Source organism: Phaseolus vulgaris, chromosome 6 (assembly GCF_051622355.1).
Source record: "Phaseolus vulgaris cultivar YP4 chromosome 6, ASM5162235v1, whole genome shotgun sequence".
In the NCBI taxonomy this organism is placed as follows: Eukaryota; Viridiplantae; Streptophyta; class Magnoliopsida; order Fabales; family Fabaceae; genus Phaseolus; species Phaseolus vulgaris.
In genome coordinates, this window is record NC_143503.1 from 24,912,469 (window position 1) to 24,981,878 (window position 69,410).

At 28.1% G+C, this 69,410-nt stretch overlaps 6 protein-coding genes across 6 annotated transcripts; 2 read left to right on the forward strand and 4 right to left on the reverse strand.

Annotated features, from left to right (window-relative positions):
- Positions 1–9,441: 9,441 nt before the first annotated feature.
- Positions 9,442–12,618, forward strand: LOC137831502 (pentatricopeptide (PPR) repeat-containing protein). The gene is made up of 3 exons (XM_068639207.2): positions 9,442–9,855; positions 9,976–10,805; positions 11,383–12,618. Exons 2-3 carry the CDS (start codon positions 10,047–10,049, stop codon positions 12,154–12,156), a joined length of 1,533 nt encoding a protein of 510 aa, XP_068495308.2. The 5' UTR covers positions 9,442–9,855; positions 9,976–10,046; the 3' UTR covers positions 12,157–12,618.
- Positions 12,619–19,705: 7,087 nt separating this feature from the next.
- EOL2 (ETO1-like 2) lies at positions 19,706–24,382 on the forward strand. Its single transcript, XM_068639205.2, has 4 exons — positions 19,706–22,521; positions 22,749–23,040; positions 23,130–23,439; positions 23,742–24,382. The coding sequence occupies exons 1-4, from the start codon at positions 20,534–20,536 to the stop codon at positions 23,960–23,962; spliced, it is 2,811 nt and encodes a 936-aa protein (XP_068495306.2). The 5' UTR covers positions 19,706–20,533; the 3' UTR covers positions 23,963–24,382.
- A 282-nt stretch (positions 24,383–24,664) lies between these two features.
- On the reverse strand, positions 24,665–30,547 carry LOC137831501 (Protein kinase superfamily protein). The gene is made up of 10 exons (XM_068639206.1): positions 30,300–30,547; positions 30,093–30,206; positions 28,961–29,093; positions 27,639–27,710; positions 27,412–27,558; positions 27,200–27,319; positions 26,430–26,959; positions 26,067–26,257; positions 25,854–25,986; positions 24,665–25,604 (listed from the first exon to the last, which is right to left on the reverse strand). The coding sequence occupies exons 2-10, from the start codon at positions 30,190–30,192 to the stop codon at positions 24,994–24,996; spliced, it is 2,037 nt and encodes a 678-aa protein (XP_068495307.1). The 5' UTR covers positions 30,193–30,206; positions 30,300–30,547; the 3' UTR covers positions 24,665–24,993.
- A 6,183-nt stretch (positions 30,548–36,730) lies between these two features.
- LOC137831507 (amino acid transporter AVT1I) lies at positions 36,731–39,693 on the reverse strand. The gene is made up of 3 exons (XM_068639214.2): positions 39,507–39,693; positions 37,355–37,962; positions 36,731–37,246 (listed from the first exon to the last, which is right to left on the reverse strand). Exons 1-3 carry the CDS (start codon positions 39,691–39,693, stop codon positions 36,731–36,733), a joined length of 1,311 nt encoding a protein of 436 aa, XP_068495315.2.
- A 10,062-nt stretch (positions 39,694–49,755) lies between these two features.
- LOC137831506 (putative invertase inhibitor) lies at positions 49,756–50,570 on the reverse strand. Its single transcript, XM_068639213.2, has one exon. The coding sequence runs from the start codon at positions 50,474–50,476 to the stop codon at positions 49,928–49,930; it is 549 nt and encodes a 182-aa protein (XP_068495314.1). The 5' UTR covers positions 50,477–50,570; the 3' UTR covers positions 49,756–49,927.
- Positions 50,571–55,430: 4,860 nt separating this feature from the next.
- Positions 55,431–60,483, reverse strand: LOC137831503 (amino acid transporter AVT1I). The gene is made up of 3 exons (XM_068639209.2): positions 60,028–60,483; positions 56,761–57,368; positions 55,431–56,145 (listed from the first exon to the last, which is right to left on the reverse strand). Exons 1-3 carry the CDS (start codon positions 60,221–60,223, stop codon positions 55,630–55,632), a joined length of 1,320 nt encoding a protein of 439 aa, XP_068495310.1. The 5' UTR covers positions 60,224–60,483; the 3' UTR covers positions 55,431–55,629.
- Positions 60,484–69,410: the final 8,927 nt, after the last annotated feature.

Consider the following 69,410-nt stretch of genomic DNA (forward strand, 5'->3'; position numbering starts at 1 on the left):
ATTATATTTGTCTGGTGAGGTATCCTGGACTTCATTTATTTATTTAATAATCATCATTACTTGGTGGATGTTTATAATTAGTCTTCTTTAATCATTTATTGTTATTTAATTTATATATATATTACAAGAAATTAATTAAATATTAATTAAAGTTAAAAATAAAAATAATTAGTTACTATATTAATTAAATTAGATATTATTTTAAAAACTAAAAAATTATTTGTATTTAAAATAATTTTTATTATTAATATTTTATAAAGTAATTTTTAAATTAGTATGTAATAATTAGCTATTAAAATTTTAACTATTAATATTAAATTGAATTTGATATATTTTTATTTTAATATACACCTTCTTCGTAATATACTGTCATTTAAGTGGATTTATGTTATAAATTTTAATAAAATTCTAATTTATATACTTAATAATTGAAAAGATCAACTTATGGCTACAAAAACCAATCAAGTAATTAAGTTAGACGTCAAAGGCCCAAGTTCACATGCAAAACAAATAAGGGCATTTCTTCTTCCACCCCTGGTTTAATCCTACACCTCTATAGAGATGGTGAACTTATCATTTTCATTTTTCTCATCCATTCTTCATCTTTTTCATTATTTCTTTATCTTCTTCAACTCCTTTTCATCTTATTCACCTATTTTTGCTTGTAAGTCAATGTGGTTAAAGGGTGTGTGAAATGTCGTGATTATACAAACATTGTTTCATGCTTTTGGAATTTTTTTCCTCCCACTAAAACGAAAATGAGTTTATTTCTTCAAGCTTCATGATTTGGAATATAAATACATAATCCTTAATACAATACAATTTTTGTAATATGGATTGCACAATCCATAAAGTTTTTGGCTTCCACAATTCAAAATTTTAAAAAAAATGAATTCAGAAAAATATTTTTGGAATTTAAATAATTAAAAGGGTGGGAGAAATTATGAGGGTGCAATAAGAAATTATAGGGGTGCAGGAAGAAAAACTATACAACACCTAAGTTGGATTGAGCCCATCATGTTTACATGTTTAAGGGGACTGTTTCTTCCTACACCTTCATATGTTCTTCTGTCACTCCTATACAAAATATGAAAATACATTTTTATCCTTTTTATGTCACCCCATATTTCGGATTACATAGTTCGAAAGTTAATTTTGAATTTGGAAATAGCTTAAAAATTATGTAATCTATAATATATTTTAAAAAAATTATATTCTGAATCATATAATTAAGAGTTTGGATTTGAGAATAGCTTTCGGATTATATAATTCAAACATGTATTTAAAAAAGATTTTCGGATTACATAATCTAGAAACTAATCTCATATTGAAAAAAATTCTAAATTATGTAATCCAAAAACTAATCATGCATATGAAAAAAGGTTTATGAATTACATAATCTAGAAGCTAATTACGAATTTGAATCCAAATTATATAATTCAAAATATTACATAAGAACATTTTTAATATAAAAAAATTTATGGAGATAAGAAAAGAATATATTGAGCTGCAGGAAGAAACAGTCGTTTAAAGATTAACATGTTGGATTTGTTCAACAGTCATGTTGCTACTGTGAAAGCGAGTATGAGAAAACTCATATTCACTGAGATAATGGAAATGATAATGTTTGATGAGAGATATTGTTAATGTGAGTATATTTTATTCTTTTGTTGTTTTTATTTTGTTTTAGACATGAACATATGTCTTTTTAGGAAGAATTCAATTTTAGGGTACATAAGAAATTCAGTTTGACAAAATTATACAAATATGAAGATAAATAAATAATATGTATTTAAAACAAATCTTTTAATTGAAATTATAACTTGAAATTCAAAACAAATTAACATACCTCCTTAACTTAGAATCCAACATATTTTGTTCTATATTAGAACTCATAAAGTCCTTGGAATTGTTTAGCATCCTTTAGACTAGAATCCATATTAGGAACATTCTTTTTCATTCAGTTTTATACCATCTCACTTTTCTCCATCTATTCTTTTGCAAGACAGAAAATCATAAATGGAATGATAGTTAGTGGAAACAAATTTTTAATCAACAAAATTACATCGTTCTTATTAATGAAATTAAACGTTCATCCTTTATTTAACAATCCAATTTTCATTGTATATTTTACATAAAAGGAAAGATGGCTCATAGTATGGATTCTGCTTCAAATGATATATATATGTTAATGAATATTTTTTGGTTCTTTTTACTATCAAGGTAAATTAATATTTTGTATCATTTTTTGCTTGAAATTTTCTCAAACATTGTAAATTTCTTAAAAAATTAAAATCAAAAGATGCAAAAAAGAAAATCTATCCTTAATAAGAATAAAAGGACAAAACAAAAAATATTTTGCTGGCTTTTCTTTTGAAAACTTTGGTTGTATATAATGAAGGTTTTGTTCCCATCTGGCTAAGGATCAGTTTCAAAGTGAAGGAGTATTCTTCTTAGTGAGTATTGAAATCTAGATAAATATCATAGTTTGTGGTCTTGTTAATATGACCCTTAATTTTTGTCACACATGAATATTCAGGCAAAGGATCTTCACATAAACAACATCAATATTAAGAATGCTATAGAAATTTTAATTAACCAAGTTGCCCTATTTAATCATTCAAATTGAGGATTTTCTTGTCATTAACTAATATAATTGTTTTTTTTATATCATCTTATATTTTTTTTTCTTCTGTAGATTTCTTTTGCATACATAATTATAATAAATTAGAATAAATTAATTCATTATTTTATTTTATTTTTTTAAAATTAAAAATATATTATAGTTATAAATTGGTAATGGATCTAATATCTAGTGCATTTGTTTCACATAAAATAATATAAGAAATATTGTTGGCAACCCTATAATTCATAGAAAGTAGTATAACTAAAGATGGTGGTGATTAAGAGAATTATTACTTTTCTTCTTAGTTGGTGGTCAGTTGTCTTCTGTCTTTTCTTCACCTCATTGAACGACTTCCTCCTCTTCTCTTGTTGTCCTCCTCTCTCTCGCAAACTTTCAGTTCATATGGTATATGTAAAAGACATTTTGATGCTCAAGTGAGATTTCGGTATTCAATGTTGAGTGTAATTAATGCGTGATGATAACGTACTTTTTCCCTTAAACTTAAGACTATTTATATGATTATTATGGATTCATTGTTATTGGACCGGATTAGTGTTTGGATCATGATTAAGAACACATTACCTAATGTTTAACCACTACTTTAGACTTGTTAATCCTCTATTGGACTTAATGAATTTGGTCATGTCGATCGACACTAACCGGATGCTAAAACTTTCATCCTTCATTCCATACCGATCAGTACAAATTCTAATTATTTTGTTTTTTAATTAGATGTAACCAACTAGAATCCATTTGTCTTTCTTATTTACCAAATAATAAAGGAAGAAAAAATAAAACGAGAAGAAATAAATAAAAAATGGAATAGCAACATAGTTGATAATAGAAGTCTTCCACATCAAACTTACAAGGTGGAGACCCTCCAACTAGAAATGAATTTTTTTAGTGTCATTCTGGACAAAGCTTGTTGAACTATTCCAAGTAAAAAAAATGATAAAGACCTTAATAGATATAAAAATATATTTGATCTTGAGCTACAAAGATAGTTTTTATTTGATTAATTGTTAAGAAGGTAGGTTATTTGATTTAAATTTTTTAAGTTATAGTATAAGAAGAAGGTTTGTTTTTCATATTTTTCATTAATTTATTATCTTTATAATATCTTTGTAATATCTATCAAACCCCATTTTGTCATAAGAAAAATGCAAAATAAGGTGAAATTTGTGAAAACATTAGAAGTTCAGGCCAAAACTTGGAGGTGTTAACGTTATTAATTTTTCAAAATTAGTGTAGTATACTAGATTTCTATAGATAGCCTAAAGAATGATATTTTCAGTGAGTTCAATAACGTCGCATAATTTATGTAATTTATAAGGAGAGTCTTATCACAACCATTTGATCCTTGTCTTTTTTAACTTGATTCTCAAATAATGTTTTTTTTTTATAGCCTTTATGCTTCTGGAAAGTAAACTATATATAATCTTTTAAAAAAATTATTTCTATAAGTTGTATTTTTATCCACAATCAAAATATTAAAAAAAATGTGTCTTTTATAAAAAAAATTAGTCAAATGTAATCACTAACGATATTATTATTGATCTAATTCCCATCCTATCTATTATTGATGTCCTTCCCATCTTATATTATGAATATGATTTTTATTATGCCATTCAATAGTCAATACTATTGTAATCGATTTTGAATATTTAGTTACTATACACTAGTTTTTATTCAATTCATACAATAAAATTATTAAATAAAATTTAATTATAAAGATAAAGATTAAAATAATTAGTTATTATATTAATTAAGTTAAAGATTATTTTATAAATTAAAAAAATATTAGTATTTAAAATAATTTCTATTATTAATAAAAATTTAGAAAGTAGTTTTTAAATTGATATTTAATCATTAGTTATTAAGGTTTTAGCTATTAACTATTTTATATTTTAAATTAGTTTTTATTAACTTTTTAAAAACTAATTTATAATCTAAAATATACTAATTATTTTTTATCTTTAAATTTAGTTGTTATTTAATAATTTTCTTGTTTTTTAAAAAGAAATATTTTGATCTAAATTAATAATAATAATTTTTAATTTTTGAAAAAGAATATTAAAATAAAAATAATAAATAGTGATTGATTTAATAATGAAAAAAACATTAACTAATTTCACAACAAATTAGTCACTAGTCACAAAATTCAGTGAAGTTCATCGTTCATTGATTTTAGTAACTAAATTGCTTATACTTTTAGTCATTAAATTAAATTGGTAACTCATCTCGATTACTAAATCGCACAATATTAAATATCAATATTATTCTGTTTAATTATTTAGAGAAATATTAATATTGAAACATTAATAATTTTCTATCTTATAAAAATAAGTATTTTGAAGTATTTTTTTGCTAATTGAATTAAAATAAATATATATATAATTTTAGGAAATATTTTGCGATGAAAAAACAGGTTACTTATTTGGACTAAAATGTAATCATTAAAATTAGTCATTGTTTTACGTCATTAATTTTTTTTTCTTCACTCATTCCACAATTGATTTCTATTACTAAATTGAGTAGTATATAGCATTGATCATAAGAACAAAGACCTCTATTATTTTGAGTTATATGTTTTTGGTAATCTTTAATGTTGCAAACATGTTTTTACTGGGACGACCTCCTACCAACCTTTACTATACTTATTTGAAAAAAGAATTTTCCAAAGAGTTTTATGAACTCAAATTTTCTTTTAGAATGTTGTATATATTTATAAAAATAGTTAGGTATTTATTTTATATAATATAATGACTTTCTTTGATAAAAAATATTTAATGAAAATGTTAAGCATGTTTGTAAATCTATTTAGTATTCACCTTAAATATTATTATTTAAAAATTAAAAATTTATATTTTTTAAAATAAATATTTTATAAATTATAATATAATTTTTGGAAAAAATTAAATGTAAAAAATTATTAGGTAAATTATTTTTGGAAAATCAAAATAAAAAAAAACAATAAAATTAGTGACTAATTTAATAACTAAAACATTGCTCACTTAGATAGATGAAAAGTTTGTCACTAAACCAATAACAAAATTGGTTGCTAAATTTGTTACTATTTTTGTCTCTAATTTTTGTCATTCAATTAGTCACATATTTTTATAATTAAAATCAGTCACTGATTTTTTTCTCCAAAAAGTTACATTTTGTCACAATATCAATCATTATATGTTAGTAGTCTAGGAAATGGTGATAATCTCACTCTTCTTATATGACCTCATTATTTATGAAAATACTGTAAACTTGTTTTTTTTAAAGCTATCATATGACCTTCTAACAACTTCATTAGATTTTTTTGAAAAAAAAATCCAAGTTGTTTTATCAATTCTATTCAAAGTCCCACCTTTTTAGCTAATTTTGTAGTGGATATCAAAGTCAACTTCTTAAGTTTAGTTATTTAAAAGAGTTTGATATGTCAAAATGACGTTCATTCTAAAGAAGATATCTTGGACACCAATGAAAAATTAAATAATGAACTATTAAAACCATCATTTCAAATTTTAAAAATAAAGATAAGGAAAACTTCTCTTTTTTTTAAAAAAAGTCAAAAGCTTTAGAGAAAATACATATAAAATAATCATTCTCAAATATTAGATGACCAAATTTTTGAAATAACAATCTTATAAAAATCATGTTGATGGGATAAAAGATTAAACTTATTATTAAGATCATCTCAAAAACACTCTTAGACAAAAGAGGATTAGACCATGAAGAAGATAAAACAAAATCTCATACATTTTTCGTTTGTAATGTGAGAGGTGCATTTAAGACATCAAAATCTAACATGAAAAGACCCAAGTTTAATTGGACACCTAATGCAAAAGTATTCATATTGTAGGCATGGTAGGCATGGTTAGTCAGTAGAAAAAAAAAATACATTTTGTCATGTTACCTAGATAGTGGGTGTTCATGTCACATGACACAAGAAAGATCGATGTTTCTAGATGAGAAAAAAGGAGGGCAAACAATATTTGATAGAAACCAAAAAGGAAAGTAATATGTATTGGACAAATATGTATGAATTTTATTCTCTATATTGAAAATATTGTTTTGGTAGATAATATCATACATAATCTTATTAGCATAAGTCAATTATGCGAGAGTTAATATAATATTTTTTTTTAACAAAAACACGTGTATAGTTACAAATGACAAGCCTACTATCTTTTATGCTAAGAGACAAGGTAACTTGCACAAAATATATCTAAATTAATTATCATTTCAGAAGGTCTCTTATCTGACCTTTTTCAAGAAAGATTATTGGGTCTAACTAAAAATTATGGTCATGCAAGTTTGACACTAATCTCAAAGCTATAAAAGCTTGACTCGTGAAAGTGTTGCCTAATACGTTTTTCAAAGACATTATTCCTTGTGAGACATGAATGAAGGGCAAACAAGTTAAAATATATTTTCAAAACAATAACAAAGTTTATTTATAAAGACCTTTTAAGCTAATACATACATATGGTCTTGTTATTGTAAATGACTAAATGAACATGAGTTAAAGTTAGATTTCTTACCCACAAGCATGAAACCTCCAAGGCCTTTTGTAAAATTCATAAAAATGTTCAAAAATAAAAAGACTTTGTGTATTGCATCTATCAAAGGTGACTATAAGGGAACGTTCACAAACAAATGCTTTGAACAATTAATGATACTTGTATTCATCATAATTTTTTGACTCCATAAACATCACAACAAAATGGTGCAATAGAGATTAAACACGTCATTGAAAGAAATGACTATACTAATGTTAAATTCTAATTCATTTTCTACACACTTATTGACAGAGGTAGTAAGCATAACTTGTTATTTTTCAAAACAAAATTTACATAAATAAGCCTTCGAATATGAATTGTGGAGAGGTATAAAAATCAATATATCATATTTCTATCATTTTTAATGTTAGTGATTCATCTTGAACAAGAAGGACAATCTTGGAAATTTAACTCCAAAAGTGATAAATGAATCATGTTTTGTTATTTTAAAACTTCAAAAGCCTACAAACTTTACAACTTTGGGATAATGATAGTTGAAGGAGTCATCCATGTGTGGTTTAATGACTACAATTCCAATAAGGAATTATAGAGTTAAACAATGCATTTTCTAGCAAGCATATAATGAAAAAAAGATGAAGGAAAAAAACACATATTTACACTCTAGTTAAACATTGTTGGTGTACATGATCCATGATTAGACAACATTAAAGGTACACCTAACACAACATTTGGCGATTAAGTTGAAAGGTGTGAGTCAACAAACAAAAACACTGAGATGATAAAAAATCATTCATCCTTTATGTTCCAACTGAGAAGGTTTGAGTGAGATTATGCTTCAAGGAAACTCAACATTCATCCATCAATTGAAATCTAAAATGGTCAATGAATGTTAGATAATCAAAACTAAGTACCTTCCATGAAACAAAAGCTTGATCAATTATTGAAGAATGGCCTCTTGAAGCTTCTGAAGTTGCTAAAGGACAAGAAAGTTGTTGGAACCTAGTGAGTCTTTTACAACAAGCTTGATGAACAATGCAATGTTGCGAGGAATAAAGTTATATTAGTGGCTAAAAGGCACTCAAATCAGGAAGACAAAAACTATACAAAAACCTATGCACCTATAGTAAAATTAGAGGCTATAAGCATCTTATTGGCATTTTTTTCTCATAATGATATGCAACTCTATTAAATAAATGTTAATTCTTCAATAATGACATCATGAAAACAACTTATGTGAAAAAATTCCTAAGATTTTGATAGTACAATTTTTTTCCACATGTTTAAAATAAGTAAAATAATATATATAGTTAAACCAAGTTATTAGAACATGGTACGAGAAGTTTAATTATTTCTTTAGAAAATGGTTTTACAATAAGAAAAATCAATATCCATAATCTTGAACAGAAAATGATTTTACAAAGAGGATTAAGCAATGAAAAAATTCGTGAGTTATTATTAACATGATGTTAATTATTGAAACGACTAGTAATTTGATATTAAGAAGTTTAATACATTTAAACCTTCAACAATCTTATTTGTTCTATTTATACATGTCTTATCGTACGTATTATTTTTGTTTATATTTATTATTGAATTTCTCACCGTTTAGAAATAATACTTTATTTATTCATTTATTATATATATATATTATATAGATAAATATAAATTTTATTAATTATTTTATTACTTGTCAATATCAATATTATAAAAGAAGTAAAATAAATTATTTAATTAGTTTTATGAATGTAATTAATAATAAGAATATATAAAACTAGGTTCTAAATTTAGTTTTTAATATTATAAAGTTATGATATTATGTTTCGATATTATTCATATGTTATTGATTTATTATCATTATTTTAATTATTAATTCAATCTTAATTCTAAAATTGATTCATTACAATTTTTTTTTATTAATTATTTTAAAATTATCATCCTTTAATTCTTACATAAATATTATACTTAATCAAATAACCATCAATTAAATCTAACACGATCTTATTAATAATACAAGTGATCTACTTCTTTATTTTGAAGTAAATTTTACAATGGCCTTTTTTTAAATTTATCCATTTATATAATTTCTATCAAAAGTACACTCAAAGTTGACAAATTATATGTTTGTACCTAAAGTTGTCTCCCTCTTTGCTACATTATCAATATCCTATAATTCCTTTGGTCAATGATTGTACACTATCAACAAACCTTTAATTTATTTAATAACACGTTTTTTTCTCACAGATTTAATAACACGTTAAAGGTACATTATCATTGTTGAAATCAATATGATAATAATGTATACCAAATAACATATGAGTAAGCACCTTCTTCTAATCTTTTTTTATATAATTTTGACAGATTTAATAAGCAGTGAACGGTGAATGAGAACTGTGTCGTAGCGGTTGGTACACGTATTCTCAGCCCATAAACCCTCTCTCACCTTAGCAGCAACCAAAGCAAATTGCAATTGCAACTTCTGCTGTCTCTGTCTTTGTTTCAATGCCAAAGGACACATGCGACCTCTTTATTTTTCTGTTTTTTTTTTTTCGAATTTTGTTCACTTAATCTCTTTCTTTGAGATTTTATGCCAATAATTATGGCCCTTCAGTTTTCTTCTCTCTTGCTCGCAAGTCACTTTCTTTCTTCTTAGTTGGATGGATTAAGTTTCAGTGCCATCTTGTTTGGATGCTGAGAAAATTGTGGGAAAATCAGGTTTTTTATTCTCTCTCTCTTCTTCCTATTCTGTCCTGGGGCTTAAATTCACTTGAGAATTCGCTGAACCCGGAAACAAATTTTCAATCTTTTCCATTTTCCCGTTATTATTATTTGTAGGTTGTTCATGGGCACTTCTCTGTACCACTGAATTGAATTTACTGAAGTACAGAGAGAGAGGGGGAAGAAAAATGGCCTACGCTCAAGGTTTTGCTCCAAATTTCAAATTGGGTTTTGTGTTTTCTTCTGGTTCGCCATCACAACAGAGATACCCTTTGATGTTTCCTGCAGCACACTGTGGATTTTCCCTCAAATTCTATGATGGGGTGTGTGCTAGATCCTTTAAGTTCCAAAACCCCTCCATTGTTGCTGCAAAACACTGTTCAGTGAGGGGTTTTAGGGTTCTGAAGTCGGTGGAGCTGGACCAGTTTGTGACCAGTGATGATGAGGAGGATGAAATGGGTGATGGGTTCTTCGAGGCAATTGAGGAGCTTGAGAGGATGACAAGAGAGCCCTCTGATATTCTTGAGGAGATGAATGACCGTTTGTCTGCAAGGGAACTGCAGCTTGTGTTGGTGTATTTCTCTCAGGATGGGAGGGACTCGTGGTGTGCATTGGAGGTGTTTGATTGGCTGAGGAAGGAGAATAGGGTGGACAAGGAGACCATGGAGCTCATGGTTTCCATCATGTGTGGTTGGGTGAAGAAGTTGATTCAGGAGCAGCATGGTGTGGGTGATGTGATTGACTTGCTTGTGGACATGGATTGTGTCGGTTTGAGGCCGGGTTTTAGCATGATTGAGAAGGTGATTTCCTTGTATTGGGAAATGGGGGAGAAGGAAGGTGCTGTTTTGTTTGTGGAAGAGGTTTTGAGGCGCGGAATCCCTTATGCTTCTGAGGACAAAGAAGGGCATAAAGGAGGGCCAACGGGGTATCTTGCTTGGAAGATGATGGTAAGCATTTGATATTTGATTTTTTTTACTTCGTTGGATAGTTAGTTAGCTCTTGTTTGAAACATTGAATTTAGTATTGAGGAAAGTCTTAGTTGAACGACTCATTGTGGGGGGTTATTTATCATTTGGTTCCCTTGACTTATATGATGTGTTAATTAGCTTGTTATTCTCATAGAATTGGTGTTTTTGGGTTTTTACCGTAAGTATCTATAATAGTTTGTTTTGGGTTGTTTGCTGATCTTCCCTTACTCAAATATACTGCCAAATTCTATTTTCTTAGTCATATTTGGGGCAAGAGCTGTGTGTGACTGGTAGCTGATTTTTCTTTTAGTGTCATAAGCCTATTGTGTCTAGTATCCACTTTACGTAGTTTTATTTACTCTTGGCGCAAAGATGTTTAGGGAATTTCTTTTCTGATTATCAATTATTTTACTTAGCCTGGATTGTGGAACAATATGAAGATTATGATAATTTACTGCCCCATTGTTTATAAATCATAACTCTTATTGGATTCTTGTTACGGTTTCATTTCAGGACTATCTTCGGATGTGTTAATTGTGAGTGTTTTATTTTGCAGGCTGAGGGTGACTATAGAAGCGCAGTAAGATTAGTGATTCGATTTAGAGAATCTGGTTTGAAGCCAGAGGTCTATAGTTACCTTGTTGCAATGACTGCTGTGGTTAAAGAACTGAATGAATTTGCCAAAGCTCTGCGCAAGTTGAAAAGCTTCACAAGGGCCGGGTTGGTGACCGAGTTAGATCTAGAAGATGTTGAGCTTGCTGAGAAGTATCAAACCGATCTATTGGCCGATGGAGTGCGGTTGTCCAATTGGGTGATACAAGATGGCAGACCATCACTATATGGAGTGGTCCACGAGAGGCTCCTTGCTATGTACATTTGTGCTGGTCATGGAATTGAGGCCGAGAGGCAGCTGTGGGAGATGAAGCTTGTGGGTAAGGAAGCAGATGGAGATCTCTATGACATAGTTCTTGCCATTTGTGCTTCACAGAAAGAGGTCAATGCCACAGCAAGGCTGCTGACACGGTTGGAGCTTGCAAACTCGCCACAGAAGAAGAAAAGCTTGTCATGGTTGTTAAGAGGCTATATAAAAGGCGGGCATTTTACTGAGGCAGCAGAGACTGTCATGAAAATGCTTGAGTTGGGATTCTATCCGGAATACTTGGATAGGGCTGCTGTATTACAAGGTTTGAGGAAAAGGATCCAGCAATATGGAAATCTAGATACTTATGTCAGGCTCTGTAAGTCCCTCTCTGATGCAAATCTTATTGGACCTTGTCTTGTACATTTGTATATAAGAAAATATAAGCTTTGGGTTGTGAAAATGCTCTAAGACTGTGTATGTATGGATTGATAGATAGGAACAAAATAGTGTGAAATGAAATGGGATGATAGTACTTGGTTCCACTATTTGGATTTCCTAAAATAGGTGGAATGGAACATTAAGGAATATGTTCCATTCCATTACATCAAAAGTACCCCTTTTTTGTTTCCTTATTCATTTCACTCCATTGTGTTCCATCACTTTCCATATCAGCAGATGGAAAATGAACTGTTACTATGCCAACCCTCTGTTCTTGAGCCACATTTGTATACCTGGAGCACTGATTTTCCTGGTGCTTGCTTACCTATATAATTTTGTATAGTTTTAATGTCAAATGGAACAATACCAGTGGAAGAACAATATTGTACTGTATATGATGATCTGTATCTTCTCTGGAATGAATTACCTGTGTATTTGATGGATGATGTCATAATATTTTGGAGAGAATTACTAATACATTGCTTTTAATAAGTTCTTTTATTTATTTGAATTTATTGAAATCTAATAAAAAAATAGAAAGTTCGGTGTTGAAGCAGTCACTGTCATATCTTCTTCTTGTATGTTATGTCTTTAATTTTTTTCTTTACTTATAATGAATCATGTTATTGAACCAACCATAGTTCATTGTTGAAATGCAGCACCTTCTGGTGTAATTTCTTTTATGATCATCTTAGTTTGATTAATGCTTTCTTTTTATGATTTAATTTGTTTGTACTGATTACAATTTTGTGCTGATTAGGGATGAATTTTATATTTCTTAGAACTTCTGTGGAATTTGATATCTATACAATTCCTTGACTCTTTAGAAGTATGGTATTTGTTATTTCCTGTGGTGGTTTAGGAATTTGATTTTTTTTTTTTTGGATTTTCTTTCCAATAATGTTTTCTTAAATTTCCTTATTGACGAATAATGCTACTTTTGTTTGAGACTTATTATAATGGGAATATTTCGTCATATTTAGTTTATTTTCCTTTTGATCATATTTTTTAATATATATATCTAAAATAAATTTGATTTTACAGGGAAGGGAAGAACTAGAGGATAGATAAGATATAGAAAAGTTTGTAATATAATAAATATATAATTGTAATTGTGCAAACTAAATTAAAGAATTCATAGAGAAAACACTTTCTTGTTTGATTTATGGAGAACATTTTTATATCATACATGTCTATATGTTTTTTTTTTATAGTTTTATTGGATATAAGTGTTTTAGTTGATATTGGACATTTGACCAATATGTATTGGTATTAGAATAGGGAAATAATTAAGAATACAATTTACCAGTTGTTTTTTACGACTAATTCATTAAAAAAAAATTGGAAAATGTTTTATCTTTTCAAAAATTTGGAACATTAAGTATTTTTTTCCCTTTAATTTCTCATTTTGTTTCTGGGTTATAAGCTTTTGGGCTTTGTTAATTAGACACAGCTGCATCTAATGATTTTAGACCTCAACTCAATCAACTTTTGAAATTAAAAAATTATTCCTTATTTGAAAATTGAAAATCAAGAATTAAAAAATACATTCTAAAAAATCCGGAATTTTTTGTATTTTAAAAAATGAAATTATGACTTAGAATTAGAAAACCAAAATCTTATTCTTGAAAAAACAATCCCAGAATACACAAAAATAATTATGAAAAAGAAATTCTGGTAAACAGAATCCAAGAATATATCCTGAAAAATTATTCCAGGAAACTAAAGAATGGCATTTTGATAATTTCACCTCAGTAATTAAAACATTTTGGTCATTTTATCTCATTAATTGGGTGAATGTCTAAATTTGTTGGGTGCTGGAAGCAATTGTCCTTTGACACATTATGTATCTTTGTGTAATAATAGGCTTTGGGTTGTTAGTTAGACACACAATAACAAATTCTTCCTGCGTATCCATTGTTTTTTTTCTGCATCTCTCTCTATATATATTTTTTTTAGTTTTAGCAGTACTTTTTTTTTTGAGTAAGATGAGAAGTGTGATATATTTTTTTTTCAAGTGGTGGTAGATGCTTGTGATGGTCGGTGGTGAACGTTATTGATTGAGATAAGTTTTATGGTATTTTCACTAGTGTTGGTTGTGTTTTGTTCGCTTATTTTTTTGAAAGCTACAAAACAAAACAAAAACTCAGTGAGGTGCAAAAATAGAGTACAAAATTAAAAAAAAAAAATCTTCGCATTGAAGAAAGTCGAATACAACGGATTTTCTCGTCAACCATCTTACACACTCAAGTGATGAAACTGTTATCTCAAACATTACCGCTAAAGAAGAATGATGCTGCCGCTAAAGAAAAATGAAAGTGTTGCGGTTGGAAAAGGTATGAAATGCGAGGGACAACTAAGATTATTTTAAAAAAATGATATTATATTTTATTTAAGGTTATTTAACATTTTTTAAAAAGTTAAAAATGCTTTTAACAGTTGATGATATGGAGGTGCTAATAATATATGTCTAGTATCTTTGTCTAATAATATGTCTTGAGCTTTGCTAGCATGGGTATGTTATTTTCACCACAGTTTTGTCTATTCTCACTTCTCTTTTGAAATACATAGCAAAACTATATACTCCATATGTATAACCATAATATTCATAGAAAAATGTATTTTTTTTGTATTTAAAAAAAAATACATTGTTAACATATATATAAGGAAATCTTGCCGATAAAAAAAACATATATAAGGAAAATATGTTTTTGCGGAGTATCTCCACAAAATTTTGTTAAAGATGCATAATTGAAATATGTTTTGAGGATATCTTAAACAGAGGGAAAAAAAAGGGGCAGTTTCTTCCTGCACCCCAACGGTTTACTTCCTGCACCCCCATATTTTACTTCCTGCACCCCACACTCTTATGCAAAGATTAAATTGTCCTTATTAGTTTTTAAAATTCTAAAAATATTCCTAACCTAAAAGAATCCTAAAGAAGACGGTGAGTGGTGTTCTTGCGCAACGTGAATCCTGCCACCAATGTGTTTCTTCATCTTCCACTAGTGGTACCTCTAAACCATTCTTCTTTCAATCTCACACATTTGTTTTTCGTGATTTAGAGTGCTCTTCACAAATGTAAATAATTTTTTTTTGTTTTCAGATCTAAACATCCATTTTTTGTATGGATTTTTGTTTTTGTAAGTGCTTTTCCACATTCAAGATTATAGAATCCGGTAGAATTTCGCATCACAAAATACGGTAAAATCCCAAATTTATGCTTCTGGTAAAAATCCGGATCCAACAATCCATAATTAAAAAAGACCATTCCGGATTCAGGAATCTATAACACAAAAAAACAATTCCAGATTCAGAAATCCATAATGCAATTTAGACTTCCGGATCTACCAATCCGTAATACAATTCAGGCTTCTAGATTCAGCAATCCGGAAAACAACAATTTATGATTTTAACTTCTAGAACACCCCCTCATCCGGAAAACACAATTTAATCAATTCTGAATTCATGAATCTGGAATACATTACTAGATACCGATATCCGATAACCCCATCCATAACCACCATGTTCTTAAAAAAAAACTTAACTCTTACCTCTACAACCCAAACAATAATTCGGCAACGTTGCGTACTCCTCCACCTTGCTCCAAACAATTACAAAGATCCTCCACAGTAGTTGATATTCAATGATGAAGATGAACAATAACAATTGAAGTCCAGCACCGTGCCCCTTTTTAAATTATGGGTCAACGTTAATTTTGGGATATTTAAAATTGTGGGGTATAGGAAGAAAAACGTGGGGGTGCAGGAAGAAGAAGCCGAAAAAAGGTTATTTGTGAGAATAACAGCCCAAGTATGTAAGTGGAATAGATTTTGGGCTCTGGTTACCAGGTCATAAATATGGCTTTTGCAAAAATTAGGGTATTTCAAAAATACGGGCGTGTACGTAGAAATTAAGGGGTGCAGGAAGAAAAAGCTCATATGTATGTGGTGGGAGTTCCTTCTTTAATTTCATTAATTTCTTAAGTCACCGTTTTATTTATTTTAGAATAAAATTTTCGGATGTAAAAAACACAATGACAAAAGTTTATTAAAAAAGAAATAAGAAGTGACCAAGAAATAATGGATGTGTATATTTTTTTTTCTCCATTGGACTTTGGGGACTAAGAGGCACCTCCTTAATTAGGCAATTTTTTTGACTTTATATTTTTTTTCCCACTACACTATGAAAAATATTATAAATATTTTTTAATGTGATTTTATAGAGAAGATTATAAATAAATAATAACAATAATTTAAATTACACAATTTGAAAGTTAAACAAATTAAATATTGCATTTTTGATGGCACATCATAACATTATGAACTAAAAAGAAACACAAAAATCGAAAGAAATATAAATCATAATGAGAAAATAGGTGGTGCTACAACAAAAATTTATGTTATTTTATTATGTGACATGTGACCTTTTTTCTCGTGCTACTATCATTGCTTGTCTATTTATGCTTTTGAAAAAATGTGTTGCTCCATCAAATTGTACTTTGTTTTATGAAGGAAGAAGAAAAACAAACTTTTTAATAAAAGCATTGAAGTAGACAATTTTTTAATTTGGTGCAAAGTCCTGTTAACTCAACTGTATTCTACTATTGATTCCACACCTCACTTTCTTGCATTTACTTCACATTCATTTCTACCTTACCACTCCACTTCAATTATTTCAATCACACTACTTCCATTACTACTTTCTTTTTCTTATTCCACTTGCAATCTTCATATTTACTTTCTTTAATGTTATAAATAAATGTAGTTTAATTGAAATTGAAGTTTGAGTAATAATATGTACAATCAAAATTTATATTCAAAGGCAAGAATATAGTTGAAGTACCAAGTACTTCTCCTGAAAATATATACATAACCAATTATATTAATATTCTTCTTTTATTCTCAAATTTTATGATCATCAATCATAAATCTACTTCTGAATATCTTTGCTGCAAAGGCGAAATAGCAAAGAAAAACAGGAAAAAGAGATGAACCCAATGAAAAATGAAATAAAAAGTATTATTTAGTTGAATGAAAATGAAAAACAAAAGATACATAAAAAAAAGTGTGGGACCACAATTTTTATATTTCTTCTCAAAGAAATACAAAAATGAAAGTTCACGAGTTAATACTTTGTGGGGGAGTATCTCTTTTAAGGGTTTTAAGCTAATAAGAATTATATCTATTTTATAATAAATTGTTATATTTACTATTTTCATTTTTAAAGTGTGTAAACTAAGAAGTTCTTTGTTTTTCTTTTTAGTCTTACTTTTCTAGCATATCTCTTTTCTTTATATTAAACACTACTATAATATATTTTTATTTATGTATTTTTACATAAACATTTTATAACTTTTAATGATTTGTGTTACTAATGCTAATATAATTTTATATCGTTTAAAAGTCGAGATAAGTGACAGTTTATATATTTTTTCTCTTTCAATCTATCAAAACTTTTTAAGACTTTTTAAGATTTTTTGACAAAATTGTGACAAAATATTATCTTTAAAACAGACAATAATTAATAATTTATCATAACGATGTTATCTCTCGTATTTGAATTCAAAACAAATAGTAAAAAAAAATACAGAAAGATAAGATTATGTTTAACCGCAAATAAAATTTGTTTTGCACTAAACTTTCACCCCAATAAAGAAGAAATACCCGATCATGGCATTAGTACTGAGAAGCAAAGACTGACACATCAAAGGTGTGATGAAATTAATGAATTGAAAGTCCATTCATGCTCAAACCAAGAAACTGCAACTATAATCAGATTGACATCATGAGTGCACTTCTTTATCATCACGTGATCATGTACTACGTGTTCAGTTTCTTGGCAAAACAACACAAGACAAAGAAATATATAGTGATGCTAATTTGTTAGTGGCTATTTATTACTTATTCACCGATCCTTAAATTTGGCATCTACTGTTCCTGTCTCTGCAGACTATGTCAGTCAGCTCACCTATGCAGATGCAAGCTTCAGCAACATCTAACTTTGAAAAATAGTTTTTTCTTCTAAAAATACAATGAATGATGAAAAATAATTACATGAAAAGAAAATTAAGATGGAAATAAAATGTAAGAAAAGTTGGGTGAGTGATGAAAATACTTTTTTCTGCACATGTTTACTCATCTGTAAATATTCTTAATCTCTCCACTTAGAACAAAAGAAGCTTACAAAAAAAATCATTATGGACTCTCCTCTATTAAAATGAGATTAGTTACACAGAGAAAAGAATGATAAAATTTTCTCCAGTTTTGCTTTATAGTAAAATGTTAATGTAAGTTAATACTAGATGCATGCTTAGCCTCTTTTCTTTTAACTCTTATTTTTGTAATCTGAACACACATAACCATGAATTTTCCAAGTTGTGTCAAAAGCTATAAGATACTCTCAAAAAGCATTGACCAAGAGGTGCTGCAAACAAAAAGACTTGAGTTCTGTGCCACACAGGAATTAGCAACTATCCAGATTTGCATAGATTTTGAGGAATTGTTTCTTATGGAAAGAGATTCACTTCATTTTTTTTTTAATTTTATAAATATGAACTGTTTTCTGTAATTGTGATAAGATAGAATGACATGGTTTCTAACAGAATGATAAGTAAAATGTCTGAGGTATAACAGTGATATTTGATTATTTTTGCTTTTACTTAATTAAGGTTTTTTTATACAGAGGCTTAACTGTGCTCAAGAATCATTCAATACAATGCATGTGGGAGTGTGAGATAGATATTCAGAGTTTTTTTACTACAACTTTTTATGAAAGCCAATTGAGTCATTTTCCACAATTTGCTTTTAAGTTATCCTTGTGGGGGCAACACTGGAGAAGAACATGCTTCAGTTGTGTCACATGGTGATTCTAGTGGTGTGTGATAGTTTTTCTTGTCATTTTGTTCCCTTGAAATGAGTAAATATACTCCTACTTGTGTTGACATGCAGATATTATTCTTTTGTACATGCATCATATATATACATACATCCAATTATTGCTAGAATCTCTATGCCAAAGAACCCTCATACTTAATGGTTGAAAGTTAAATAATATTTTCCAAAGGCTTAAATCTACCATCTTCCTGACCCATCAATAATTAGGTGCCCCAAGAGTAGCACCAGTGGCTTATGTATTCAGATTTGATGTTTTTTTACCTCTTAATTTATTAAGACGTGGCCAATCATATCCTCCAAATTCATGTGCCGTGGAGATGTAGTGGACCTTTTCAATTATTTCCAACACATAATATTATATGTTATGCATTTTAATTGGATCATATGTTGTACAAATAATATACAATAAATCACCTTATATCTTTCTCAAGGGAAAACAAATAAAGAACCACACATGAATTGGACATTCAACCAATATAAACAAGATAACTCATAGTGATTATGGTGATTAGATCAGAGAAAGGGTAGTTATTTAAAGGAAAATGTGAAATTTGAGTGCTTTTTCTGTTATTATACAATTATCTTTTGAGGAGGGGAGAGGGGTATTTTAAAGAGTGAATGCATGTTTGGTGTTGATAAGACCACCTAACATAAAAATAATAATTGGATTGGTTACACAACTCACTCCACCTTATTATGCACTTTGCTTGGCATGCAATTCCATCTCAATCCGAATATTTGAATAATAATGATAAATTAAGGTAAAGGTGCGTAGGTAATAAAGAAGAAATCTGTTCATCATTAAGGTAGGATTCACTTTGATGGTGGAATAAATAAATAACCTGTGACTCTGTGTCCTACTTTTTTAATACAACAAAAAGAAAAGAAAAGGAAAAATGATCATGGAACCAGTTGACCAGATTAGCATGCTGGTGTCCCAAATTGGAGTGGTTCTTCTCAAGGATCTGTAACTATGTGATTCTCTCTCTCTCTCTGTGTCTCTTTTTGTGTGTGAAGTCACAAGTGGAGTCAGTTAATGACACTGGTTTGAGCATAGCAGCTTCACCTGATCACACCTAGAAATTGAACTACTAGTTGCTAACTTTGTTTATTTACACCACAAAGACACCAACCTTGTCATTCATTCAGTGTGTATTGAGTCCTATTCTGATTCTAAAAACATACATTATCCAAAGCTGGAAAATTCCAATCCTTTTTAGAAAAAAAGGAGATCGCTAATTCAGTTTAGGCCATTGCTCTTCATCATCACCCATCTACCATCAACAAATACCATTCCCTTTCTTCTTGCAGACTAAAACTCTGTGGCCCCTGTAACCTACAAACTCACCTCTCCCTTTTTAGCTATGTTGCTCCAGGCCTGCAAGAAAAAATTACAAAATAGCAAAATGAAGTTTCTTTACTTAAAGGATCGCACCCAATGTTTGTGTTTATTCAAAGCTCAGAACTTGAGCTAAGGGCGTTGAAACCAAAGTACATACAATTCATCAGAGATGCGTGGGCTCAAGATCACCGAACGTTTCAAGAGCATTCAAGTTCATGCTCTCAGTTCTACTTCATCAGAAACAAACGGCGGCAATAGCAACAAAGGCTCGGAACCAATATGTGGTAATAGCAGCAAAACCAAACCTCACAACAACTTTAACAGGAACCGAAGCATAATACCATCATGGTCAAAAACCAAATCCAGCACCAACAACAATTCAGCCTTATTATTTGCAAACCTGGTCCCTCTTCACCTCCCTTCCACCGACACCATTGAACCATCCATAGAACCTCACTTTAAGCCCATAAATCTTGTGGAGACCTTATCAGAGTTCTATCAGCGCATGGAGTTTTGTCCACAGTCCACCAAAGCAGTAATGTGTGTGGAACAGTGCTCTCTCTTGCGCGGCCATGGTGATCAGAAAATACTTAGAAGATGTCTCAGGACAGCATGCCAAAATGCTGAGGATGTGCTCTCCAAGGTTGTGTTATCAGCATGGTTGAGGTTTGAGAGGAGGGATGATGAGCTTGTTGGTCTGTGTTCAATGGATTGTGGTGGTTATGTTCTTGAGTGTCCAAAGAAGAATTTGGAATCCGGATTTCGTCCTTGTTCAGTTAATGATCACTGCCAGTGTCAACAAGAGCTAAATCAGGAAACCTGTACTGAGAGTGTGTGTGAGTCAGATGAGGAAAGTGATGTTCTGTTTTGTGTTGGGAGTGAAGAAATCAGTTGTGTCAGGTGCAGGATAGCTGCTCTTTCAGACCCTTTTAATGCTATGCTCTATGGTGGCTTTGCTGAGTCCAAAATGAGCAAGATTGATTTCTCGGGAAATGGGATATGTCCAAAGGGAATGAGGGCGGTGGAGTTTTACAGCAGGATCAAAAGATTGGACCTCTTCTGCCCAATGACAGTTTTGGAGCTTCTGTCCTTTGCCAATAGATTTTGTTGTGAGGAGATGAGTGCTGCCTGTGAAGCCCATTTGGCTTCAATTGTTGTGAATGTTGAAGATGCATTGGTGCTTATTGAGTATGGATTGGAAGAGAGAGCCACCCTTCTTGTAGTGGCTTGCTTACAAGTGTTTCTCAGGGAGCTTCCAAATTCTCTGTATAATCCAAAGGTGGCAAAAATACTTTGCAGCTCTGAGGCACAGGAAAGGTTAGCCAATGTGGGGTGTGCCTCTTTCTTATTGTACTACTTCCTGAGCCAGGTGGCAATGGAGGAAAGCATGGTGTCTAAAACAACAGTGATGTTGCTGGAGAGAATGGGAGAGTGTGCTACAGAAAGATGGCAGACAGCCCTAGCATTTCACCAATTGGGGTGTGTATTGCTTGAAAGGAAAGAATACAAAGAGGCTCAGCACTGTTTTGAGGTAGCAGTTCAGGAGGGTCATGTTTATTCATTGGCTGGGGTGGCCAGAACTAAGTACAAGCAGGGCCAACCATATTCAGCCTATAAGTTAATTAGTTCTCTCATATTTGAGTATAAACCAGCTGGGTGGATGTATCAGGAGCGTGCACTATACAATATGGGAAAGGAGAAGAGTTTTGATTTAGATGTTGCAACAGAATTGGATCCCTCCCTTTCATTTCCATATAAATATAGAGCACTAGCAAAGGTGGAGGAGAAGCAGATAAAGGAAGGGATTACAGAGCTAGATAAGTTTATTGGATTTAAACTCTCCCCTGATTGCCTAGAATTGAGAGCGTGGTTGAATGTTGCACTTGAGGATTATGGCAGTGCAATGAGAGATATTCGGGCAATGCTAACCATTGAACCGAATTACATAACTTCACATGGGAAGATCAAAGGGGAATACTTGCTCCAACTTCTAAACCGTGGAGTTCAGCAGAAGAGTCAGGCTGATTGCTGGATGCAGTTATACCAGCAATGGTCTTGTGTAGATGATATTGGTTCTTTGGCTATTATACATCAGATGCTAGAGAATGAGCCTGGAAAGAGCCTTCTAGAGTTTCGTCAGTCTCTACTCCTATTGAGGTTAGTATATCTATAACTGAACTACAAATATCTCTATGACTTTCAATTCTGTGTGTTTATTGTCACGTTATCCTTAGGACTAGAGTCCGATCTGAATGTTTCAATTTGACTAGCTTATTACACTGTGAAATGTCCATAATTTTGTTACAATGTAGCTATTTTTCAGTAGTCAAATTAGTTATATTTTGTAATGTCAAGAGAAATCCTCACATGTATGAAATTCACAGATTAAACTGTCAAAAGGCTGCAATGTGCAGCTTGCGGATGGCTAGAAACCACTCTAGCTCAATGCAAGAGAGGCTAATTTATGAAGGATGGATCTTGTATGACACTGGCTATCGCGAAGAAGCTTTGGCGAGGGCTGACAGATCCATTGCAATTCAGAGATCATTTGAAGCTTTTTTTCTAAAAGCATATGTGTTGGCAGATGCAACTCTGGATCCTGAATCTTCTTCCTACGTTATTCAGCTTCTAAAAGAAGCACTTAAATGTCCTTCAGACGGTCTTCGCAAAGGACAAGTCAGTGATCTCTTATACTAACACTATGTCTATTGCAAGTGAAGTGAGTGTTGTGCAGTTATTTGATTATCTTGTGCAATATTTTGCAGGCATTGAATAACTTGGGGAGTATTTATGTGGATTGTGGTAAGCTTGAGCTTGCAAAAGAATGCTACAAGAGTGCACTTGCAATTAGGCACACAAGAGCCCATCAAGGTCTAGCACGCGTTTATCATCAGAAAAATCAAAGAAAAGCTGCATATGATGAGATGACCAGGCTAATTGAGAAGGCAGAGAGCAATGCCTCAGCATATGAGAAAAGATCAGAATACTGTGACCGTGAGATGGCAAAGGTTGATCTTGATGTTGCAACTCAACTCGATCCTTTAAGAACCTATCCATATAGATATAGAGCAGCAGGTACTTTCTCTTATTGCTCACTCTCCTAACTGTAATTTGAGTCTACTAATTAACCACATTCAATTTAATTATCTGTATTTAGATTATTACTTAAGAAGTTTGGATAAATTAACAAGTTTATAGAATCTGAATTCCTAAAGGACAATTTATCTACTGTCCTTGCTTTTGTATTTCAAAATCTATTTATTAAAAGTGAAAACAGAAATTGAAACAGAAATCATTTTCTCAAAGTAAATTCAGTTTCTTCCATTTCTACCATTTTCCAACCTCGTATTTTTCAAACCTCTCACATGTATGACCAGTGATGATGGATGAGCAAAAGGAAACTGAAGCAGTAGAAGAACTCAGCAAGGCCATAAAATTCAAGCCTGACATGCAAATGCTTCACCTACGAGCAGCATTTTATGAGTCAATGGGGGACCTATCATCTGCTCTACAAGACTGTCAGGCTGCTCTCTGCTTAGACCCAAACCATGCAGGCACACTTGATATATATCGAAGGATACGAAAGTTGAACTTTTAATGTTTCAGTATGTGAGCATCAGAAGGATAAAATGTGGAGGTCTTGATTAGACAACTGATGGGGAATAGAGAATTTCCAAATGATTGATATTTTACATCAGAAATCTCGGAACAATCATCTAAAAACAAAGATAGAAAGGGATGGAGGATATGGATTGTGGAAACAAAAGCAAAAAGCGATGCAATTTGAATGGATGAAGAAAAAGATGGACAAATGACACTTAAGTTATTATGTGTTATATTATCGAATAGTGAGGATGATTCAGGTGTAAATCACAAGAATTTCAGAATAGTAAATCACTTGATTTGATATGTATCTCTGTGAGCCATATTTATAGAATCTGTCTCACTATTTAAACATCCTCTTGTACGGTTTACAGGGTTTTAAAGAGGTTCATACCACTTGTTTCCTGCCTTTTTTTGACAAATGAGAAAGAAAGAACAAATAATCACTTTTTCCTTCTTTGAAAGTAGTACACCTTGCAACTGGGAAATTCACATGTCCCTTTTGAAAGAACGTGACAGACCAAATGGGAGGGTGCACACTAAAGGTTCCTTTGAAACTATCTTCTCGGTTTGTTGTTATCCATGGTCCATAGTACTTGGTACATCAGGTACACTAAGAATAATACCCAATGGAAAAGATGAGATAATATATATCTTATCCTAGGTGGCATAACTATATCCCAATGGAAGTCTTGAATTTGTCTTCACATGACAAAAAAGTGGGACTTGTTTCTTTCTCATTACAAACTAACATAGTTATCTTGCACCTGGCCTTTTTCACACTAAAGAAAAGCAAAATTGATTTATACAAGCATAAAAACAGATTCATTCCTTAACTATTTACAAAATGAAATTGTTCTACCAAGACAAAAGTTGTTTCTTCTGTTCATCCTACTTCAGTTAGCTTCAAAAGAACAAGAATCTAAAACATAACTTCGAAAATAAAAATTAAAAAATGGCATCAAACTCCAAATTCAGAGTTGTTTCTCAGATTATTATCCCGAAAGAAATATTTTTCATTTGGAGTTATGGATTCACGTCTGAACTTAAGTCAGTGGACATAATTTCTATTTCTGCCCACCAAAGAGGAGATGCTTTTGGAGTTGCTCCATCAGGTCCTATGGTGGTGATTTCCTTCAACTTAGAAGTAACCTCCCTCATAGTTGGTCGTTTTTCTGGATCAGGATCTACACAGCTGTTAATCACTTCTTCCCATTTCTCGATTTCATTTGCTTGCAAAGAGTTCAGGTTTGAATCCACCACGTCTCTCAAGGGTTGTCCCTTTATATACTCTGCTGCCCAATCTTCAAATAAGCCATTCTCCACTGCAAAGGGAATTCTTCCTGTAATCAATTCAAACAATAGTACTCCAAATCTGTAAACATTGGCCTTGATATATTCTGGAGCAGTTTCTACGAGCTGTGCGGCTTCAGAACTCTTCTTTGTAGAGACTATGTCAGTCCAGAAACTGAAGTCTGATAATTTAGCAGCATAATCTTCAGTCAGATATATAGAGGAAGATAGTATATTTTTATAGGCAATGGGTGGTGTCAGCTGATGCATGTGCTCCAGACAGTAAGCTATTCCCATAGCTATCCTTATTCTCATTCCCCAGTCTAGTCTTTCTGCTTCTCTAACTGCAAGACGTGCATGAATGCTATCAACACAATTATAATTGCTAGTACATAAACTCAAAAAACTTTCAATGTGTCATAGAACTGATTAGTAAGAAATTGATGATAAGCCATGTTAATAACTTCTTTCAAAGTATCAAGTAATATGAGAAAGATACACCATAAAAGATGCATGCTAAGTTGCGATGATTCTTAAAGCACATGCTCGTTTATATAACCATGCAAGTAAATTTTGAACAAAACAGCACTCACTGTGTAGATGCTCAAATAGAGTTCCATTTGGAGCATACTCAAAAACCATCATCCTTGTAAATGGCTTATTCTCTTCACAATATCCAATTAGATTCACAAAATTTTTGTGGTTAATTCTTGACAACATCGCTAGCTGAAATCATGAAAAAGGAAAAGGTTGAGAGCTAAAACCAGGCAAGTGTGGCACATTTTCTACCTTTGTTGCCTGCCTACCTTCTTTCGGAATTGAGTTTCCAGATTTTTGGACCAGTTTTGGGATAAAGTCACTGCAGAGGATACTACAGCTATCTCAACTCCACTGGAGAGAGTCCCCTTATAAATAGTCCCATCAGGCAGTGAACCAATAATGTTGCTGAAATACTCACAAGCTACTTCAAGTTCTGTTCTTTTCAGACTCGGAACACCTGAATCAATACATGCTCAATGAGTACACCATTTCAAATAACAAAGTACTTGTAAAGGATGGAAATGCTAGAACATAAACTTTATTGTTAGTAGTTAACAAGCATTTTTCAGTTTGAAATCTTTAGCTGAGCTGGTCAATGATGTAGTAAAGTAAATATGAGCACCGATTACCTGTTAAAAATGCTTTCTGAAGCTGGCCACTCAACCCTGTGGCCCAAGGTTTTACAGTGACAACCTTGTTACTTCTGAAGAAAAGAAAAACAATGGCTGACACCAAAATCAAGGAGAAGCACCCGACTGTGGACCATATAATCACATTGTGCTGGTTTGTGTTTGAAGTGTTTGCAGATGAAGCAGGAGAAGGCATTGAAACCCAATTGGACTGTGGTGGTGCGGACACAAGCATAGGTGGATTTGCCTCTGGAGTTGGTGCTGCCACAGGTGAAGGTGAGGGTGAAAGAGAGAAAAAGAAACTGGAGAGAGATGGAGATGGTGAGGGGGATAGTTCTGGAGATGTTGGAGAATCTGAGGGACTCTCTGATGGTGATGGTGAGAAAGGCTCTGAAAGTGGTGATAGTGTAGAGGGCAAAGGTGATGGTGATGGTGAAAGAGTGTCTTTGTCATCATCACCCCTCTCAGCACCATTTGCTGCTTGGAGAAGTTTCCTTATGTGTGCTGTGTCCCCATGTTGGCCAATGTGCCTGTCACAAGCAGGCAATTTTAAACATAATCTTATGCATCAAGTACCCAACAGTTGATGATGACACCTAATCATCACTACATTAGACTTACAAGAAAAGAAAAGAATCATATAAAATCCATGCTGTATATAGAAGCTATGTAAAGCAAAAGCAAAGTTTAATTCAGCCACAGGCACATGACTAGTCTTGTTGACGCAAAATCTGCAACCTTTTCTGATTGCTGCATGATTGCTAGCTTACCTGATATTTGATTTGGTAACACATGCTTCTCTAGAGGTAGCACTAGCACCAGTAGAAAATCTCTCGAGCTTATACACTTCCGGAGTTAAGTAAGCAAGATGGTCATTGTTGTCCAATAAACTGCAGTACAAATTTGATAATTTATCGACTAACAAGGTAATCAAGGATATACATAAATAAAATATATGTTTTGCATGAAAGTTTCAACATACAAGGTAATCAAGGATGGATTGCTGCCAAGTTCTTCAGATGGAAATGGTCCACTGAAGTTGTTATATCCTAAGTCAAGAACTTCTAGCTCCTCTAGCTGTAGTATTTCCTTAGGGATTTCTCCATGGAAATGGTTGTTGCGCAAAATACTGCATAGTGATTCCAAGGATTGTTGAAATTTTCCTAATATTTAGTCATGGTTCATTTTGGCAGGTACATATGTTCTTACATTGATTTTATGTGAACTAGCTTTCCAATTTCTGGTGCTAGTGTTCCCTGGAGACATAGATCTTTCAAGTTCCTGCGAGATGAATAACTCTTGAGGCAGGAACTGGAAATAAACATGTATATTTCTATAGCCACTCAATTCAAGACATTGTAAGTGTAGACTAATTTTAATAACTTTTCACACAGAAGATTTTTTACAATGGTGAATATTATTTATCTTTCTGTTTAAATGAAGAATTAAGAGAATAATAGACTTTTTTAGAATAAAAAAATAAAATTTTAAAAATTTATGTGAATATTTTAATTGTTTAAAGTTATAAATTCTAAAAACATAATTTTTTTTTCATATTCTCTGTTTATCTCCTCGTGAACTCACATTTTACTAAAAAAATTATTTCCTCCTTCTACGTTGTAACATAAAATAATTAACTATTTATTCTTTCGTTACAAAAAAAATCATATATAGAAACCAATTTTAAAAACTAAAAATAATTAGTTACTATAATGACTAAAATAGATACCATTTTTTAGACTAAATTTTTTTTTGATTTCTAAATTAACTTCTATTATTGTTAAATGATTTCTAAATTAGCTTCTATTATTGTTAAATGGTTTCTAAATTAGCTTATATTATTGTTAAATGGTTTCTAAACTGGTATCTAATTAACAACCAAAGTTTTGCTACCAAATTTAGAATATAGATAATTTGTATTTAAAACATGGGTAACTAATTAAATATCAATTTAGAAACTATTTAACAATAATATAAAGTAATTTAGAAACTATTTCTTTTAGTTTCTAAAATAGTCTCTAATTTATTTATTATAGTAACTAATTATTTTTTTATCTGATTTCTATTTCATAATTTTCTGATAGTATTTATTTATCTTACCAAAAATGTTACATAAATGATTTGATCATGGAACTAATTCTCAATATATCATGAATATATAACAAGTCGTTCTTTGACATTTTTGTGTGTTATTATTTATATTTAAAAAATAAAAACAACACTAAATTGTAGATTAACCTAACAATAATATCTTAGAAAGAGTAAATATAGCATCCTTAACTAAAACCATCACCAAGGAAAATATTCCATGAACATCAAATGTAGGATTAAATTACTATAGCATGCATGTTCTTAGAAAGTACTGTGAAAAATAAAAAATTAAAGAAATTTTCAAAAATTTAATTTCAACTAAGTTGTGGTATGAAGCTTAATTCTCTTGAAATGTTTTTCATTATCCAAATACAAAGTAAAGAGTTTGGAAGAGGTGAAAAGCAAATTGATATGAAGAGAAAAGGTAAGAGGTTGCATACAAGGATACAACATTGCCATGGGAGCACTGTACTCCAAACCAGGAACAGTGATGAACCACTCCTCTATTCCAACTCCATAAACCACCCAATGGATCTCTCACCACTTTCTCCCTCATCTTTTCCAGAGCCAACCCTGCACACACACATCTTCACTTTATCAGTTTTTTTTTTCTTAGTTTCTTCAAAAGTAGAATATTTGAAAGCCGTTCTTCTAGTATGTGTACAATCATGTCTTAATCATGTTAATTATAAAAAATAATATTTTTAAATAGGCTACTTATAAAAGTTAATTCGATTTTTCATTTTTTTTAAATTTAATCTCAAAAGTAAAAATTAAAAGCTTCATTTTATCCATTAAAAAATTTCTGTTAACTCAAGTTAGTCATATGTCACATCACCTAAAATTAACATTTTAATATAAAAAACAGGCAAAAATATAATTTGATCTTAAAAAAAAACTTAAAAGAGAAACCATCAGACAGTTATGATATATATATATAATTTCCATTTATGCATAATCAACTTAAATTTTTTGTATTTTTTTAAGAGTTTATACAAGACTTTCTAATGGTTTCTCCATTTAAACTTGAAACAGACTGGAAAAAGAAAAAAAAAATGGAAAGAGAAAAAGTACTTCACCTAAAAATGAACTTTTGATACATTCACAAATACTTTCTTTTCTACATCCATTTTTATAAACAACAATATTATTATTTTAATAATTTCCATACCATTTAATTATAAATATATCTTTTATTATATATATTTATTTTTAAATCCATCACATTAAAATTTTTATAATAGCCTATAAATTTTCAAAGAATCATTTTCGTAAAAAACAATATCAAAACCCATCTCATCTGATGAATCTCGAAATAACACTAAAAAAAATACTTTAACACTCTCAATTGTTTTTCACTTTCTTTACTCAACCAAATATATTATTATTTTATTTCAAAACAAATTATATTAATTTTTATTAACAAAACATAATATTTTATTATTATAAAAAGTTGTAAAATGGAAATGAGAGAAAAATAAAAATTTATTTCCTTTAAAAAAACATGCAACAACCTTAAGAAAAGAGGATCAGCAATGATTAGGGCGATAGTGCATTGAAATTTAGAGTCACCTTCTGAGTTGAGAGTGGAACACCAAACAGGTTCCATGGTGAAGGAGAATAGCAGAGACAGCAACGCCAGAAGCACGCGTAATAGCTTCAACCAAGTCATGAACCTCCACCGTTCTGAAACAATCAAACAGTATATGATCTTCTAAGTTCACTTTGTTTGAGAGAGAGAAAGAGTGCGTGGAGAACAAAATGATTGATGAAACTCACCGTCACCGACGCAAGAATGTTAACGAAATGATGAAAATGGAATGGAGGAAATAGGGAGTGTTTGGAGGAAAACAGACACAGTCCAAAAAAACGGCTTCTTATGTTTTACGAATCAGCGTTTGGCTTTTCGCGGCGAAGAAGTAGTGTATGACGGCACCGTGGATTTGTTCATGGTTTGGTGCATTGAGTTGGAGAAGTCGTAAACGCATCTATTTTATTTATACAAACTACTCTCAACCTTTACCATCACCTTCTATACAAAAGCACGTTGCTCTTATATTTTATTTTATTTTTTATTTTTTATTTTTTATAAATGCATTAATTATTTAAAACAAATTAATTGATAATTTCACTTTATAAATTATTTATAATAAAATAGTCACATAAAATTCCCATTTTTTCCCAATCACACAATATATGCACGTGTAAATTATTTAATAATTAAAAAATGTAAATATATAATTAGGAAAAGATAATTAATGTTATTTTTAATTTTATAAAACACAAATAAATAAATAAATAAATTAAACTATAACACTCTATATTTCATTTTAAGTAAAAACACATGGTTTCCTATTTTAAAATGTTTAATCTTTAATTTTGCATATGCTTTTTTCTTATATATATTTTTTTTTATTCAATTGAACTCCAAACTTAATATATTTATTTAAATAATTATTAAAAACTGGTTTAATTTATTAAAATATAAACAAAAATAAACAAAAGTAAAAATTAGACAAAAATTGTAGATATTTTAAAATAAAAAGACATCTATTATTAAAAATAGGAAAAATCTAATTGTTGATTAATAGGGAGAGAGATAGACACACATGAATAGTGTGCTCAATTTATTGTTTGTATCAGCCTAATTGGAAAAAAAGTGATTTTACATTATCCTTTGTTGATTAATGTCAACTATTTCTAAATATTTTTAATGTTTTACTTAACTATTTTGTATAAGTCTTATTAACTAATACAGACTACAAGAAAATAATTGAATAGAAATTAATTTTAAAGACAAAAAATAATTAGTTACTATAATAACTAAATTAGAGACAATTTTTTAAAGATTAAAATAATTTTTGATTTCTAAATTAATTTATATTATTGTTAAATAGTTTCTAAATTGGTATCTAATTAGCTATCAAGATTTTAACTACCAATTATCTATATTCTAAAATGGTCTCTAATTTTGTCAATATAACAACTAATTATTTTTTATTTATAAAATTGATTTATATTCAATGATTTTTTTACATTGTAATAAAATTTATATATTAGTTTTTAAATTATTATTTAATTATCAAAGTTTCTATCAAAGTTTTAATTAAATACCAATTAAAAATTAATTTATAAATTTTATTAATAATAAAAACTAATTTAAATACCAATAGTTTATTATTTTCTATAATATTGTTTAAATACTAATTAAAAACTAATTTATAAATTTTATTAATAATAGAAACTAATTTAGATACCAATACTTTTTTTTATTCTCTATAATACTATTTAATTTAGTTAATATAGTAACTAATTATTTTTTATTTTTAAAATTAGTTTTATTTAATTATATTTTCTAGTAATTCTTAACATCACAAAATAATAATAAAATTGAGTGATAAAAGTTAAACAAACTAAAATTCTAAGATATTTATGTTTAGCTAACTATCAAGATGGAAAAATAAATAACATGGTAGTTAGAAAAGGTCTATAAAATGGATTCGGAAATACATTGACTTTATTCTAACTAAAAATCAAGTTGACAGCAGCATTAGTAATCTATAATGTCTTCTGTTTATGAACTAATATTATGTTTAACATAAGTTCTTATTTTTTTAATACAGAAAGTATTTATTTTCTTTTATTTTTTTATACAATCTTTAGTTTCATTTGTAATGAAAAATAAATAAACTTTTATTTTGTTAGTATAATTCCCAACTCATCGAAAACGGAAAGTAATATCAAATTATTACATTGTTTGCCAATAATATTTTCACTAAGAAACTAATTAACCTAGTTTACAAAACCCTACCTTCATGGCTATACTCAAGCTACATCACTTACTGAGTTGACAAAAGATTTTCATATAAAATAGGAAAATTATAGTAAAATATGTTGTATATATTAGAATATTAGTCTTGTGAAAAAAAAAAGTATGATTTTTATTGAGATTGTGGTATATTTAATTGTTGAATTATTTGTAAAGGAAAATTTTATAAGTTTCTCCGATTGTTAACTGTGGTTTTTTTTATGTGTTTATTTATATTTTTCGCAATTTGATGTGTTAGTGTACTCAGCTCTTATTAAGGTTGACTTTTTCTGAATGTGTTGGTTTTTTAGATAATGATTAGTTGGTAGATTTTGTTGGGAATTTATAATAGATTAGAGTGTGAGATTCTATATTAATTTTATTTATTTATTTTTTATAAGGTTAGATTATTCCTTTAAGTTATTCATATTTATTTATTGTTTTTTATTGATAAAAAAATATATTGTATATCTATTATATTTTCAACTAATTATACTATAAAAAATTAACATTTTAACATTAACTAAAAATCTAAACTAATTAATATTAGATTAGAATATAAAAAAAAGTAAACTTATTAATTAATCCGGTTCACCACTAATTCAAATTCGAGCCGGATTAGGTTAGACAAAGTATAATCTTTTTTAAATATGTATCAAATTAAATTCGACTCTTGAAAATTATACATACAAATGTACTCTAGGCTAAACCAACTTTATTCGTTAGTTGATTTTTTTTTCCTGTAGAATAGTGTTATAAAATTCATAGCAGTACTGTGACTTTAAAAAAAACAGCACGAAAGTAATATAGGTTTACGGATTCAAACGAATAAAAATATTCATATTTTTTTATCGACCTAAAAATATTTGAAGTTTTAAAAATATTCATGTTTATCAATTATTTTTGAAGTTTTAAAGGCTACACAATCATTATTATTAAGCTAAAGATAAAAAAAATAAAATCATATATTTAGCATTTGACTTTTGCTAAAATTTAATCTCACGCTTTTTTTTTCTTTGCCTTTTTCCCTTGCACCAAGTCTTACCTTTCTATTATAATTATAGTTAATGGTATTATATTATTCAGAAAATCGTCTACCTATACGAATTTTTCTACGTACGAAAATTGACTGCTTATACGTCACTCATACATGGGCCAATTCGTCATTTTGAAAATTTGTACACAAGCATGCAATAGATGTTATAAGCCTAACTTTTACAGTGATGGCTAACTTGGTATCTAATTTTTGAAGTGTTGAGTTGGACCATCAACACCCTTCTTCTATAAGTCTATACCTAGAGACATAACCTTTCAACCTTATAAAGTTTTATAATATTCTAGTAATTCACATAATCTTGCAATTATAAAGTAACCAAACCAACATTGTTTATACCATACATATCTTCAAAACTTAAATAAATTTTTAGTTTATACAAAATTATTTTTTTATAAAAAATGGTTTTCATTTTTCAAAAAATTAAAATTTTGTTTTAATCCCTCCTATTATTTATATAATGTTTATATTTATTAATAGCTTATGTGTTTAGTTTATCTTTCTCAGGTAATATATGTTTATGATACTGAAAAATAAAATAAAAGCTATTTATCTACTCTAAAATGAATTTTAGGAATATTTTTTATGGGTAATAATTTTTTTTAAATAAATGGAAGTACTTCAATTCATATAAAAAATCATAATTCAAAAAATTATTTAAAACATTATAGTCTTACCAGCTAAACAATACCAGCAAAACTACATAGAAGAATGCTATGATCGAGAACATATAGTGTTTAACATTTTAGGGAGATATTAATATTAAAAAACTCTAAATTCACCTATTTGTAAATGAAAAAGTCAATAAATTTAAATTTTAGAAGAATAAAAATAAAGGACAGAGACCAAATAGAGATGGAGAGAAGATAAAAATATAGTTAAATTATTATTTATTAACTAAATTCGGACTTACATATATGGATGATAAGCATTGATGGTAGCAAAATGTGTGGATGAATTTTTTAAAATATGAAAAAGAAGTAGTATTCCATCATTAAGGAAAAACAATAAGAATAAGGAGAACGAAATCCAATCTTCTCTGAATGTGACCCAGAAAACGATGAACATCATTCCTTATTGTTCACTGTAGTAGGCAAAAATAATAGATATTAAAAGTTTTTTTTTCTTTTCTGTTTTATATTTTTTTTCTTTTATAAGTAAATATTTGTTTACATTAAAACGAAATCAATTATCTTAAAAATAACAAACTTATCCACTAGCTTTTAATTAATGAATATTGTTTTTAATATTTTTGGGCAAACATATGACATGTAATAACTGTGAGCATGACACCGATTAATTAAAACAAATAAACTTTCTTTAATGCCGAAGAGCCATCTTCACAATGACATCAGAATTACCATGAAATTGATGCTCCACCCTGTAAATTAACTTTGAGTAATTAAGCTATAATTAACCTCTAAATGAAGGTGGAGATGCCATTTTTTTCCAGGATTAAATGGACCGTATTTTATATGTTTCTATATGTAGAAAATAATTTATATTTTTTAATTTAAAAATGTTTTCTCTGTCTAATGTATAAGTAATTAAAAGTTGACATCGTAAACAAAAGTTAGAGAAAACAAAAATATACGTCATTAATAATAAGACGAAATCGACAATATTTACTTATACTTAGGTTTATCATATATAATTTCTTTTTTTATTGTATTTGAGTTGAAAGAGAATATAAATTTTAACATATGTAATTTTTTAAAATAATGAAATAAAAAGCTATTATGAAGAGTAAAATTTTCCAACGAAATATTTAATGTAGTTGTGGATAAGTAAAAGTTGGAGTAAAATTGAAAGTAGTAATACAATCTGGAACTAATAAATCCAGGAGTTATAACACGTGCACTTTGTGAGAGGCATAAAATTGAATAACATGAAAATTTGTAAGTGGAGCGTGGTTTAATTAATTAATTATTGTACATGTTGAAGACCTAAGTGGACCTAGGTTCGTATCCTTTACAAGCAAATGGACAAGACAACCTCCTTAACCAACTCTTCTCAACGCGTCAGCGTCACGCTCAGCTACCTCCACTTCAACTCCTTCTTCTTCTTCCACACCTTTGAGAGAATACATGAATTTATATATATGTATATATATAATCATATCAAAATCTGATCCGAACAATATTATGCCGGCTTCAACCTTAATTAATTTCCTTACTAAAACGCAAATTAAAGACTACTTTAAGATGAGTATATATTGAGATCCGATCCCCACGATTCTAAGTTTTATTTTATAAATCGATTTTATAAGATTGAATTAAACTTCAAATTCAATATTCATATAATATCAAAATCATTTAAAATCTATCTTAATAAGATATATGGTTCGTACTCATTCATATATTATGAAATCTCAAATTAACATGGTTCGTACTCATTCATATATTATGAAATCTCAAATTAACGTGAAATCTTAAAAAATAAGAAAAAGAACTTATATATATTACAAAATTTGTTTATTTATAGGTAATGTTGAATCTTCCATTATCGAATTGTAGACAACATAAGTGTTGGGTTTAGCCTAAATTAAAGTGTTGAGGTTTAAATTAAAGAAGATTTATATTTGGTGAGTAGTGTAGGAAGGATGGATGATGGCAGTGTATGGCTATAGCAGTTGATGAAAGAGTATGGAAAAGATTCTAGGGTGGAAAGATGAGCGATTTCATTTTCAGGATAGGTACATAGTCACCATAGCACCACACTGAAACTTCTAGGGGACTCGAACTAAACCGGTAACATACCCTTTTACGAAATTTATAAGTTTTGAGGCCCACATTGGCCACTGATAGGAGGTAGTGGTGCCTGAGGTTTGAAATTGGCTAGCTTCATGTTTTAGGGGTTCTTCTGACTGAACAAGGTTTGTTGGATTCACATAACTACTTCTCACACTTGTAAGTCTAGAGCTGTTTAGAAGGCATTGCAGGTAGGTACCATGGTGGGAGTGATGGTCACAAAAAGAACTATCTTGTGATGAAAAACAAGCCAAAAGTTGAAGAATGGAGACAGAGTTAAACCAAAACTTATGATACAGATTGGAGGTACAAAGTTGAGGTGCTAAAGGAGAAAATCTAGGATTAAGACAATATATTTTATACAACATTTTCTTTCTCTCTTTTTATCTAACTATGAATCTGAACGTGCACAAAAATTGAAGCAACGTTTATATCATGAAAAAATAGTGTTACTTTAACTTTTTATCATCTCTTCCCCTCATTAAAATGGGGCATAAATATCATCACACAAAACACTTCTCTGACAACAAAATAATTAAAACAATACAAGAAAAACGACAACATGGTAATCTCAACAAATCAAAGTTTTCACATGACATTACAAATTCTGAACTATATCCACAAGTGATGAGTAAGTACCCACAACAGCAATAAGAACCCCAATCACTATAATCATACAGTTGATTATCATTTCACACCCGAATCTCTTGTAAGCTCCTGAAATCTTCAAGTAGCACACTGATGGTACTAAAATTGAAACTAAAACACTTAGTAATGCCCCAGCAAGACAGATAATGGATCCAAATAAGGGAATGGCCACGGCTACAATAAGAGTGCTAATGAGCAAAGAGGTTCCAACAAGCATATGTGTGAAGCTTTTGCTGTATTTCCATGAAATGTTATTTCTTATAGCAATGATGGTTGGAGAAAGGTTCAATGCATATTTGGTTATAGGATTGATCAAGGTAGTGTATATTGCAACATATGAACTGAACTTGCCTCCTGGGAGGTTCAAAGTTACTTGTGATTTCACATCTTCTCCAAACATTAAGTATCCCAAAACAGCCACTGCTGCATAAAAAAGAGTGCATGCTAAAAAACATGCAACTAGGACCTGCAAAAAAAGGAGGATTTCATATCATGAAAAGGGAGAACAAACAACTATTCAAGTTTAAATGTTTCTCTAAATCATATAAAACTACAGAAATTGGTTTGCACTTACTTTAGAGAACTGAGTTTTATTTCTATTGGAAATGTAGAGACTGGGAATGATTGGATGAGCACTATAACAAAAGGTATATAAACTGACAGCAGCAGGTATTCCACTGAATTTGAAGAGTGTTCCCTTTGCATGAAATCCTGTGCCATCAATGGTGCCATTCCATAATAGAGAGATGAGGAAAATGGAAGAAGATAAAATCCCACAAGCAGAGAGATAAGATAACAGGCTCAAGTCCTCTAACAAAACACTAGGCAAAATAATAATGGCAGCAATTATGGTGAAAAGTGTTGTGCCACCAATTGTTAACCCTGCAAGGTTAACTTGCATGTTTGGTAGTAATTTGTTGAGATTGTCACCCTCCAAAATCAAGAAACCTGTTACAGCTAGATAGATCTCACCATTCATGGCAATTGACACTATTAGTCTACCCTTGTCTCCAAATGCACGTTGACCTATGTCTCTAAACATCTTCACATCACTGTCCATATCCATGCATCTCTTCACCAATATGCCAGTGTAAGTGCAAGTGATGGCAATCACAAAGAATAACAATATGCTTAACCATCCCCCACATGCTAGTGCATAAGGCATGGATAGTGTACCCGCTCCTGAAACCAACCAAAGAGAGAAACACAGAGAGAGAAGATCAATTTTTATTTTTATAACAGGTTGAAGAAGTGAGCATGAAAATCTGTATCATTCCCCCTTGGTCCTCAAATAACTATTTGAATCAGGTATTTCACAGGGGAAATTTTCTATTTGATTTTTCATCTTTATGTGTTGTATTTACTCTTAATAACACAAATAGATATCGTTTTTTGCAAGGTGGGAAAATTTTGTGAACAAAAAATGATAGTGAATCTAGGGGTGTGTGCGTGTCTATTCTGCATTATTTGAGTCATCACTTGGATAAGGTGAAATATGTTAAAAAAATAAATGTGGAGTTTCACAATAAAAATAAAGTTGAACAACTAATAATGAAGAAGGACTTATAAGTACATTGTTTTAAAGTTTTTTTTTTGGGTTATTGAGAGAGATGTGAATGCAGATAAGAATTTCCAAAGTATCATAACTAAAATTATTAAAAAATAAAGACAAAAAATAATTAGTTATTATAATAACTAAATTAGAGACTATTTTAGAGATTAAATTATTTTTTCTAAATTAATTTTTATTATTGTTAAATAGTTTTTAAATTAGTATCTAATTAGTTAATTTTTATTTTTTTTATTTCATGATTTTTTTTAGTATTAACAATTTAATCTAAAAGTACATTAAATTTATGGAGATAAAAAAATATAATTATACGATTTCTTATTTTATGCAATATATAATTATCATTACGAGAATATTATTAAATAAAAATTAATTTTAAGCACAAAAAATAATTAAACATTATATTGACTAAATTAGATATAAAATAAAAAAAATTATTTGTATATAAAATAGTTTCTATTATTAATAAAATTTATAAATTAGTATTTAAATTGTTATTTAATTAGTTATCAAGATTTTAATTACCAAGATTTTAAATTCTAGAATTGTTAATTAACTAATTAAATATTAATTTAAAAATTACTTAAATATCAATAATTATTTAATCTATAAAATATATATAATTATTATTTTTTTATCTAAAATATATTTTTATTTAATGATTTAATAGTGTAAATCACACTTAAATATATAGAAAAAATACAGTGGTTTTACAAATGTAGTTTAACAGCAGTTTATAAATTATTTATTATTTATACTACGTTTAAGTGTTGCCCTTTAACATGTATGGATTAAATAACAAAGGCCTAAAAAGTAAACATTACAACACTTTTACAAATTTCAAATGTTATATGTCTTGATTTGATTTTCATTATCGAACACGTTTTCAAATTTAAATCATAAGTTTTCATTTACAAATTAAAATTCAAACGAAACATTGATTCCAAAATAGAAATCTAAATTACTGATATTATTTTATTATAAACAATATTATTATTAACAATAATAATAATATTATTTATAATAATAATAATATTAACTCACAAAATCCGAGTTCCATTATCTGTAATATTGTGAATAATTATATATTTTGTGTATGCATGTTATGTGTGTTTGGTTAAGAATGAGTGTGAAAGACATGAAAAAAGAGAATTACCTGAGAGAGCATTAATCAGATGGAAGGAAGTCTTAAAAACAGAGGTGTTACCCACATTCGATGTGTGGACATGATTACAAGTTTTGGCCTTCAACGCCTCACAATCATTTACTTGTTTCACTTTTTCATCACTCACCAGAAGGGGTATAGTGATGGAGGAGCATCTACCACCCTCTTTACCACCCATGCTTCTCTTTCTCCTTCTCTTTCTCTTTCTCTTTCTCACTAAGAACCCTCTCTGTAACTCAGACTTTAGTGTGTGTGTGTGTGTATATATATATATATATATATATATATATATATATATATATATATATATAATTAAAGATATATTTTAAAGATAATCGACAACCAACTAAACCAAATATCTTCTCATTTGTCATCTTATTCTACACGTCTTTTTATTTTAAAAAAGATAAAATTAATATTTTTAATTAAATATAAATGAACAATATTTACGCAATATTAACCTATATCAATAAAATCATAAACTATTATTGAAATATGTTATTAATTATTTCATTTTTAAATAATCTAAAATTTAAGGTTTTAAGTTGAAGTGCTCCTATTATATTATAAAATCAATTTACTATAATGTTATATGCTTCTAAAATCTATAACTTTAGACAGAGGTGGAAAATAAACTTGTATAAGTTGGAGAATTAATTTAAATCCTTCAAGTAAAATACTAAGTTTGCATTTTGTAAATAAAATAAGTATAATTAAAATATTCTACCAAAATCTTATTTTTTGTGATCTTTCCCTACCTACTCTTTGGTAGTTATAAATAATAAATTTTATATTTAAGAACTTTTTTGAAAATTAAGAATTAAAAATACTTTTAGGATATATACAAAATAATATCTTTTTGGAGCATCATTTTCATCTTCTATATTATGCCCTACCTCCATGTGAAATTCAGCATGCAGAGCCACCATTGAAGCTAGCATTCCACACTACAATAGGACTTTTTTGTCTCCCTCCTTAACCCAACTGCATTTTTTTTTCATTTGATTTTAGTTAAATACTTTTTCATTTATATATATATATATATATATATTCATTTTGTTTATAGACATTAATCAGAAATTCAACACTGCGTCTTAAATAAAACTATGGTTCAGGTAATCAATAAGTAAAATTTAATAAAAAAATTATTAGAAAAATTTGATGCTATATATGAACTTCTCAGATTATTATCACAATCTTAGTTACAAAATCTCCGATTTCACTTCATTTAATAATTTTACTATTTATTATATATTTATTTTTCTAAAATTATCAAATCAAGAATTATATACAAGTTTAATCAATGTGAAAGTATAGTTATCCCTTTTTGTCGAAACTCATGAAATAATATAGCATTGAGCTAAGTGTTTTGAAATATATAAATGAAAGTGACTTCTCGAAATTGTTTTTCTCACCCATCTTTCTATTTTTCTATAATTATTTTGTGAAGATTATTAAACGTTACTATTAAAAAAAAGTACTCTGATGGAGTGATTTTTTCATGTGATGAAAAGATACCGAAATCACTTTTATATTACTTACGATTAATTTTTTTTTTATCCCACACTACAAGAAAATCATGAAATAGAAACTAATTTTAGAGAAAAAAAAATAATTAGTTGCTATAATGATTAAATTAAAAATTATTTTAGAGAATAAAAAAAATTGGTTTCTAAATTAGTTTCTGTTATTGTTAAATCGTTTATAAATTGGTACCAAGGTTTTAACTACCAATTATTTAAATTTTAAATTTGGTAGCACAAACCTTGGTAACTAATTAGATAACAAATTAGAAACCATTAACAATAATAGGAACTAATATAGAAACCAAAAGTTTTTTTTAGTTTTTAAAATGGTCTCTAATTTAGTCATTATAACAACTAATTATTTTTAATCTATAAAATTAATTTTTATTTTATGATTTTCTTGTAATGTATAGTATGAAAAGGATTTAAATAAATTAGTCTGTAGGTGAAATTAATTTAATTTGAGGTTTCAATTTATCAATTCATAATATATGCCACCAAAACAATAACAAATCTTGATAAAAGTTAACCATTTTTTTTAAAAATAACAATTATTTTAAATATAAAATAACTTATTTTAATTATTTCCATATTTTAGATATTTAGATTATCTAAAAAGAAAACTAATTTCATTTTATAATATAGAAACTAATTTTATATTATAAAAAAACATATTTAACTCATTATTTATTTTCTCAAAAATATCTCTCCATATATATACATTCCAGTAAAAATCTCTTATATTTTACTGTACAATTCATATGAATAAGAATAACTCAAGATTGAGTTATAAAAACTAAGAGTATCGAATATAATTACAAATAATGGAATCTTGATAGTCGTATAAGAGTAATGCTGTTCATACTTATATAATATTTTTCTTCACTGTATATGATATAAATATTTTAATAAGAATATTGTCGGTCTGAGGATCAATTAAACAAAAAACTAGATGGTACGATTGTATGAACAGTCCAAGAAATTCAACAAGTTATACATTATTAAAATATTCAGCTAGAAAAGATTCTAATACGACTCTAGAACCCTAACATCTTTTAATCAGCATTCAATGAGATTTATGTTTCTGTGTTTTTACTTCTGATGTAACTATGCACTTCTTGTATATTTCTCAACAACACAAATTTTTTAGTTGCTGGTAAAAATGAGTTTATATTTCTTAACAACACAAATTTTTAGTTGTTGGAAAAAAGAACAAGTCTTTAAGTGAAAAGGAAATATTTTAGTTTAAAGTCTCTGCCTATATATTTTTTCACATTCAATAGTATTGATTATTATTGAACTATAATAATAAATAAATTTAATGTTTTAATTAATATTTATATAATTAAATTTATTTAAGTTTTAACATTTTTTCTTTTAATTTTATGTTTTTAGAATAAATAATCTAAGAAAGTATGTATATTTATAAATGAGCTAAATAGATAAAAATTCAAGTCGAAAAAGATAAACATTCTCATAAAATATACGTATGGAATGCAAGATAACTCCATGCAATATTAACACAGAGACAGAAACACACAGAAAACAATAAGATATGCTGACAATTTCATTTCTTTTTCTTTTTCTTTCTGATGAATTCTGTGACTCAAAGGATTGATTACTGTCATGCAATGCAAATTCCCTCTGCATATACAATGACAAGGGAGATACCATTTTAAAACTTAAAATAACAGTCTTTATTTTCAAATATCCATTAATAAATATGGCATGCGATACGATATCAAACGAAAATCATTCCAAGTTAATAAATATGGTTCAAAAACATGCTATACGATATCAAACTAAAATCATTCCAAGTTAATAAATATGACTCAAAAACATGCTATACGATATCAAACTAAAATCATTCCAAGTTAATAATTAATAGATAAATTTTTCCATGCTTAAAACATATTTTCAGAAAATTTATATTTAATTAATACGTAATCACAAAAATTTATACGTCATTGATACGTAATCAGAAAATTTAATTCAAAAGTTGTAAATTTTTATACGTAATTAATATGAAATCAGGAAATTGCATTAGCTGATTTGCATTATTATAGTATAAATTACAACAAATAACTGTAATTAAAATACTATATCAACATAACTAAAACGTAAATGTTTAAACGTTAATTTGGAAGGATACGATATTTTATAAACTTTCATTACAAGAATGCCCTCATATAGTTACCCAAAAATAGCGTTGATTAAAGCAAAGAAATTAGTAAAGTAAGTCAATAATGTTCAATGTCGATTTAGTGGATGCAATCGAAATTATAATTTATAGAATTTAAAAAAGGAAAAAACAGAAGAAATAGAAAAGACTTAGGTTACACTAAGGAGAGAGCATGATTTATATCACTACAAGAAAATCATGAAATAGAAATCAATTTTTATAAACCAAAATAATTAGTTGCAATAATAACTAAATTAGAGACCATTTTAAAAACTAAAAAACAAATTCTAAATTAGTTTCTATTATTGTTAATTATTATTTTGGTCTCTAAAAATTGATTTCTATTTCATGATTTTCTTGTAGTGTATGCATACTAACATTATATAAATAATATTTTAAAAAAATACATAAGGCTTAGATCATAAATTATATTAGAAAAAAAGATAACGATGGTCTAGTCCACCTACAAGTGATAAATTATATTTAAAAAAAAAGAAAAAAAAGATGACTTAGCCTACATACCATAAATTATATTAAAAAAAATTAAAAAGAGAATAATCTACAAGGAGAATTTGTGTGGGCGTTGACGCTACACAAATTACATTTTGAAAAAAAAAAAACAGAAAAGGAGAAGGGTAAAGAGAGCTTAGCAAGCTACATGCTAATGCCAATGCCAATGCCAATGCTAAGAGAATGGGAGATTTGTGTGGCTTGCTCAACACTATTAGTGACATAGTATAACAAGAGTTTGGTCCACGCTAGTTCTTAAGTGTGTTTGTGTGTGCCTAATCGACGTTAAGTAAGACTTATTAGTAACTCCAAATTCACTTTAGAGACATGGCTGATCATCATTGTATTTTTCTATTAAGGAAGAGATATATTTTGCACTAGAGGATGTGGTACTAATTAAGATGGATGACTATAAGTGAAAATTTTAACATAAATTCATATACTCTCTAATAAATATGATTATTCTTTTTCAACAATTAACATGTCCTCCAAACTCTTATTTTCTTCAACCACGTTGACATTTTAAGAACTTGAAGATGAAGGTTTGAAATTTTCACCCATTGATCTTAGGTTATAAAATCATATTTTTTTTACAATTATTTCGAGAATCGAATGTGTCATCATCAAATAAACGACTTGGAACATCATTCTTTAATATGTTTTATCACGAGTCTCTATTAATAATAAGATTTCCGAACTCATCTTAAACAATAAATGAGAGATTTAAGGCAAATGAGACATAAATGTGAATATCAAGTAATGAATTAAAAACTTAAAATTAAAAAAAAAATCTAATTTAATAATTAAAAAGTTATCATTTCTTAAATATTTTGTGCATTTGGACGAATCTATCTACATCTAACGGTATCAACCTTCCAATCGAAATATTTAGATCATATAAGAATGTTGTTGGTAAAAGAGTCTTGGTAAATCCAGCAACCGGACTGAACAATGTATAATGTGAGGTTGTCATGTATAAATGTATAAATAAGATAGATATAGACATGTTTATAAAAAAAAAAACTATAATTTGAAGCAAACACAATCGTGAGTTGCATATCATAAATACATGAGAAATAAATATGTAAATGCAAACAAAATATCAATTCATAATAAATTTTAAGTAAATTAACATGTTGTTATATAACATTTAAGAATTGTTAAGGATCGTGCAGGGGAATAAAGGGGAAGAAAGATATGAGAAAACACAAACTTATGATAGAATTAAAGAAAATGAATGTTAAATCGTCTTCATAAATATAAATTCCAAAACAATTATTCTTTAATTTTTTTTTTAATTATAAAAATGTCATCAAGTCACTCTAAACAAGAGTTTACATTGAAAATATTTTTTAAAGACAATTTTAATATTGGTGTATATATAATAATATGTTACTTTTATTTTTATCGGAAAAAAATCTATATAATTTGTATTTATCTACTATTTTAGTGAATTAATTAATACTTTGTTAATGATTGCAATATTATTTTCCTTTTATGAAAATTTATATAATAATGAAAATTCTGAGTAAATGCATAGTATTTAATTGAAATCCTTGAATATAATTTTTTTTTTAAAATTAAAATTGTAATGTAATTTAATTTTTTAAAACTAGTTAATCCAATGAATTAACTTAATAAAATGTTAAGTATACTTAAAAATTTAAATTTAATTTTTTATTAACAAATAATTAATTAATTAAATGAGACTCAGAGATAAATTTAAATTTAGTTATTTATTTATATATATATATATATTAATTTTAATATTTAAATACATGTGAATACACTGAAAATCTTATTTGATATTTTGTTATAGTAATTTTAGATAAAGTATACACAAATAATTAGAATTCACACTTGAAATATTCAATAATCATCTTATAAGGTATGAAAAAAATCCATGCAAATACTAATATGTTTTATTTCACAAACCAGTTATATTTCAGAAACCAGCTGACTGAATTATAATATTTTTTTTCTTAGAAATATGATATTCAAAAACTCATTTGTGTTTGTAACGCCTCATCTGCATACCCCAATTTTTTCAATCTCTCTATTTTCATAACTTCTTCTCTCCTTATTAATCTTATTTATTTTAGGATTTGACCGTAACTCATAGTACCTGATAAGTAAAATATCTTATTAGATTTTCAAACGTAATAAATTTCTAAAGATGTTTTGTTATCTGATTTTTACTATATTTTTATCATCAATCTTGGTGTGGTGGAGTTAGTTGAGAAAAGTGACCATCTCAACTTATTTTTTCACATACTGAAATATGTTATGTTTGGATAATTTGCTCTAGGTCTCTAGATTTTGGAGTAACCCTACTAATTTGTTTTACAAATTTTCTTGAAGAGAAACAATTTAGGTAAATAAAGATATTGTATGTTTAATAGAATTTTAGAATAACTTATATAATACTTAATGGAAAAAAGTAAATACTAGTTTGTACGATGAATTGAATTTTTCATTTTACAAATGAAAAAAATTATTATCTTAATTTATATCTAAATTTTTAAAATTTATTATTTTCAAGCAAAAGTAATTAACTAATTAATTAAGCAGTATATATATATATATATTATTTTACCCCAGTTAAATGAAAATTTATATTTATTTATATGATTAAATAGTCGATTTAGAATTACTTTTGTAATTTTTTCCTCAAAGTTTATGAATATACCATTACCATTTATGTAGTCTGTGATTTATAAAATTTATTTATGTAATCTGTAATTTATAAAATTTATTTATGTAATCTGTAATTTATAAAATTTATTTATGTAATCTGTAATTTATAAAATTTATGATTAAAATGGTGATTAAATTATATTATTTGAATCTTACATATTTATAAAAAAATCATAATGACTTCAAAATCTTTATTATAAAAAAAATTATTATCATTTTTAACTCTATTAAATATGTTTAAATATTATTTTTGAATTTTAAAATATAAATTATGCATCCTTTTTAAATTAATTTAGAATATTAATAATATGTTAAAAATATTATTTTAGATGTTAAAATATAAATTATTAACATGTTAAATAATAGTTAATAAGTATCATTTAATATTACAATTAATATGTTAATTAATATGTTGAAATATCAATTGATAAAATTATAAATTTTTATAAGTTACATGTAAAAATATTAGTAATACTTCTTACATGCATAAACCTTTTGTTTGTTGTATGATATATTATAAATACTCTTTTAGAAAATAAGTACAATTATATTTTAATTTTTTTTTGTAAATAAACTAAACTATATTTTAATTTTTTTTGTAAATAAACTAAACTTTGTGTTAGTTATTTTTATGTTATTTGGAGATCTCAATTTTTTTGTTATTAGCAAGAAAAAATAAATAAATATGAATCACTTAATGGATGGTCCAATTCTTATACAGAACTGAACAGAAACGTACACTCCCTTTCAAAGCTTACCATGAATATCCTACTTAAGCAACTAAAAAGCCGGATCGAACTAAAAATACATCAGAAACAATCTAACATCTCATCACAACCTTCTAGAAAATCATTAAATAGAAACCAATTTTAGAGACTAAAAATAATTAGTTGCTATATTGACTAAATTAGATACTAGTTTTTATATTAGTTTTTATTATTCATAAATAGTTTCTATATTGGTATCTAATTAGCTACCAATGTTTTAACTACCAATTATATAGATTCTAAATTTGGTAGCAAAAACCTTAGTAGTTAATTAGATACCAATTAAAAAATTATCTATCAATAATAGAAACTAATTTAAAAATCAATAATTTTTTTAGTCTTTAAAATAGTATCTAATTTAGTCAATATAACAACTCATTATTTTTTGTCTTTAAAATTAATTTCTATTTAATAATTTTTTTTTTGTGATACTTAACATTCATACAACTCATCACAAGTCAATTTCTGGTTTGGAATGAGTTAGGTTAACATTTTGCTAACTAAATCAATGACTATAGGGCCAACAGCTAGACCATTTGTTCTTATATAGTAATAAACAAATTAAAATTATCAAAACAAAATTAAGTTTTATATAAATATTTAATAAAATATTTTTAATCACTATAAACAAAGATAAAAATAATTAATGACAATTTTAATAAGTTTAGATATAATAAATATGGACAATAAATTTTTTAACTAAAACTTGTGAAAATACATACACTAAACCGACACCTTTTATTGTTTTATAAGATATAAAACTTGTCATTTTATTGTAACTTTTGATTACACATTAATATCTATATGTTGGTTTAAATTTTAATATATTTTTTTGCTGATGTATAAATGTGAGAAGAAAATGGTAGAAAAATATATTGATTTAGAAAGTATGAAAGGAATAAATATTTATTTTTAGATGTGTAGTAAGACAAAAGTAACTAATGTGTGAAAGATTAAAACTAAAGTGCGTTGTGAATAATGTGAAGTAAAGTACTTAAATCTCTATGGACTAGTTTTAGTAAGTTAATTAATAATTTATTTGAAATGTTGATTATGAGTAAAAAAACAAAATATTTTAAATAAAAGCGAAAAGGAAAGGAAAAAGAAGAGTGAATGACATCCCTTTTGGGTAAGAGTGAATCTAACCTTCTTGCAAAGTTATGGCATGGAATAGGCCACCACCAATCATGTGACCATTTTCAATCCTGCTTGAGTATAATTCTACTTCACTTCGACCCATTCCAAACAAACACATGTACAAATGCCAATAACAAAACGATTTATTTATCTAATTGAATTTAACCAAAGTAGCATATCACACATGGGGATATGAAGGTAGGGGTGTGGAAAACTGCCCAACCCACGTTAAAAAAAGGGGTGCACGTTCCTTTCTAGTACTTTGAGTTGACTTTGCATGATATCTGTTGTTTTTTTTTGGGTGAATATCATGTTCTGTATTTACCGATGTTCTGGTACTCATAATCTAATCGATGTTGATTTTATTTTATTAAAAAATATTGAATAATTTAGAAATATTAATTTATTTTAGATTTTTTATATAAAAAATAAATAATTTAGAGTTATATTTATTTATAATTTTGAATGGTTTAGAAATTTTATTTATTTTAAAATTTTATTTAAATAAGACATTAAATAATTTCGAATTTATATTTGTTTAAAATTTTGAATAATTTAGAAATTTATTTATTTCAAATTTTTTTAAACAAGATATAGGATTTTAAATAATTTAGAAATTTTATTTAAGATTTGTATTTATTTAAGATTTTGTGTAATTTAAAAATTTATTTATTTAAGGAAGACATTCAATAATTTAGTACTTGTATTTCTTTATAATAATTTAAGAATTTATGTATTTAATTTTTTTATTCAAATATAACATTTAATAATTTAAAATTTGTATTTATTTAGGATTTTTAATAATTTAATAATTTTATTTATTTTAATTTTTTTATTTAAATAAGACATTAAATAATTTAAATTTGCATTTATTTAGGATTTATTTAAATAATATTTTAATTAAAAACAATTATAATAAAAAAAAGAAAAATATTTTTTCAACAATTTTTAAATATAGACAAAATTGTAAACTAATATTTTTATTAGTTAAAAAAAATACCATTTAAATCATACACATCACATTAGAAAAAAAACTTTTATAAATTTTCCTTACTTTTCACATTATTTACATTAATCAAAATCACCTTACTTTCTTCTTATATTTTCATCGAATCATTTCAAATTTACTCAATATAATCCAAACAAAACATAGAACCACTAGAACAGTGATATTTTGACCTTCTTCTACATTCTCACTTGAAAACCAATAATATTATTAATTTATTTTAATATTTAATTTTTATTACTTGAATATAATATTTTATTATTAAAAAATGATAAAGTATAGAAAATAAAAAGTGTGAAATTCATTTTATTAATCAGCATAACAAAAATAGAAAGAATAAAAACTTATTCCCATTTGTAATCGTGACGCATGAAGCAAAACCAGGAAACTAAAAGAGAGAAGAAATAAAACAATATTTTGGGTGCAAAATGAGGGGAAGAACATTAGTAGTTGACGTCCTTTCTGGCATAAGAAGGACTTTACACGTTATAATTTCATTCTCAATACATCATTAGGACATACTTAAATTATATATAGAAAGATGGTAATATTATAAGTTTGATGAGACAGAGATGGTTTAAGTTTGATCAATAATGTTGACGAAGCATTTGGATGAAGGCCAGAGATATTACATTAAGTTGGAAATAGAGTTTGTTTTCCTTTGTTAAAGGAGACGTTTCACCTTTCTTATCCTTGAATTGATCTTCACAGGTAACAGAGTTATCCAAGGAAGCACTCAGCCTTATAGAAGCCGTGTCCAAATCCTTCCACTTTAAAGCAACCGCAGCAGCATCTAAATCCCAAAGGGAATCAGAGTAAAGATCATAACAATCTCGTAAACAAACCTTTGCGTATTCATCAAAACTTTTGCCCTTCAAGAACTTTGAAATCATGGAAACCGTGTTGCTTCCGTTGGACTTGGTAAGTTGAATTGAAATGCCCACAAGACCCTCCAGGTTGGTGCCTGCTGGTTGCAACTTGGAGGAGGCATCTTTGAGGGATGCCACACAGAAATCATACCTCAAATTTGGATCATTCTTCGAGGCCTCCTTGCAAGATTCAGAGATAAGATTTGAACCATTTGAACTTTGGAAGAGAAAGATAAAGAAAACAAGTAAGAACGAACCGAATTTCATTCTTGTCTTCTTTTTTTTTTCTTATGATCGGTGAGAAATGAGATTTAGTTTACACCTTTATAATGTGATCTCCACTACACATCACATATTATATATATTATTGAGTTGGTGTTGCTCCCTTATTCTCATCCTAGATAAATATTATGATTATTATTATTATTATTATTACTATAACTATTATATATAATATTACTTTTATTAATGAGAATTTCATTAGTTTGTTTTTTGTTTGTGAGAAATTCTGAGTAAAAGGATTACTGTTGTGGTATGTTAACCCGTGAGATGCACACAAGAATAATATTTACTTACAAGTTTTAAGATTTTTAATATTTACTTACAATCTTTAAACCAATTTTCGTCACACCTGGTTCTAAACTTTTTACCTCCTTTTATGTTTTCTAACTATCCTCAATTTTTTTTGTTATATATTATCTAGGAAATCTCACGTGTACGTGGATGGAATAAATGGATCACATTACAAAATAATTATTAAATAAAAATAATTTTTTTAAAAAAAGTTAATTAACTATATTAATTACATTAGATATTATTTTAAAAATTAAAATTATTAATATTATTAATAAAATTTATAAATTAGTTTTTAATTAATATTTAATTAGTTATCATTGATTTAATTATTATTAATGTAGATTTTAAAGTTGATAATTACATACATACTAATTTAAAAATTATTTATTAATAAAAGAAATTTTTTTATTTACTAATATTTTTTTTAATTTTTAAAATAATATTTAATTTAGTTAATATAATAATTAATTATTTTTATTTTTAAAATTAGTTTTTATTTAATAATTTTTTAATAACACCAAGCAAAATAAACAACTTATATAAATTTAAAATAAATAAAATAAGTGATTTAATAATTAAAAGATTATCATTTGTTGCATATTTTGTGAATCTAGACTAATCCAACTACGTTCAATAATGTCAACACTCCCAATCGAAGCATTTGAATCATGTAAGGATGATACTGGTAGAAGAGTAAATAAAACAATTGGGCTAGAAAATGTATGAACTTGAAGTAGGATTAGATATAGACACGTGTAAAGGTTTTATGCTCATATTGTTATAAAAAAAAAAAGTTTTATGCTCATTATCTTATCCAAATTTGTGTCTCGTGTGCAGGAAATCATTTATATTTTCTTTGTATTGCAAATATTCAACATTATTAACATACATCTTCGTCACACCTTGATCTAAGCTTTTTACCTTATTGTATGTTTCTGAACTACCTTCAAAATTTTCTTTTATTATACAGGAAATCTCACATATTGATACAAGATAAATAACTTATACAGATTTAAAATAATTTTAAAAAACAGTTTGCTAATTAAAAAGTTATCATTTCTTGCATATTTTGTGAATTCAGACGAATCCATCTACGTCCAACAATATCAACATTTTCAATTGAAGCATTTGGATCATATAATGTAGAGAATGTATGATGTCGGGTTGTCATAGGCTATGAGTGAGGCTAGATATAAACATATTTATAAAAAAAAAAACGATAATTTGAAGCAGACATGGTGAGATGCATTTAAGAAGTAGATTAGAAATAAATATGCATACAAATAGTATGCAATGAAGGTATCAATTCATAATTAGATTTTTAATTAGAGTTAGTGGGTGTTCTACTGATATCTCTCCTTCTACTTATCATGTTGTATGAACGAGATTTGGAAGCATAGAAACAAGGTAATTTTTAAAGGAAGTATAGTATAGATACAGGGTAATCTTTAAAGGAGGTGTAGTATAGAAATAAGTTTGCAGTACTCAACGAGGTTTGGTAGCATAGAAAACGGGTAATCTTTAAAGGAAGTGTAGTAGATGTATTGGAAGTTTTTGCTTTGATCCAATTAAAGGTTTGGTCTTGGAATACTGATATGATTTCAATAACATGATAGAGACATTATATGAACATGTTATGGATTCAACAAGAATTGGAATATGATTAGGCACTTTTTAATAATTGGATCAATGTTCTTATCATTCAAGAACTCACCAAAACACAAGTAACCAAGCCAAACTCATATAGAAACCCATTTTTAGGCATATGAACCGATTAAAACAAGAAACAACACAAATGAACCGATTAAAACTTAAAGAAACACAACTAAAATCACAAGAACAGCAAACTAAATGAAACTACCGAATATAAACACAAGACAAACAAGTTCTACCGATTGAAATGACAAGAAACAACAAAAACATGTTTTAGAGTTTGTTTTGGAATGGAAATGGAGGAAGGAGATGAAAAAGAACAAGGAAACTTATGTGGTTGGAGTTCTTGGAAATGTGCACGCCACTTGAAGGATGAAAGGCTTCAAAATGAGTGTGTTGCTGCCACTTGAGAGCCCAAGGATTCACTCAAGATAAGACTATAAGAGAAGAAGACACAAGTCTCTCTCAATTCACTCACCAATTTGGGAGAGGTTCTTTACCCACAAAATCAATTCTATTATTTCAAAGACTCAAGCCTTCCTTTTATATGGAGGAGGACCGGTCACATATTACAAAGAAAGCTTACAAGAGAAGCTTTGCAAGGTTGCCTTCTAACCTTTCCAATTCTAGCGCCTAAAATGGAGAGTGAAGAGGCACCTTCTAGATTTTTCCTAAAAACTAATGCCTATAGGTGCTATACAAAAGAGGTATCTTTAAGGTTTCCCTCTTTAGCACATCCTAAAGTTATTCTATATTATTTACAAATTTATACAAAAGAAACTATAAAGAGAGATATTAATTGGAGCCCATTCTTGAATGTTTGTAGTCTTCTTTTGGCTTTAGGCTTGGTCCTCTCTTTATTTAATTCTTCTTTCATTTTTTAGAAGACTAGAAGGAAGAACTTTAAATGTTTGGGTGGATGACCTCTTCCTCCATTAGTAAAATCCTCTCTAACTTGATATCTATCAAATACATCCAAGTCACATTCTGCGTTTTTCTCCTTCTCCGATTAGTGTATAGATCCTATGATTTATATGGAGATGATCTCATGACGCATTCTTTTAGTTTGTAATATATAAAATTAAAGGACTGAGAATAATATATAAAAACAAATATTTAAAAAAATTAAGTACTCTATTGTAAGTAGGGTAAGTTCTCTTATCCTAATTATATTTCTATTTCTAGATTTTTTTCACATTTCTTTATAGTAGGTTAGAAAAACAAAATTTAGTAATAAATGTTGACAATTTGATTTTAAAATAAAAACTTTTAAATGAATATAAAAATTTGAACGTGAGAAATTAATTTATACTAGAAAGAAAATAAATTATTTGGTAGGGCTATATACAAGAATGGATAACCGTTAGGACTTACTATAAATTTCTATATACTAAGAGTAGATTGTTATGTCATAGTAATTTAATAATGTGTATGTTCAATCTGGTTTAACTTTGTTGAAGGATTGACAAATGATTAATCTTTACAGAATCCGTGAAGAATTCAATGTGGAAGAACTTGGATATCAACAACTTTTATTTTCGGTTTTAATCTCTTTTATATTTTCTGCACAACTATCTCAATCCTTATTATCTTTATTGTTATTGCTAACTTGTATTGCTCGCAAATAAATTCTAAACAGTGATTTACTAATTTTACTATTGGATTTGTTGGGAAACGACTTGAGGTCATCTGAACACTTCTATCATTTTAATTTAACAGCAAAACGATAAAATTTGGCGTCATTACTAGAAAATCCAATTTAAATTTGGTTATCAGGGTTTTTTTTATCTGCATATTTTTTTTTCCTAATTTTATTTTCTGCATATCTAACTTTATTTTCTTTTGATTAGTTTTATTTAATTATTATACTTTAAAAAAACAAAAAAAAGTAATAAATTGAAAAAAAAATGATATATATATATATATTATCTTATTTTATTTTATCTCCTTATATCTCTTATCTTTTTCCTATTTTGGTTTCTCTTTATTTTATTTTTTATATCTTTTTTCTTAATCTTATTTTGATTAGTTTTTATTTTATTTCTTTATATTTTTTATCTTAATCTTATTTTAATTTTCTTTATTTTATATCTTATCTATTTTTAATTATTATTTTTTTCTCTGGATTTTTTTCTATTTTTTTATTATTGTTGTTTTTATTTTCTATATTTTATTTATTTATTTTTGCTCTTTTTTTCTTCTTTTCATTCTCATTTTTTTAAGCATTAAGTGTGACATTTGCATTAATTTTTTTTAGAATTTTGCATTTAGGGTAGACACTTCATTTGTTACTCTTTGAATTTTTTTTTAAATTGAAAGCAATTTAGAGAAGACTCTAGCTAGAAAAAACTTGTTTTTTAAGTTCGTCCACATGTTACTCACCTCTCTTTACTAAGAGTTTACTTGATTTACTTTTTCAAATACAAGAAAAAAAATTGTTATGAGATATAATAGGTGTTGGTGTACATTAGTCCTATAAACCCTTTATAATACCAAGATATCCTACCCCTTCAAAATCATGGTTTGAGCTTTTTTGACATTTAAAGTGGTAGGTGATGGATAAGTTAGATACATCCCTTACCAAGAATCTTTCAAAACGATAAAAAAAAATTAGACTCTTAAACTTATGTTTATAAATTTATAATGAAAAAAGTTCTTCAAACCGCCTAAAGGATAAGATGAGACTAAATCTAATTGATCAAACTAAACCAAATATTTGTTTTAATAGTCACTCAAAACAATTTAATTATTAAAATAAAAATTTAATATTTTGAAATAGAACAAAATATACAGCAAATAGTATCATAATTTTGCTCTTGAAATTTGTCCAATTATCTTACAATCAAGCAATAGTAACTATCAATAACCTTACTTACAATCAAGCGACTACAAACACAAGAAACAAGCATGATTTTCAGTTCTGATCCATTTTATTCCCTTGCATTAAATGGGGGCAAAAACATTATGTTACCTCATTCAAAAAAACGCAGTCTGCAACAAAATAATCTCTCAAACATGTTCAAATGACAAAAAGATGTATCCAACAAAGATTATGCCTCACAAAAATGTGGATACAAGTTGTCTAAGTATTGAAAAAAAATACATCTTTACACACTCAAGCACAAAGAAACAAAGCAGCTTCAATTATAGCAGCTTCCAAAATGAACCATTCAATCCATATCCACTAAGACTTACAAGTTATGAACTATATCTACAAGAGATGTATAAGTACCCACAACAGCAATACTAACCCCCAAAACTATTATTGAATAGTTGATGATCATTTCAGACCCAAATGTCTTGTATGCTCCTGAAATCTTCAAGTAGCACACTGATGGTACTAAAATTGAAGCTGACACACTGAGCAATGCCCCAATCAGTGACATGAGATATCCAAACAAGGGTATGGTCACAGCTACAATTAGAGAGCTAGTGAGAATGGAGGTACTAACAAGGGTGTGTGTGAATCTTTTGTTGTAATGCCATGAAATCTTGTTTTTAACAGCATTTATCACTGGGGTAAGCATCAATGCATATTTGGTTATAGGATTGACCAAGGTGGTGAATATTGCCACATGTGAACTGAACTTGCTTGTTGGTAGGTTCAAAGTCACCTGTGATTCAACCTCTTGTCCAAACATTAAGTACCCCAAAACACCTGCTGCTGCATAACCAAGGGTGCATACTGAAAAGCACATAGATAGAACCTGCATAAACAGAGGAATACAAACTGTTGTTAACTATCTAGCAATCCAAATCATGAGAATGAAGCAGCACTAATCCATGTTAAGGAACCATATGAATGTGGAAACAATTGAAGAGTATGAAATCATCTTTAGGATATAGAAGCTATGACTATAATTAGTTTCTTAAAATCACATTGGACATGTGAGAAATCACATCTAAAATGTAGAACCATAGGCTATTGGATGTGACATGATATATATTTGCATATTCAAGTTACTAATAAAATTCTATAAACTTTATCTGATGCAAACACTATACAAAGTTACTTGAACCTAAAATCAATTTCTTAACGTGAGACAAAACATTTGAACATTTATTTAACATCACATCAGTAGTTATTTCAAAGTAATGTTATAGATCATCTGATATGAATAAAAAAATGATTGATAGTGTGTTTGATTTAGCAACTCCAAACCAAACCATGCTCGCAAAAGCAATTATTAGTTGTTTTGGTGAGCAATGTAGAAGATATCCAAACACATTATAAGTCAATAAACTCATTTTTGCAGAAACTCTTTTAAAAGTCCCTAAATCATGTAAATCATGCAAGAGTACCAAAGTTGTTGTGCTCTTACCCTGGAGAATTGACTTTTGTCTCTCATGGAATTGTAGAGAGTGGGAAGGATAGGATGTGCACTATAACAGAAAGCATATAAACTGGCAGCAGCAGGTATTCCACTCAATCTGAAGAGTTTTCCCTTTGCATGAAATCCAGTGCCATCAATGGTACCATTCCAAAATAGAGAGAGGAGGAAGATGGAAGAAGCCAAAGCCCCACTTGCAGACACATAAGACAGCATGCTCAAATCCTCTAACAAAAGACTAGGCAGAATAACAAGGGCAGCAATTATGGTAAAAATTGTTGCACCACCAATTGTTACCCCTGCAAGGTTGACTTGGATATTTGGTACTAATCTGTTAAGATTGTCACCTTCTAAAATCAGAAACCCTGTTACAACTAGATAAAGCTCAGAATTCATGGCAATGGATACCATTAGCCTTCCCTTGTATCCAAATGCACGTTGACCTATGTCAGGGAAGGTCCTGATATCAGGGTCCATGTCCATGCATCTTTTCACCAACATGCCAGTGTAACAACAAGCAATGGCAATCACAAACAGTAGTGATATGCTTAACCATCCCCCAGATGCCAGTGCATAAGGCATGGAGATAATACCAACTCCTGAAACCATAGCAGCATTAATCGTAGTGACATAAAGTTGAATAAATTATCACAATTTAGTTCACAAAATATCACTCAGACACTCTTCTTCTTCAATAGTCCTAAAATTATTCACATGATACATTTCATTAACATTGATTGAAGGACTAATGTATAAGGTTTAGTTATTTTGGATGTCTATGTAAAGTTTACACTGCAATACACTTTGAGCTTTACTTTGTATGCACCAATAAAAATTAAATATAATTTCCAAAATAATAATTATAAAAGCAATAAATTTATTATATAATAGCATATAATTTTATCAGAATATATTTTTACACTTCAATAGATTTAAATTACATTTATAAATTTTTATATACACTGGGTCTTTAAATTAAATTCTTGAGTTAAAAAATAATTTATATATATATAATCAAGATAAAACATTTTTGTTACACATACATTTAACTGGATTTTATTATTTTACGATACTGTTTTACTCATTAACACGTGACAATGCATAAAAAAATTACATTTACATGTGGATGTAAATTCTTGTACCCAAAAAATGGATATATGTTAAATTAATTTATTAAAGAATTTAAATTTATATATATATATATATTATTACTATAATTTTTTCACGATTAATCAATAAAAAATATTATAGACGAAACCTTTAAAGTATTTAATAAAGAGTAAATGTATCATACATATACAATGTGCTAAATAGTAGTCTAGAAATAATCATATTAATTATTAGTTTATTATAATTAAACACGAAAGGTAATTTGTTCACGCGAAGAAATAAAATTCATATATTGGTTTTTCAATTTAATTTTAAAAAAAAGAAAAAAAATACTAATGTAAAAATATATATTCTTACAAGCATCCAAATATGAAATGTTAACAGAGTTGCAAAATATTATAATTTATTCATATTGAAAAAAAATTATATTATCAGTGTATTTAATTAATTGTCTGTATAAATACTTCTTTTCCCAATTAAATAAGTAATGTAAAAAATATATTGATGATAAAAAAAATTAAAACTTCTGAATGTTAACCTATCCCCATGAACTATTCATCTGAGATTTTCATAGTCTGCAATTGCAAGTGAAACTTCACAAATCTTATCCATTTAATTTATTATAAATTTATATTTAAAACTAAATCTCATAAAATTTGAGCGGTTTGATTTGTAACTGCACACTGTGCAGCATACTTCAAACTTTAGTGAGGATGGAAAGGAATATTTCATGTATTCCTGAAACATCTATCTCAATAAGTCACGTGAATGCTTCAGTGATGTATCCTTAAATGAAGAAAGGAATATTACATGTATGGACAAAAGTCAAAATCAGAATGGATATAAAATAAAATTATTCTAATTTTTCTGTAATATTGTATCCTTTTATTAATTCTTCTATTTATTATATACAAATATTTTATGTTTTGGAATAATAAATATGTTTATTTTCATTTAATTCACTTATAGAGCACTTATTAATTAAGATGATATATATTATGACAGGTTTCTACATTACTTAATAAATTTTTTTTATCAGCAAACATTACTTAATAGCTAACTAATGTATGCTAATAAATTTACACTTTTTTCAGTTATAAATTATTATACATCATACAATTTAATTTTTATAATTAATTAATAGTATATAAAAATTTAAAATATAACAGTATATCCAAATCAAAACCCTATTTAATTAATACTCTATAATGTATGTATGAGTAGGGATAAGAATTTATGACATGATTCAGATTAACTTAATCTGACTGAATCTTTGTTATTAAATAATTTAGACTGATTTTTTTAATTTATAATTCAACCATTAGGTTACAAAAATAAAATAAAGTAATTTAGACTAATTTATTTTAATTTATAAGTCAACCACTATTTAAGTAAATAAAAAAAGTATTGTTTATAATTTATTGTATTATTGGATTTTTAATATAATGTGTACAAAAATAAATATATTTTAGTGCCTATGACTTAGGCCTTTTAATATATTCATTAAAATGTATGTTTATTAATTTACTTAAAGAGCACCTCATAGTAAGATTAAAAATATATTTCAAATAAAGTTATACTTTAAGAAAAAGTCAAGTTCAACAACTAAAATGCTCCACTTAAATTAATTATTTTTTACTAATTAAAAAACAACAACTAAAAGCAAAGTCATGTAAAATAAGCTGAATTAGAGTGTACCAATTCTCACCCTTATTATAGTCAAGTAGTTTAAGAAGCAAAACTTTCTAACCCAGAATCTGATAAAAAAAATTTCCCAGATTAAAAGCTTCCAAAAACAAAACTTTTTTTGTTGTTGTTGGCAATAGCATAATAAGTCTAAAATATTCAGACATTTTTAGACAGATAACAGGTCTTGATCCAAGATGCATTTTCCCTCACTGTTTAGAAAAATAACCATAACAAACTGTAACAAATATTATCAGTTTTTAAGGCATTCATGTAGCAGCAAGATCTTCAATCCAAGGACCAGAACTCAAGAAAAAGAAAGCAAGAAATATGGTAACAATGGTTCTGAAATCAACCAAATTGAATCGAATTAACAAGATTCAAATTTTCATAAAAGAAACCATTGTTGAGTACATGTGTAACCAAGAAAGACAAGAAAGAAAGAGAGGGCATGCAGATTACCTGAGAGGGCATTAATGAGGTTGAAGCAGGTCTTGAAAAAGGATGTGTTAGACTCATGAGATGTGTGCAGATCCCAAGTTTTGGCCTCCAACACCTCATCTGAGCCATTCACATGGTGCACTCTTTCATCGATCAGAAGGGGTATGGTGATGATGGAGGAGCATCTATCACCCTGCTCAGTACCAGCCATGGACATGAAAACAAGCTTGTTTGTGTATATATATGTTTCAGTGTTGGTGACTACAAGATTGTGCTGTCTCTGTGTTTGCCGTGTGAGACACACACACCACAGAGAGTTCAAAGGTTGCTTCTCTTCTTCTTTTTCTTCTTCTAAAACTGTGTACACAAAATGCCCTTTTAAAATAATTCTTTGTATCTATCCAAGAAAACTCTGTGATGACGGTTCACAGGGACTCAGTTTCTAAATTGTTTTAACTTTTATGCACTTCTGAACATTGTGAACCAATGAAGAATAATGACTTTAGTTATAACTTTTAAAGTAATTATTATAACATTTAATAAATTATCATGACAATAAAAATTAAACAACACCATATGAATATGGTCTAACAATATTTTTCAAGACAAAAATATGTATTTTAATATCTATCTTAAATAATATGTATTGATAATTTAATTTTAAAAAAGGAAAAACAGTTGCTTTCTTATAATGGCAATGTTCTTCTCACAAATTTGATTATTTGATTTGTCTATAAGGAAGTTTTTTTTATATATTTTTATAAACATTTATATTCTTTTATACTAACATTTACTTGTCAAAATATTAATGTTGTTTTAAAAAAAAATCATTAATCTGATTTGTCTGAAAGTAAGTCTTATTTTATATCAAGTAGGTTAATATTTGGATTTAGGTCATTTTTATTTTATAAAATTAGTTTACAAAATAAATGTTATTTCCGAATAATATATTTTAATTTGGCTATTATCATTTGTGAACTTGAGATTCTCAAGGCTAACTCTGTCGACATAAAATGAGTAAAGAGTAATTTCTATTGTTTGAAAAAACAGTAACATTGACATAAATGTAAATTTTGAAAGACTAAAGTTTGTGTTGATTGAAAGAAATGATGAAAGATGTTGAACCAACTAGAAGCGTATCATGCAGAGTGATGTATTACTTGGACTTTCTTTTTTGTTCACTACATACACGTCGAAAGTGTAGAGATATAAATGAAGGAAAGTTCTAGCAAAAAGTAAAAAAGTAGATTTAAACCACTTAAGTTTCCCATTTTAAAAGCCTCGTGGAAGATAACAAAAGTTAATCAAGTGGATTCCACCATTGGGGAGGTAACCTTAAACTGTATGGGGAAGATGCAACTCATATCTTGTAGGGGAATCATTGGTATAATGCTGTGTTTGGCTTTCAGATAAGATGTTATATGGGAAATATATATCTTTTCATTTATGATTAATATTTATTAAAAATAAAAGATATTTTATAAATATAATTTTAAAGTTTTTTTTTTATTTTCATTTTTAAAATGTACATTACAAGAAAATCATGAAATAAAAACCAATTTTAGAAATAAAAAATAATTAATTGCAATTAGAGACCATTTTAGAGACTAAATAAATTTTTGGTTTCTAAATTAGTTTCTATGATTGTTAAATGGTTTCTAAATTAGTATCTAATTAGCAACCAAGGTTTTTGCTACCAAATCTAGAATCTAAATAATTGGTAGTTAAAATCTTGATTGCTAATTTGATACCAATTTATTTATCAATAATAGAAACTAATTTAGAAATTATTTTTTTTTAGTTTCTAGAATGGTCTCTAATTTAGTTACTATTAGAACTAATTATTTTGATTTCTAAAAATTAATTTTTATTTGATGATTTTTTTTTTTAGTGGTAATATATTTCTCATATTATTTTTAGTATTTTTTTTTTGTTTTTTTTAAAGAAAATGAAAATTGAATCTGAAACAAATGTTTGATTGAAGATTAGAAATCAAACAAAAAAATTATTAAAAAAATTATGAAAATCATCGTTAATTAAGGTCATTCATAACTTCTATTATCCTTAATAAATTATAAACCATTTAAAAGTTGATGTAATTTACTTTGGATATAATGTCATTAAATGACCATATATTTTATAAGAAAAGTGGTCCATGTTATCTCACATTTTTTTATGTGTATGTGGTGATGATCGATGATCTTAAAGTTGAGAATGGCATTCAACATGAAGGTGGAGCAACGTGAGGACACAAGAGTGATGAACCAAATGTGAGGAATATGTAGGTCCTATATATTCTTTTTCTTTTGTTCTTTCTTTTTTAATTTTTTTTTTCCTTTTCTTGTTCTCCATTTCTCTGTATGATTTTCTTTTATCTTTTCTCTCTCATCTCTTTATAAATTTAAAGTTATTTTTCATCATTTTCTCCAATATTTCCCATAAAAAGTAATTAAGAATAGAACATTTCTAATTTATCAGAATTTAATATAAAATAAGTTTTTTTTACTCTAATTTTTTTATATTCTTAATCTTTCACTCTATTTATGAGTATCTCACAATTTCATGTTATTATTTCAACTAATTCATTGAATTATTTGTTGATGTTTATATAAATAAAGTTCTTGTCTTGACAAATCAGATGAAGATCAACGGTGAAACACACTCGGAGCAAGCAAAGGTGAAGAAGATTTTGAAATCTTCAACTCCCAGATTTGAACATGTGGTTGTTGCAATTGAAGAGATCAATGACATTTCAACGATGACAGTAAGATTATTGTCCGGTTCTGTACAAGCGCATATGCAACCGGATAAAATGAAAACCTAATAGTTGCTCGTGTGGATGTAAGTTGCAGTTGGCGACCGAACCACATTAAATCTTGTGTCGTTTATTTTTTTGCAGTTGATTCATAATGGTGTGCAGCTTTCGCGTGTGTTTTTCCCATCATCAGTTTAGAGCAAATCTTTAAAAATATTTTCAACTCTTTGTATGAACATATAATAGTAAGTTTTAGATTTAAAGATTGGGTATGTAATTTTTAGAATTTGTTGTAAGTTTTAAACAGTTCTATCATTACATTAAAAAGTGCATTTCTCTTTACATTAATAAAAAAATAAAAGAAAATGTAAGAAGAAATCATTTGAAAAAATCAAATCTCTTAACAATGCCTTTTTTCCCTTTTTGACTAGTGAGTAAAACTTAAAATTATTTCTGATTAATCTAACTACACTATCTTGAATATAACATGTTATGAAAAGGTGTGGATACGTTTCGTTATTATCTTCCATATTTTATATGCACAGGGGACCAGTTGCAGCACCTTTCCCTTTCTTTCTTTATTATCTGGCGATAGTGCAGAGGGCAAAGCCAAACGTGATTATTTCTGATTTTTTTATTTTTCTTTATGCTTTTAACTTATCACGTGAGAATGTATGATTAGCTTTTATAAGTCATTTAAGGGTATGTTTGGTTTTACTTTATTCCCACTTTCCTATTCACTTTTAATGGAATGCTTCTGACTCATCCCGCGTGCGCCACCCTCATTCGCAAATCAAAATAACACTTTTGAAAATTACTTTTCATAGTTAAAATTAGTTTTTCTTATGTACATACGTAAATTTTTAATTCGATTTAATATAGTTGCATAATTAAAATTTAAAATATTTGATTAATCGGAAGGATTATTATTATAAAGTGAACTTTAAGTTTAACTCAATCCCATAAAACCGACTCATGGAGTGAGATTTACCCACTTATATATTATGAAAGGTTCTAATCTCTGGTCAATGGAATCTCCAACATATCCCTTACGCCAAGAGTGACAGCTCGTGCATGGGATAACATATTATGGGTGGTCCGATAACGACTTAATAGCGGGTGACACGATAGGTCCAACACAAACACTCACTAGGATAAGCTCAAAATGGTTCTGATACCATATTATAAAATGGACTTTAAATCTAATTCAACCCCATAAAACCGGTTCATTGTATATAAGTGAGTGTAAATCTCATCTCATTAATCGATTTTATGAGATTGAATTAGACTTAAAGTCAGTCCACTTTGAAATAATTATATTATTGTGATATTTTTGACTGAATTTTTGGTTGTATCTTATGAAAAAGTGGTGTAATAGAATGGATAAGAGAATCCTTGTCAATGATACGTTGTGCCGGTTGCTGAGGTTTATCCGTTACTCAGTCACGTCTATGGATGTTAAGAGATTTTTCTTGAGAGATATATATAAGAATTTTATAAATTATAAGTAATATATAAAAATGTGTTATGGGAAACATTTTCGAATTTTACTTTATTTTTAAATAATTATCCTATAATCAATTTGTTTGTTTTGTATCCATAAGTTCTGGATCCAAACATTTGCGTTAATGGGAGAAAAAAAAATACATAATATTTTTATTAAAAAACTATTGTTTTTATTTAACACAATTTCTTAACCAACATGCTCTTTCCGTACTTGACGAAAGAAGTTTTTCTCAATAAAATAAATAAAAGGAAAAATAAGAAATAGAAGAGTGAAATCTAATTCTTTTACATTTTTTCTTGTGTCCGAAGACATGATAAATATGTGGCAAGAAAGTAGTTACAACTTAAAGTCAAGGATACACTGCAAAAGACACCCGTGGTATCAGGAAGCTACTATACACGACTTGGTGACGACTACACACGTCTTAGTGAATCAACCTATAAATGAAACTCTTGAAGGAGGAAAATGTACGTTTTATATATCCTAAGATAACAGACTAATCACTAGCATTGACTTGAGCGTTGGAGTGCAATCGCAGGTACACCACCGACCAGCAGAGCCCGTGCACTAGAGGAGAAGAACTTTGAAAAATTCGAAAACTATTAATACGACGACGAATTGTGTATCGAGTGGATCAATATTACTTAGGCCTTGTCATCTACACGGGTACAGTTCTCCTAAGCTTTTAAAAGGATTACCAGTCAAATATCATATAAAAGTTATCCAAAATATATTAAAAGAGTTTAAATTACGCCACTATAACTTAAAAGTAATTATTATATAGCAATTAATAATTTTATATACAGTGCAGATTTTATCGAATCAAATGTTTGAATTATATGTATATAAAGAGACACATGTACAGTAAAAAATAGTTAGTTATTTTTAAAAAAAATAAGTAGATGTGTGATGACAAATGTTATTGAAAATTGTAAGATTTTTTAATTTAGAAAATATATTTTAAATTAAATATGTTTTTTAAATATTACAAACAAATTAAAAATGTTTTATTTCCATTTATTATAAAATTTTATCTCTTTAAAGGAGACTTATATAGATTACATGATAGCATGTGTACATTTGGCTTAGTAACACATGTTTTATGTTATCTTTATATTAGGAATATAAGTTAACTAACATATAATAAATGTAAGATATGTCAAGTATTTTGGTGAGACTTTTCTATCATGATTTAGAGTTTTTCAAGAAATTTCTTATCCTTAATTATGACATGATGGGTTAAATATGAGTTCATATTAATATTTATATCTATGATGATGATATGAGCATGATTATGATTATGATTAAGATATAATGACGATAATGATATTGTATTTTGTTTACATTATTTTACCATGTGATGTGTTGATGTGTTTACTTCTATAAATGTATGTGAAGGGGAAATAAATTGTTTTACAAGTGACAGTAGAAACATAGCAACTTTTAAATAATTACTAGCTATAATATATTAAAAGTTGGATATGATATGTTTTTTTTTTTACTTTATAAATATATTTAATATATATAAAAATAAATTCAAAGTTTTAAAAAAGAATATGTACTACATGTTTCTTCTAAATAATATATTTATTGTGAGATTTTGATATTTGGAGGGATATTTATGGTTAAATTTTTTTATTTATGAGATTATCGTGCATTTGGTGGGTGAGGTCTGCTAGGATATTATATTCCTTAGCCAATTTGAATATTAATTTGTTCTCTAAGATATTCCTTAACATAGACTAATGTTGATTAAACATCTTTTTTTAGTCTTTGGGATATCCCTTATCAAAGTTTTAGAGTGACTTAATTATTAAACACTAATAATATATAGAAGTGTATATCTTTTTCTTACGTTTACTTTGCATTTCTTCGTTTGAATACGCAACGTAATTATAGTTTCTTTACAAATGTGTTTGTAATAACAGACAATGTCCTTATCCTACACACAGAAAATAAATTAAATATATAGCAGTGCAGCTTATAGGTTCTTCCCTTTCATGATTCCATTTGAAGAAAGCAGAAGCTGTGGAGACGAGAATGCTGCCAAACACATAGATATCTTACATGTTTCTTCTATAACATTGGCTCTGAATTTTCTCAGCAGACATTATAATTGTTATTGTTTAGGCAGCTAGAGAGTTAAGAGAGTTAAAAATTGATAAAACATCGTCAGAGACAACGATAATTTATTGTATATAAATAAGTATAAACCTTAATTTTATGAGTTGGTTTTATGATATTAAGTTAAGTTTAAATCCACTTTATAATATAATTTTAATTTTAGAGTCATTTTTGAATTTATCTTAGTTAGTATTTATTGGCCTTATCACGTCATTCTCGGATCACGGATCACGTGAGTAAACTAATTTTATGAAATTGAGTTAGATTTTTCTAATAAATATTTTGTAATAAATATGCAGAGGTGATTATATGTCTTGTAAGGGAAATACTTAAAAGGTTTTGATGAACAAGTATATGAGGTGTCAAACACTGTATGGATCTGTGAGTAAGGGCTGCATGGCACTGTTGTGCTGCTGAGCACTGACAGAGCATGTGGAACCTCAAAGATTGAAGCTCAGAACCATTAAATAAGAATAACATCTTTAATAATGGAGATATAAAATAAAACTTCAAAGTCATGGTGATGGGTCACTTTCACTTTCTTCTCTTTTTAACTCTAATAGATAAATAAAATTACATTGGTAGAATTATTTTAATAATAATTTTTTTTTTCTTCCTCGAAAATTGAAACTGCCATTATTTTGAAATGAAAAACTACTTTTTTTGTGTTTGTGTCAAAATTTAAGATGCAGGAGTGCAGTAATTGCTACAATGTGCCATTTCCGAAGCTTTTTTAAGTTGGAAGCAAGTGCCACCTTTTTAAGTGCCTCAATTATTGATCTCCTTTTCCAGAAAAAAAAAGTCTCTGCGATTTGTCTTCCATTTTTTTCTCTCCACTAACTAATTCACAGATGTTGAAAAGTTGTTTTATTTAATTGTTAACATTAAACCTGTCTACAGTTATGTTTTTTTTTATAATTACTCTTAAATAGTAATGTGAAAAGAGAATATAATGATCATAGTAGAGTTCTACTTTTCAAGAAGACTGAATCTACAATCTTTTAATATAAGAAAAAAAAATTATAATTGTTCCTAATATAAATTATTTTGAGGTCAATCATAATTTATTTATGTTTTTCTTTAATTTTTTAAAACATCTTTTAAGGACGATAGTAACGAAACTTTAAAAAGATAATATATCGAACGTGGTTATCGATTTTAATAATATCATTTTCAATGAATTTAAGTTGAAAACAATAACATATATTACTTGGGCATTAAAATTATTTTAAATAAAATATCAATACAAGAGATAACTAGAAAATATTGCAAGAGATTAAAAAAAATTATATTGCGGAAGGAGTATTGTTTTTTCTCTCCATTTGCAAAGGAAAAGTTGATTGGAGAATCTCTTCTCATTCCAATAAAATTAGAAGTACAACATCGATTCTAATAACTTTTAGTTTAAATTAGTGAGCTGGTTTTTTAATTATTTAAACAAATTTGAAAATAATTAAAAATATTGAGTTCCTAAACTAAAAAAAGTTACGACAATTGATATAAATACTGGTCCATTTTGTAACAGTTTCTTTTTTATCACTTTTAAGATTAATTTTGGAATGGTTTACACTTTTAACTTTTAAAAACTTATTTCAACCTTTTTTGGTATATTTGGTACTATCAGAAAAATATTCCTCTTCCAGGAATCTTATTTTGAAACTCTTCTAAGTGACAATTTCTTTTTTATCCTCTATCATCTGCTTCATACTTATCCACCAAAACTCAGTTTCTTCAATAAGTATATAGATGACATAAGATAACTTTCTCTCTTCAGGGCATTGAGTAGCTTCAAATGTCTCTCACTCACTGGTCTACTTCATCTGGATTTACCTTCCCTTTAAATTTGGGTGGATTGTGTCTCAGTCCTCCAGACTAAAGGTATGAGGTTGTTGATGAAGTTGAGATGCTTCTGCTGCTAATCTAGTGTTTTCTAATTGATGAATGGTGGTCTGATGCTGTTGTGCCATAGTAGCACTTTGTTGTTGCAAGGTTGTTGTCATCATCTCTATTGTCTAAGCTAAATTGGACATATCTACTGGTGGAAGAGGAGTAGGTGGTCTACGTGTCATCTACTAAGAACATAAAAAATTGGGTTAGGAATTACTAAAAATTTCTAACTACATTTTTAAGACAAATTAACTTAAAAGAAATAATCACACAAAATAGATACAAAACCAATCAAAAATTATCTCTAAAATGTGCTCTAGCTACTTAGAATTAAGATAGAAAATAATCTTGATTCAGCCATGAGTGTGCACCCTCACCACTCTATCAAGATTCTTTTTATTAAGAAAATAATAATTATCAAATTATATGCAATATTGTACCCTATTATATGCAATTAATTTAATAATGATCGAATATCATGATTAGTATCCCTACCTTAGATTGTAATTTGGAGAGATAAATTCCTATATATTTCTTATACATATCCTAGCGAGTATTTGATGGATTTATCAGACCACCCATAACATATATCTCCACACACGAGTTGGTAGCCTCGGTGTGAGGGGTGTGTTGGAGATCCCACATCGACTAGAGATTAGAGTCTTTCATAGTATATAAGTGGGTGCAAACCATTTCAAAAAAATAACTTTGTTAAACATCCTATTAGAAACTTTTAGCTAAGTCTTGAAGTGTAATCAATTAAATCAAAAGGAAAATAAAATAAAATTAGATTAAGAATGGTTTTATAATATACACAAGGGTAAGCTAGTGAAAATAAAATTTTATAATATACACAATTAAATAAAAAAAAATCAGATTACATGATCAATTTCTCAATTATTCAATATTCTTCAAATCCCAACATAAACAATCACACAAATCTCATATGGATCTACACATCCAAGATATTCAACAAACATAATAATATCTGACGTCATCCGGAAAACTCGTATTAAGTAAGTCCTACTAGAGACTAACACTTCATCCAAAGATTACCATCCAATATAAAGGATCAGGTAAGTTCAATACATCTCATGTCACGTTGTGCGTGAACTCCCCCATCATCTTCTC

What these genes read in the sequence shown, in the direction of transcription:
- LOC137831503 (XM_068639209.2), bottom strand. Translation starts at nt 60,223, where the DNA reads ATGTCCATGGCTGGTACTGAGCAGGGTGATAGATGCTCCTCCATCATC. An exon ending in CCTCATTAATGCCCTCTCAG is followed by an intron (nt 57,369 to 60,027) that starts GTAATCTGCATG and finishes CTATGGTTTCAG; the next exon opens with GAGTTGGTATTATCTCCATG. An exon ending in ACAAAAGTCAATTCTCCAGG is followed by an intron (nt 56,146 to 56,760) that starts GTAAGAGCACAA and finishes CTGTTTATGCAG; the next exon opens with GTTCTATCTATGTGCTTTTC.
- LOC137831507 (XM_068639214.2), bottom strand. Translation starts at nt 39,693, where the DNA reads ATGGGTGGTAAAGAGGGTGGTAGATGCTCCTCCATCACTATACCCCTT. An exon ending in TCTGATTAATGCTCTCTCAG is followed by an intron (nt 37,963 to 39,506) that starts GTAATTCTCTTT and finishes GGTTGGTTTCAG; the next exon opens with GAGCGGGTACACTATCCATG. An exon ending in ATAAAACTCAGTTCTCTAAA is followed by an intron (nt 37,247 to 37,354) that starts GTAAGTGCAAAC and finishes CTTTTTTTGCAG; the next exon opens with GTCCTAGTTGCATGTTTTTT.
- LOC137831506 (XM_068639213.2), bottom strand. Translation starts at nt 50,476, where the DNA reads ATGAAATTCGGTTCGTTCTTACTTGTTTTCTTTATCTTTCTCTTCCAA.
- LOC137831502 (XM_068639207.2), top strand. Translation starts at nt 10,047, where the DNA reads ATGGCCTACGCTCAAGGTTTTGCTCCAAATTTCAAATTGGGTTTTGTG. An exon ending in ATCTTGCTTGGAAGATGATG is followed by an intron (nt 10,806 to 11,382) that starts GTAAGCATTTGA and finishes TTTATTTTGCAG; the next exon opens with GCTGAGGGTGACTATAGAAG.
- EOL2 (XM_068639205.2), top strand. Translation starts at nt 20,534, where the DNA reads ATGCGTGGGCTCAAGATCACCGAACGTTTCAAGAGCATTCAAGTTCAT. An exon ending in ACGGTCTTCGCAAAGGACAA is followed by an intron (nt 23,041 to 23,129) that starts GTCAGTGATCTC and finishes AATATTTTGCAG; the next exon opens with GCATTGAATAACTTGGGGAG. An exon ending in ATATAGATATAGAGCAGCAG is followed by an intron (nt 23,440 to 23,741) that starts GTACTTTCTCTT and finishes ATGTATGACCAG; the next exon opens with TGATGATGGATGAGCAAAAG.
- LOC137831501 (XM_068639206.1), bottom strand. Translation starts at nt 30,192, where the DNA reads ATGACTTGGTTGAAGCTATTACGCGTGCTTCTGGCGTTGCTGTCTCTG. An exon ending in CATGGCAATGTTGTATCCTT is followed by an intron (nt 27,711 to 28,960) that starts GTATGCAACCTC and finishes TTCATCTCGCAG; the next exon opens with GAACTTGAAAGATCTATGTC. An exon ending in TCAGAAAGCATTTTTAACAG is followed by an intron (nt 26,258 to 26,429) that starts GTAATCGGTGCT and finishes GTATTGATTCAG; the next exon opens with GTGTTCCGAGTCTGAAAAGA.